General features: G+C 38.3%; 3 protein-coding genes across 3 annotated transcripts; 2 read left to right on the top strand and 1 right to left on the bottom strand.

The window, feature by feature from the left end:
* Nucleotides 1–8964: 8964 nt before the first annotated feature.
* Nucleotides 8965–9855, bottom strand: LOC308643311 (vomeronasal type-1 receptor 3-like; the record flags this gene model as incomplete). The annotated part of the gene is made up of 1 exon (XM_081283210.1): nucleotides 8965–9855. The coding sequence occupies one exon, from the start codon at nucleotides 9853–9855 to the stop codon at nucleotides 8965–8967; it is 891 nt and encodes a 296-aa protein (XP_081139336.1).
* Nucleotides 9856–23683: 13828 nt separating this feature from the next.
* LOC308643310 (vomeronasal type-1 receptor 4-like) lies at nucleotides 23684–24607 on the top strand (the record flags this gene model as incomplete). Its single annotated transcript, XM_081283209.1, has 1 exon — nucleotides 23684–24607. The coding sequence occupies one exon, from the start codon at nucleotides 23684–23686 to the stop codon at nucleotides 24605–24607; it is 924 nt and encodes a 307-aa protein (XP_081139335.1).
* Nucleotides 24608–43500: 18893 nt separating this feature from the next.
* On the top strand, nucleotides 43501–49761 carry LOC308643309 (vomeronasal type-1 receptor 3-like; the record flags this gene model as incomplete). The annotated part of the gene is made up of 3 exons (XM_081283208.1): nucleotides 43501–44385; nucleotides 48907–48974; nucleotides 49755–49761. The coding sequence occupies 3 exons, from the start codon at nucleotides 43501–43503 to the stop codon at nucleotides 49759–49761; spliced, it is 960 nt and encodes a 319-aa protein (XP_081139334.1).
* Nucleotides 49762–51124: the final 1363 nt, after the last annotated feature.

The following is a 51124-nucleotide window of genomic DNA, read 5'->3' as shown; positions in this document are numbered from 1 at the left end:
CCTTATCCTATTTCATTTCTCTGAAATGCTGGGGCTTTTTTTTTTTTTAACATTTATTTTTTAGTTGTAGTTGGATACAATGTCTTTATTTTATTTATTTTTATTTGGTGCTGAGGATTGAACCCAGGGCCTCAGACGTGCTAGACAAGTGCTCTACTGCTGAGCCACAACCCCAACCCAATGCTGGGGCTTTTTGCAGTAGCCTCCCAAATGAATGACTCCTGCCTGCATCTTGCCTTAGGTCTGCTTCAAGCCCAAACCCAGTAAAACGCAGATACCCCTGCCTGAGAGGAGCAGGCAGCAGAGTCTCACAGGGCTTTTACTTTGTTACCTGTCATGCTCACCTGTCTTAGTGAGCTGGTGTGGTAGATTTCAGGCAGAACCCAGGAAGTTGTGTTGTGTCAGAGTCAATTATTAAATTTCCTGGATTTTTTTTTTTTTTTTGAGATGAGTGTTAAGCTCTACAGGTGCAGTGATGCACACCTGTAATCCCAGCTACACGGGAGGCTGAGACAAGAGGATGTCAAGTTCAAAGCCAGCTTCAGCAACTTAGTGAGATCCTGTCTCAAAATAAAAAATAAAAGTCCTGAGGATGTGGCTCAGTGGTAAAGCGACTCTAGGTTCAATCCTCAGTGCCAAAACAAAACAAAACAAACCCCCAAAAGACTTTTGGTGACTTGAATTGGGCTATGATAGGAGAGAGTCTTTATATCAGATACATTAGGGGAGTCTGTAAATGCTGACACACCCTTTCCCTGACTGGGAGAGGGATCACTTACAATGATAATATGGGCCTGAGCAAATGGCATCCATTTCTAATTTCTTCCCAGAGACGGTCCCTCTTGCTACCATGGCAACCTAGGTTCCCATTCCTGTCTTGCACTTTGGTATTCTGCATGGGCCTTGGCCACATACCAGCAACATGTACAATTGACCCCTGATTCCAGAAAGGAATGGATACTTACATCTTTGCCAGCTCACCTTTGATCATGAAGCTGTAACTGGTCCCCTGCAGGGAGGTCCACAGGCCTTGTCAGTGTCCTCTAAAATCTGCCATCTGATTCTTTGACTGGTGAGAGGACACATATTAGTCCCTTTCACAATGGCACTGGACAATCAGGCATAGCTTGTCTATTCACCTTGACAGAGAAGATCTGGATGGTGGGTTTCATGGGCATACAGTTTTCTGGGAATGTAAAGGAGGGATTCTCAGCCTGGCAAGGGGGAAGGGAGAGTGTTCCAGAGAGAGAAGGCAACCTGAGCAGAGACACAGTGAGGCACGGTTGAGGTGCTTAGTGCTCAAGGCGGGCATGCAAGATGGCGGGGCAGGGTGGGACTGGAGTGAGACCCCAGGCCCTGGTCCTGAAGAGCAGCAGGGAGCAAGTGATGATAGCTTCAGCAGGGTGAGATTCTGTGTCCCTCTTATCCTGCTCAGTGCATGTGATAAGGGAGACTGGGATGGGAGAGAAACCAGGATGTGTCTTCTCAGGAAAGTAGCCAAAAAAAGAGGAAGAAAGAGGAGAGAGGTAGAGTTGGCTCAGAGCTAACCCTGTGGAGCTGACTGGAGTGAATTGTCCCACAGAAGAGAGAGGCAGGTTGATTCCCTGGTGGGCTGGAGGTGGTGGCGCTTCCTGAGAGCATTGTTTTGGGTGGCAGATTTCTGGGGTGTGTGGGTGAGATGAGTGTGGGGGGAAGGTGACAAGATCAGCTTTGAACACATTATCTCTGAAGCGCCAGTGGGATGTGGCTCCTGAGTGGCGCACTGGGCGAGGGTGTTGTAGCAGATGCTGTTAGCGGCTGGGGCACCCACCCCACAGCTGTTTCTCACAGCTGCCCCTTTACAACTTTCTTCATGCCTCCCCAGGGGATGTCTGGGAGGTTGTGCTCCCTCTGCCCTGGGGACAGTGACTGAAGAGGGTTTAAAAGCCTGGCCCCTTGCTTCAAGTGAGGATTAAGGAAATGGTGCAATTCCTGTTCCAGGGCTTTCTGTGGGGTCAGTGTGGACATCCTGGCTCAGCTCCTTCTTCTGCCGCATTGTGCTTCCCTTGCTCCCCTTCCTGAGAACACCCCTCAGTGGAATCTATGCCTCTGAGTTACCAGATTCAGACTCAGAACATTCTGCCTCCTCTCTGAATCTCATCTGTGAATGTCCATCTCAGGCTCTGCTTCCAAGCCAACTCAGCGTGACCCTGGACGGAGGGTGTAAATGATCCAGTATAAACCACATTTTCTAGTTTCTGTATCTGATGTTTTGACAGCTGGAGCCTTGTAGACTGGAGAGGGACTGTCTCCTGCCAGTTGCAGACTCCTGGAGATAGCCTAAAGCTCTCCCTCCAGCCCAGCTTTCATATGCAAGTGACCAATTCAGAGCCCAAACCCTCTCCCCTGCTGTAACAGGCCTGTCCCTTTTTATCTTTCTTTCTTTCTTCTTCTCCCCCATCCTTCTTTTTTTATACTAGGAATTGAACCTAAAGGTGCTTAACCACTGAGCCACATCCCCAGCCTTTTTTAAAAATTTGAGACAAGTTCTTGCTAAATTGCTTAGGGCCTTACTAAATCGCTGAGGCTGGCTTTGAACTTCTATCCTCTTGCTTCAGCTTCCTGAGCCTCTGGGATTACAGGCCTGCACCACTGTGCCCGGTTTATATTTCATTTTGAAACAGGGTCTAAGTTACCCAGGCTGGTCTTGAACTTATGATCCTCCTGTCTCAGCCTCCTGAGTCTTTGGGATTACTGGCGTGGGCCACCACACCAGGCTTGTTTCTCATATTTACTAGTTTTTCATATATTTATCTTTATATGCTCTATAATGACACAATTAATTGCTACTATTTTTCTTCAGATAGTTACTTATCTTTTGGAGCAAATAAAATTACAAAGAAGGGGCACAGACTTTGCCTAGCATGCATGAGGCACTGGATTTAATTCCCAGCACTGAAAAAACACACTGGAAATGGCATAAATGAAGGTAAACTTTATTTTTTCTTTTCTTGGCAGTGCTGGGGATCAAACCCAGCGCCTCACACATATAGGCACCGAGCTACATCACCAGCTGCAGCACTTCTTATTTCTTTGTGGAAATCTAAATTTTGTCTAATATAATTTATTTTTTATTTTTTCATTTTTGTGGTGCTGGAGATTGAACTCAGAGCCATGTGCATGCTAGGCAAGCATTCTACCACTGAGCCATATCCCCAGCACTAGTATACTAATATATATATATAATAATATATATATTTTAAGTTTGGAATATTTCATTTAACATTTCTTTTTTTAAATATATATATTTTTAGTTGTAGATAGACCTGTATTTAATTTATTTATTCATATGTGGTGCTAAGAATTGAACCCAGTGCCTCCCACATGCTAGGCAAGCGCGCTGCCACTGAACCACAACCCCAGCCTCATTTAACATTTCTTGTAGTTCAGGTTTACTAGGAATGACCTCTTTTTATCCTTCATTTGTAAAAGAAATTTTGCTTGTGTATTGAATTTTTGGTTGGTGTTCTTCATTTTTAGCAGGTTAAGATGTCCTTGGCTTGTCTTCTGCCTTGCATAACTTCTGAAGAGATGTCAGCTATGATTATTTTCATTGTTCCTCTAGATATATTGTGCCTCCTCTTTGGCTTCTGGTTGTGAGCCTCTTTTCTTTGTTTTTATCCGGACAATATTAAAGTTGGTTTCTGTCCCAACTTAGTCTTATGAAATTTTCATACATGTGATATAGGTCAAAGTATGGTTCAGTGGATATCCACATGCTCTGCACCTAGATTTTGCAGTTGTTAATATTTTAATATTAAACATATTCCTTTTCTTTTTTAAAAGTATTTTTTAGTTGTAGATGGATACAATATCTTTATTTTTTTATGTAGTGCTGAGGCTCGAACCCAGTGCCTCATACTTGCTAGGCAAACGCTCTACCATTGAGCCACAACCCCAGCCCTCCTTTACTTTTTTATATATGCATTTCGTGTGTATGCGATTAAATTCTGTAAATGTAAGTTTGCAGCTCATGATACCTCATTTCTAAGTATTTCATCATGCATCCCTTTAAAATAAGGACATTCTCTCACATTCCAGAACAACCCAGTTCTAGTTTATGATGGGTGAGACTAAGGAGAGGCCGACAGATGGAAGATTGCATAGAATGCAATTTATTGGGGAAAATTCTGATGGAAGCCTGGTTCTAGGCGGCAGCAAAACCAGTTGGATCCCTGCAATTTGAGTCAGAAAGAGGGATATATTTATGGGTCAAGACAAAAATTTCTTTATTTGGCTGGAATGTACCTGGCTTATCTTATTGAAGAGTCAGGCACATTCCTGGATACAGGGTCTGATTGTAAAGCCAATGTGTGATTTTAATGGTTTTATTTATTTACAGTTTACTGGGAAACAGTACAGAAAAAACTAACTAGGGTTTCTCAGGGGTGATTATGGTGGTTAGGACTCAAGATGGGTGCAGTTATATATCAAGCTGTATCCATCCATCTCACATCTATTGTGGGTTTTTTTTTTAATCTTTATTTTTATTTGTTTATTTTTATGTAGTGCTGGGGATTGAACCCAGGGCCTCACATGTGCAAGGCAAGTGCTCTACCTCTGAGCTACAATTCTAGCCCCAATCACATCTATTGTTATCAAACTAAAATTAATAATTGCATCTATTCTGACATCCTGTTTAGATTAATATTTTCCCAATTATCCCTAGAATGACTTTTTAAATATTTATTTTTTAGCTTTAGGTGGACACAGTATCTTTATTTTATTTTTATGTGGTGCCGAGGATCGAATCCAGTGCCTCATGCATGCTAGGTGAGCACTCTACCACTGAGCCACAACCCCAGCCCCCTAGAATCACTTTTGACTCTTTTTTGATACTAGGGAATTGAACCCAAGGGCTCTCTACCACTGAATTACAACCCAGCCCTTTTTATTTTTTATTTTTAGACAAGGTCTCACCAAATTGCTTAGGGCCTCACTAATATTTGCTGAGGCTGGCTGCAAATTTATGATCCTCCTGCCTCAGTTTCCTGAGTTTCTGGGATTATAGGCCTGTACCACCAGGCTCAGTTAGTACCATATTCTTTTTTAACTTCTTTCTTTCTTTCTTTCTTTCTTTCTTTCTTTCTTTCTTTCTTTCTTTCTTTCTTTCTTTTTATCTTTTTTTTTTTTTTTGTATCAGCAATTGAACCCAGGGTTGCTTAACCACTGAGCCACATCCCTAGCCCTTATAAATATTTTATTTAGAGACAACATCTTGCTGAGTTGCTTAGGGCCTCACTAAGTTGCTGAGGCTGGCTTTGAACTCACCATCCTCCTGCCTCAACTCCCGAGCCATTGGAATTACAGGCATGTGCCACCATGCCTGGCTTAGAACCCATTATTCTTAAAGCAATCCAAATGTCCATCAAATAATCTGTGACATATTTATACAGTGTCACATCTTAGGCACTTAGGCACTTAACACAGACAAACACAGATGCACATGAAAAACACTATTTTGAACAAAAAAGGACAGACATCAAAAATGTACATTGTGATTCATTCCATTCTATAAGTTTCAAGAACTGGTCAAAGTCACTTATATTAATAGAAATCAAACCTGCATAAGGTCAGAGTCAGTGGGTACTGATAAAAAAAAAAAGAGTACTTTCTTTGTTAATGGATATGTTTTATATGTTGATAAAGATTTTGGATACTACAGAGAGGTATAAAGTTTTAAAAATTGTCAACTCATGTACTTATGATTGGCACATTTCACTGTATTTTGATCATATATTGATAAGAAGCCAGTAGGAATGAGGTAAATAAGAATGATCATTAATTAATAAAATGGACACAGGCATGTTTAATTTTCCAAATCTCCCCTGACTACCAACCATTTAACTGACCAATTCAAATTGAATTGGATTCCAGATAGAATATTGCATGCACCCTGAGGTTGCTGCTGTTGGTGGATTCAGTGTTCCTGGGCAGAGCCATGGAGGGCTGTGGTCATCTATGGAGCTTTGGTTTAGGCTGATCCAAATTTGGCAAGCTGAGTAAAAGGGCTCTGGAGCTGCTGCCCCATAACCTGAATTCACAACTTAATTTTTATGGTCTGGTAGGTCCACGTGTCATTTGTTTCTTGGTGGGTCTGTTATTTTTATTCATACTTTTTCAGCCTATTAGAAGTTGATGTGAAAAGCAGCTTGCAGAAACACTGCCTGCACAGACTTTAAAAAATACCAATTTATTGAGAACTTTAGTGCTGCTAAAAAGGAGTATGCAGAGATTGAGTCATCCCTAGAGAATGACAGGATACCAAAAAAAGCCTTTAAATATATCCTGCCTTATAGATGCTTAAAGAATGATTCGAAGAGCACTAATTTGATGCTGATGGAGGAATTAATTTCCCTGGCTCAAGAACTGAAGGAGGGCCAGCATGGTTGTGGTGGTTACATCTGTAATCCCAGCCACTCTGGAGTCTAAGGCAGGAGGATCCCAAGTTCAAGGCCAGTCTCAGCAATTTAGTGAGACCCTGTCTCAAAATAAAAAGGGTGTGGTGGTGCATGTCTGTAATCCCAGCAGTTTGGGAAACTGAGACAGGAGGATTGCGAGTCAAAGTCAGCCTCAGCAACAGTGAGGCACTAAGCAACTCAGTGAGACCCTGTCTCTAAATAAAATACAAACTAGGGCTGGGGTGTGGCTCAGTGGTCCAGTGCTCCTGAGTTTAATCTCTGGTAACAAAACAAACAAAACCAGAAGGAGAAAAGTTCCAGTTGCTCAAAACAAGGAGAGATGCTAAACATCTATGGGAATCACCACAACACAAGGTACTTTTGCAAACCTTCCAGGAGGCCAAGATTCATACCAATTGTCCCTTTCCCAGGAGTGGGCCTTGGTCCTAAAGCACCACCTCCTCTCCACTCAGGCCTGCTGAGCTACCAGGTTGCATCCACCCAACTGGACTGTATTGGAGAGTAGAGGGAGCACTGAGGTCAGTGGGTCCAGGCTGGCCCTTCCTCACAGGTGGACCTCTTTCACTTCCACATCCTGGATGCAGCAAGGAACCTCTTCATGTTTGACTCTTTTTTTTTTTTTTTTTCCTGGTGGTGCTGGGGATTGAACGCAGGGCCTGTGCATGTGAAGCAAGCACTCTACCAACTGAGCTGTCTCCTCAGCCCCTCATGTTTGATTCTTTAAAATAACAATAACACTACTTCCTGGGATTCACCAAAGAGTGTGGAACTTTTATTTCTTTCACAGAAAGTTTGAATTGTTATTCATTAGCAATGAAATAAATGGTTTACTGAAAAGACTAATATTTTATTCAAATTGAAATTTTGTCAAACTACATTTTTCAAGACAATGTTTTTTTTTTTTAATATTTATTTTTCAGTTATCACAACATCTTTGTGGACACAAGATCTTTGTTTGTATGTGGTGCTGAGGATCAAACCCGGGCTGCACGCATGCCAGGCAAGCGCGCTACCACTTGAGCCACATCCCCAGCCCCAAGACAATGTTTTGTAAATATTTATATTCGTTTGTAAATGAATATATTTTATGTTCTATATAAATACTATAATTAGAAAATATACACAACTCAGTGTTATTTTTAGTAGTCAATATTAATCCTGTTTTTCTAGAGTTGTATTACCCAAATAAAAATAAGTTTCCCCTAAGTATATATGATTGAAAAACAATGAGGTGAAACTCCACATCATGTACAACCACAAGAACGGGATGCTAATTACAATAAGTTATATTCCATGTATGTATAATATGTCAAAATACACTCACTCTACTGTTGTTCATCTAAAAAGAACAAGTAAAAAAAGGGTAAAAAAATAAAAACAATGAGGTAAGAACAGAGTAAAATAGCAACTTAGGGATAAATAATAGATATTATTAAAATACAACAGAATTTACAGATTATATGGAGATTGATTTCTTTCACTGCAAGAATACTGCAGAAAAAGGTCTTTTTTTTTAAAAGAGAGAGTGAGAGAGAGAGAGAGAGAGAGAGAGAGAGAGAGAGAATTCTTAATATTTTATATATATATATTTTTTTTAGTTCTCGGCGGACACAACATCTTTGTTGGTATGTGGTGCTGAGGATTGAACCCAGGCCGCACGCATGCCAGGCGAGCGCGCTACCCCTTGAGCTACATCCCCAGCCCCAGAAAAAGGTCTTTGATCAAGAAGAAATCCACTGAGCCAGTGTAATCCCACTGGCTCCGGAGGCTGAGACAGGAAGATTGAAAGTTCAAAGCCAGCCTCAGCAAAAATGAGGCACTAAGCAACTCAGTGAGACCCTGTCTCTAAATAAAATACAAAATAGAGTGTATTTTATTTAGAGACAGGGTCTCACTGAGTTGCTTAGCGCCTTGCCATTGCTGAGGCTGGTTTTGAACTTGGGATCCTCCTGTCTCAGCCTCCTGAGCCGCTGGGATTACAGACATGCGCCATCACACCTTGCAGTTCTTCAGTATTTGCAATGACTGATACATTAGTCCTTCAGCTCTCTCCGAGGTCATTTGCTACAGAATCACTGTTTTTACTTCTCACTTTCCAGTTGGCTGTTATGTAGGCTTTTCCATTTTATTAAAGAATTCTTATACTTCTGTGCTAAGGGCATTTTTAATTCATTGTCTTAAAGTTACATTCTCATATCAGGTTTGTATTGTTTCCAAATTATTAGAGGCCTTGTTTTTCTTTCAACAAATTCCCAGCAATTGCAACATTTAATGAAATGAAAACTCTAAAAGCACTTTACAAAACCCTTAATCTGTTACTGTGGTTCCCAATGCATGATAGATCCTATGCAGGCAGAGATTTGATCTGTTAGTTACTCTGTTTTGTTACTGCTCCTTACAGTGCTAAACCTCTACAAGGAAAGAAAAACAGACTGCAAAAAAGATACAAACCAGATAGAACGTGGAGCTGGCTGAGCAGCTTAGGGCAACGTTTGTCTTTTCCCTAATGGAGCCTGAATATCCTGGATTTGTGGCTGATGAGAACAAAGGGACTGACTGCAGGGAAACAAGCACTGAATAGTGCAGAGATGATTGGCAGCCACCGATTGGGATTATGAAAAATACTTACAAATGATGCAAAGATAGAGGAGAAGGTGTAAAATGATACAAAGATGCCCACCAGAACAAGGATGTTTTTGGTGACTCTGGACTCTGGAGAGGATCTGGGGGAGAGGTTGGTCCTATGAATATGTTGGACCTGCTTCTTGTGCCTGTATAGGGTGGAAACCATGAAGGCACTGGCCCAGGTCATCAGTCCCACACACAAAACATCATAAGATAATAACACCACTATGTATAGTGATCTTCTTGTAATGTTACTAACTCCCGCAGAACAATAATCTAAATCCTTTTTCCGTGTGTTATTTTGGCTATTCCACTTCCCAGTCACATGAATAAGAACCATACTGTTCACGAGCACGTTTAGGACCCAGCACAGGTTGTTGGAGGGCCCAATGTATCTGGAAGCTTTCAGTTTCAACTTTGGCCACTTGGTCATGGGGCTGATCATGATGGCCTGGAAGACATTCAAGAGGCAGATGCTGCCAATACACACACCTCTGCTAACTCTGTGAACAAAGAACACAACTTTGCATCCGGTATCACAGAGGAAATGTTTCAATCCAAAAGCAGCCATTGTCTGAGGGACTCCTTTAGAGAGCAGGACCAAGGAGTTGGCCACAGTCAGATGCTGGAGAATCAAATCTGTGGACCTTAATTTGCATGTGGTGAAGTAAAGTAAACTATAATGGCAAAGAAGGAAAACATTCCCCAGGAATCCTACAACCGTCTGGGTTAAGAAGATCACTCCTATAACTGAGTCACTGGAGGCCATGTGTCGTTTTTCAGTGACTGATATTCCCACTCACAGCAAGATGGTCCTGAATGGAAATGTGAAGTCTGTTTTACTGCAGCAGCTGAAATCTACTATTGTCCAATTATCATTGTTTCAACCTATAAATTTCATTTTCTTTTTTTTTTCTTTTCCTTTTATAGCACTGGGGATTTAACTTAGGGGTGTTCTATGACTGAGCTTCGCCCCCAGTCCTTGTTATTTATTTTTATTTTGAAACAGAGTTTTGCTAAGTTGCCCAGGCTGGCCTTGAACTTGTGATCCTCTTGCCTCAGCTGGGACCACAGGCATGCACTACTACGACCAGGTGCCCATAATTTTCTTATTAAAACACAATTTTTTTTTTTTTTTGCCGAGTGTTTTTCTGTAAAAAGAGAAACATATATATCTCCAGTATTAGTGTATTATATTAGTGCTTTGCATGTATCTTTAATAACAATTCTAGGGCTGGGGTTGTAGCTCAGTTAGTAGAGCACTTGCCTAGCAAGTGTGAGGCACTGGGTTCAATTCTCAGCACTGCATATAAATAAATAAAATAAAGGTCCATTGAAACCCAAAAATATTTAAAACCATAACAATTCTATGACTTTATTATTCCCACTTTACAGGTGAGGAGATCTTAGGCACAGGAAAGCTGAATGACATTTCTAAAGTCACCTCCTTATAAGAGGCAGAGCTAGGAATAGACAATGTACTTAACTATTGTGTGTCTAAACCTCTGATGTAGTTATGCTTTTTAAATCTTTCAAACAGGGGTGGGGATGTGGCTCAAGTGGTAGCGCGCTCGCCTGGCATGCGTGCGGCCCAGGTTCGATCCTCAGCACCACATACAAACAAAGATGTTGTGCCTGCCGAAAACTAAAAAATAAATATTAAAATTCTTTAAAAAAAATAATGCAATACTAAAAACTGTTACTTTTACTTGAATGTTGCTTCCCTGTTTTCAAAAAGAAAAACATTCTAAATATAACCCACAGGTACCAAATATTTTCTTAACCACACTAGCACTGCCTCTATTTAATATATTATGTGCCCAGAATGGATTAACACTCCATGCTTACTATTTATTGGCATAATAAGCTACTTCAATCTGCTACACCATATATATTATCATAGGCATGAAAGTATTATAGAAGTAATTTTGCTAATCTGGGAAATATTGCCACTGATTCTCAAATGAAATAACAGCTAATAAATTAATTTCCAAGTTATTATTTATTTCTTTATTTTTTATGTGGTGCTGGAGATTGAACCCAGGGACTTATGCATGAGAGGCAAGCACTCTACCAACTGAACTGTATTCCCAGCCATCCAAGTTATTTTAGAGAACTTTAGTAAAACATATCACAGTTTCATGCATTAAAATCCAATAACAAGGGCTGGGTTATAGCTGAGCACTTGCCTAGCACATGTGAGGCACTGGGTTCTCTACCACGCGGCCTGCGCAGTGGTTTCATTAATGAGGTTCTAGGCATAAAGTTAGTTAGAAGAGATCGAAATAAAACACACAGACAGTACCTTATTTATATTGCTAGGTCCGAGACGGCTCACCTCCCTGGTTCCCGCCTCCAGCCGCCCAGCAGGGCAGCGAGGATTACTCTGGGCTAGCAGGAGAGAGAGAGAGCTAACACGCCTGGGAGTAGCCTTTTATTTGGGGGACAAGAGATTCAGGGGAGAATTCCATCCAATGAAGGTTGAGGGGGGGCTGCACTCCAAGGTCAGGGTCAGTGATTGGGTCCCCGGGGTCAGTGGTCACGCACACCCCCACACGGATGGGCTCTCTCATCAGGAAAGGGTCGGGAAAGCTTCGACACAGCCAAAGCACCTCAGGCCCTTAACGGGAGTCACCCAATCACGTGTCAGAATGGCTCCCCACAGGGTTCGATCCTTAGCACCACATAAAAATAAATAAAGGTGTTGTGTCCATCTACAACTAAAAGTAGAAAAAAAAAATGAAAGATCAGAAATAGGCCCACATAAATGGACACTAAATAAATAAATAAAAATCCACTAACAAGTAGCAGGTATTACATTAAATTAAATTTGGAGCAGTTTGGGACAGGCTTTTGGTCTTAGGCTTCCATTTCTTCTCCAGAAGTTCAGCCTGTGACTCAGTAATAATTTCCTCCCTCCTGTGTGGCTTTGGCTCAGTTTCTAGCCTAAAAGAACCCCCTTTCCAAATACTGCAGTTACTTTGCTTCCCGACACACTTACTTCCTTGCAGATTCTGCCTTGCAAACCAAACAAAATATGTTCACCTGACCTACTGTTGCCAGGCAGTTGGGCGCAGGGTAAGAGTCATGGCGTCCAGTGAGTGTGCAGAGGGAGGTTGCCCAGTCTGGATATAAGTGTGTGGTCCTGGGACCTCACCTCCCCCCAGATCCGCAATTATCATTCTACCTGAACTAACACTGACAGTACACACCAGGGAAGTTAAGATATTTTGGAACACTTAGTCCCCATTACCAATTACCAGAAACAATTGTCACATTCTCCTGAACATCTCCAGAGAGATGAGAGTGTTTGAGAGAAGCTCTTCTTGTCAGTGATCCCTGAGGGCAATCAGGGTCTCACAAGGAGAGAGCAGAAAATACTGCAGTCTGAGACACAAGGGATTCACAGCAAATCAGATGTGTCATTTGCTGCTTCCCCGAGGTGTCCATCTCAAACTCTCATTCTCTTTAGTCCCCAGATTCTTGAGTTAAACTGTCATTTAAATACAAGTAGAGAGATGAGATCACACAAGAGCTTGAGAAGATATATCAAGTTACAGTGCAAAGAAGAATTTGAAGTCAAATATTGATAGAAGTAAGCAGGAAGAAAATTTTACAATCTTTTTTTTTTTTGAGAATTTTTAATATTTATTTATTTAGTTAGTTCTCAGCGGACACAACATCTTTGCTGGTATGTGGTGCTGAGGATCGAACCCAGGCCGCACGCATTCCAGGCGAGCGCGCCACCGCTTGAGCCACATCCCCAGCCCAAATTTTACAATCTTATGCACATTAATATCTTAGAATGACACACATTCTAAGAATATACATTTTGTCAGCATTTACCCCATAGAGACAGAAATTATAAATTGAATGATATCCACAGGAAAAATGAAACCAAGTTCAAAGAGTCCAGAGAGAAGTTCTATGTATAAACTTATTGAAAAACCAATGATAATTAAATTATTCCGGAGTTATAAAATACTCAATCTTCCCAATAGCTTTAAGAAGATTATAGAAGGGTGAGAATTTTGTCTGGATTCAACCATATAGAACACACCAAAAAAAAAAAAAAAACAGTATATAAACATCAAAGTATAATTAAAAAAATTTTAGTTGTAGATGGACACAATACCTTTATTTATTTATTTATTTATTTATTTATTATTATTATTTTTAGCTATAGGTGGACACAATGTTTTTATTTTACTTTATATGGTGCTGAGGATCCAATCCAGTGCCTCACACATGCTAGGCAGGTGCTCTACCTCTGAGCCACAATCCCAGCACACAATAACTTTATTTTATTTATTAATTTTATATGGTGCCGAGGATCAAACCCATGCCTCACCTGTGCTAGGCAAACGCTCTACCACCGAGCCACAACCCCAGACCTCAAAGTTATAATTTTAAATATTAGAAACCATGTGTTAACACACTAAAATATTATATTATGGGCTGAGGATGTGGCTCAAGTAGTAGCGTGCTGGCCTGGCATGTGCAAGGCACTGAGTTCGATCCTCAGCACCACATAAAAATAAATATATTGTGTCCACCTAAAACAAAAAAATAAATAAATATTTAAAAATTATATTATAATAATCAATTACCATTTATACCAGGAATGGAAATGAGAATTAGCATTAAAAAATCCAATAATAGGGCTGAGGATGTGGCTCAAGCGGTAGCATGCTCGCCTGGCATGTGTGCGGCCCGGGTTCGATCCTTAGCACCACATACAAACAAAGATGTTGTGTCCGCCGAGAACTAAAAATAAATATTAAAAAACTTAAAAAAAAAGAGCCATTTGTTGGCCACCTTCCCTCAGACCCCAATACATACAGTGGTCAAGCAGCATTGCAGCAATAAAGCATTCTCTTAAAAAAAAAAAAAGAAAATCCAATAATATTTGCAATAGAATCAATTCTCATCGAATGCTATGCATTCGTGTTCAAGATGCAAAAAAAGACATTAGCAGAATTCAACAGAAATTCATATTTTAAAAAATCAGTAATACAACATTAGTGTAAAACATTTCCCAAAACCATGCAAATACTTACCTTACAACTAGAAATAATGTCATTACCTATCTGGAAAAATTCAAAGGTATCAGGAAATAACAATCTCTTAATCATTTTCTAGAGTTACACCCCAGTGTTGCTACCATGTGCTTATGTTCTAGAAATAGAAATTTTATTGCAAAGGAGAATAAGCAAAACTATCCATGAAAAGTCTGAAACAAAAACAGAGAGTGGCTTCCCTGTATAACAAAGCCTTGGGGGGCTGGGGATGTGGCTCAAGCGGTAACCGCTCGCCTGGCATGCGTGCGGTCCAGTTCGTTCCTCAGCACCACATACAAAGATGTTGTGTCCGCCGAAAACTAAAAAAATAAGTAAATAAATTCTCTCTCTCTTTCTCTCTCTCTCTCTCTTAGAAAAAAGAAAAACAAAGCCTTGGAAATTCAAATAGTGGGCTAATGAAATACAAATTTCAAAAATAGAATAAAACATAAATATACTGTAAGATGAAAGCAACAGTAGTAAAAAATGTCTATATATACATACATGTCTATTCATATGCATATAAAATTAAAAAGGGCATGTGGATTCTGTTTATTGGGGACTGAAACTTCCCAATGGGTTTGCTCCCTCATGCCTCCTGTTTCCACACAGGAAAAAGGGACATTTAACCTTTGAACCAGAGCCTCTTTGACTGTTGTTGGATGTAAGCGATTCCTGCAGGCTCACTGCATTGTCAATTGTTTTCAGTTGGTTTCCAGGTCCCCAGTATGTTCCCATGTGAGCGTATTACCATGTGAGATGTCATCGACATCAGCAAAAAGCTTGGTGACCTATGCTGACCTCCTTTCTCCATTTGAAACTTGGGAACAGCCAGATGTTGTTTCAGCAATTATTATGGTTTGGATATGAGGTGTCCCCCCAAAGCTCCTGTTAATGCAGGACTAATCAGAGGTAAAATGATTGGCTCGTGAGAACTGTAACCTAATCAGTCCATCCTAGTTTGAGTGGAATGACTGAGTGGTAATGAATGCAGGTCAGGTGTGGCTGGATGAAGTGGGTCACTAGGGGCTTGCCCTGGAAGGGTGCCCCTTGCCTGTGATCCCTTCCCTTCTCTCCTTCTGCTTCCTGACCCCACCATGAGCTGAGCTGCTCTCCTCTGCTGGGCCCTTTCCCCAGGAAGTGCTGCTTCATCCTGGGCCCAGAGCAATGCAGTCGGCCATCTATAGAATGAGACCTCTGAAACCATGAGCCCCCAATGAACTTTCCCTCCTCTGAATTGTTCTTATTGGATATTTTGGTCACAACAACGAAGAACTAGCTAAAACAGAAATTCTTCCATTTGTTCAGTTTCTAAGTTGCCTGATTTTAGATCATCTGAGGGTCTTCTGTCCCCTATCTATATCTAGATGTGGTAAGAGTCTGTGAATAGTCCTGGGAGGGACCAATTAAATAAAGATATTGAGACAGGCTACTTCAAGCTGGGAAACTCTTAATCTATACCCCAACCAATATAGGAAGAAGATGCCACATTTCTTTTGAAAATGAAAGCTATATATACATACATGTCTATCCATATGCGCATATATATACAGTATAAGCATCCTTCGATATGAGACACAGCATCTTCTTTAGATGATGGGCTGGGAGGGATACCAGTAGACGTTCTAGACTGAGCTGGACTCAAGTCTGGACTGATTCCTTGTATTTGTCAGAAATTTGCTTCCAAGGTAGTGACAAAGAAAGATTTTCTGATTAACCTCAAGAAACATACTCCCATAGTCATAAGGAAAGGCAGGACATCGGACACGGTGGCACACGCCTGTAATCCCAGCGGCTCAGGAGGCTGAGGCAGGAGGATTGCGAGTTCAAAGCCAGCCTCAGCAACAGTGAGGTGCTAAGCAACTCAAAGAGACCCTGTCTCTAAATAAAATACAAAATAGACACTCAGTGTCTGAGTGCCTCTGAGTTCAATTCTTGGTACCCCAACCCCCCCCCCAAAAAAAAAAAGGAAAGAAAAGGTAGGGCTGAAGAAGACCAGAAGTAGTAGCATCTTTTGCACTTGCTGGGAGATTTCGGCTGGTGTGACAGGTACCCGGATAAAAGGACAGGCATTGCCTCAGACATGGTTGACAAGTTTTGCATTTCATAATATTTTGGGGCTGTCTATCTTTTTTTTTTTTTTGAGAGAGAGTGTGGGAGAGAGAGAATTTTTCAATATTTATTTTTTAGTTCTCGGCGGACACAACATCTTTGTATGTGGTGCTGAGGATCGAACCCGGGTCGCACACATGCCAGGTGAGTGGCTACCGCTTGAGCCATATCCCCAGCCCCATCTTTTTTTTTTTTTTTTGACCCTCCTGTCTACGGCAGAACATCTGTCCCTCAGAGGCGATTTGTTGTTTAAAGCCTATGGCATTACTGCCTTTTGATGAAGGCAGGATAGATCCCTATAACACCAGAAATGTCCACATCTGTTAAAAGAAATAGCACCAGGGCTGGGGCTGGGGCTCAGTGGTAGAGCGCTTGCCTAGCACGTGCAAGGTGCTGGGTTCGATCCTCAGCACCGCATAAAAATAAATAAATAAAATAAAGGTATTGTGTCCAACTACAAATATATATATATATATATATATATATATATATATTTTTTTTTTTTTTTCTTTTTAAGAAATAACACCAATGCTCAATGTGTTCCTAAGACAAATGAGCTTTGATGTAAGCATGTTTTATCAACTCCTCTTCATCTCTCAAAATCCCCTTTTGTTCTGATTTTACCAGGATTTGCTGCTGCTTTGAGTGGCACGGACAAACCAGCATGCCATTGCTATTTCCAATTACGATGTTATGTTCTGGAGAACCTTCTTTCTGTTAACTTTTAGACTGAAAAAAAATGAATCAAAAGTGGGATCCCAAGTAGGATCACCTTGGAAAACACCAAGGCCCCTTGAATTGTGTGCGGTCCCCACTTGAGGAGCCCTTGGTGCTCCAACATCCAGGAGGTCCTTCACCCTTCCACCTCCATGAATTTTTCTCTTGGATTTTGAAATCCCTCTTTTTGTTTGAGTTCTCTCATTTTATTTGGGATGTTGTTTTATAATTCCTTTATTCTGCTTTCTTCTATGTGCCTCTTTTTAAAGAAAAGAAATAAGATCCCTAGATTCTAAGGTAGTCAAAGACGGTGTCCCTTCAGAGATTCCAGATGGCTATCTATTTAAACATCATGGCCCCTCTTTGTGAAAATTTTAAAACTAATGGGCAAATTATACCAAGGGTCATTTGTTGTTTCATCAAGGAACTTTTGAACTCCTCAAACTTATCTTCCTTAGAAGTAAACCAGAAAACTGTGGCAACAACATTAATCTGGATGGAATCCATCCTTCAATTGGTACTTCAAAGTGTTTGTTAAATTGCATTCAATATTCAAAATTTAGCCATGCACAGTGGTGCATGCCTGTAATCCCAGCAGCTCGGGAGCCTGAGGCAGGAGGATCATGAGTTCAAAGCCAGCCTCAGCAATTTAGCCAGGCTCTAAGCAACTCAGTGAGACCCTGTCTCTAAATAAAATGTAAAAAATAAAAGGGCTGGAGATGTTGCTCAGTGGTTAAATGCCCCTGGGTTCATCCCCGGTACCGAAAAAAAAAAAAAGATTCAAAATTTACCTCACTACAGTATATTGTCTAGAAGCCAACTTTTGAAAATAAGCAATTAAAAGAGGATAAGGGTGGGGATGTAGCTCAGTGGTACAGTGTATTCTCTGCATGTGCTGAGTCATGGGTTCAATCCCAGAACTGCAAAAATGAAATAAAAAGATAAAAAGACCAACGAGATCCAGACACCTTCTGCCGTAGAGTCTTCACCTCCTTTCCTACCATTTCCCCTTCCTTTTCCTCTTTCTCTGACTGAACAACCTTTATTTCCAAACTCTTCCCTTCTCGCCGCACTCAATTGGGTCCTGTTACAACCTGTGCCTTTAGGATAAAACCCACCTAATGACCCAGCTAAACTCCAAGACTCCTGTGTTCCTGGACTAAGACTAACCTCTAGGCAACTGTCAAGAAATTTCCATAGACCTCACCAGGTTGCTGACAAGGCCACGTGGCAATCCAGGCCTCCTGCTGAGTTTTTCTGACAGACACCAGTTGATTCTCACCCTTACCTGTGAAAGGGCAGACTCCACCCTGGAGGCTTAGCCTGACTGGATTCACCCTGAGAAACAGACAGCCAGTTCTGGGAACTAGCACAAAGATGGGCCAAACATCTCCACAAACGTATCCTTGAAGCATTTCCTAAGGGCTTAGACCACAATTAAATTCAAGACTGTACACAAGGAATCTTAATGAGTCCATTTTGGGAATGTTACAGCTATTTTCAATGCATTTTAAATAAAAATTTGGCCTCCCTATGGATGTTGATTTTACTCAAGTAACTTTTAATTCTGTTTGTGAAAGTCCTAACTCTAGAGCTCCCCTAACTGGTTGAAAAAACCACCTTGGAATGGGGAACTGTGTCTACGCTCTGATTCATCATTTGGCTTTTACTCAAGAGGATATTAGTTACAAAGAAAACTGCCCAGATTATCAGCTACCACAGATGGAAGCCCACAGATAAAATCTTCCTTGCCTCTTTCAATATTGTAAATAGCTTAGAAACTAGAAAACAGATTGATACCAGATTTTAAAAAGTCCCAACAGTCCCCTTCAAAACCCATAAGAGGGTTGCAGGTGTAGCTCAATGGTAGAGTGCTTGCCTAGCGAGGCTCTGTGCTCAAATCCCAGTACTAGATAAAAGAAAGGGGGTGGGAGAATAAAGAAAGAAAATATAAAATAAATATTCCAAATGAGAACAGTAATGAGCCACCATATAGAGTCTTGTGTCTATATAGATTGTTGGTATTCATTTGGAATTGCAAAGACTAAAAATGAACTATATGTCAAGATGTATAAGATGAAATAATGCTACCTATTGCCTGGACATTATTAAGATTCAAGGCCTTTTAAAATTAGACTATAGAGGACAGAGGAAACCACCTTTCTGATCATGCTCCAGAATCACTTCTCTAGAAAGTCCCACTCGTCAAATCTCTGTCATGGTTCAATTGGAATTAGAAAAATTTCTAAAAACCTCGCAATTATTTTTACCTTACCTATAGTACTTAGGAATATAAGTCTACCCGCTTTGGGGTGCATAAACTCTCACCATTCCAAATCAGCATGGGATGCCCCATGCATTTGGATCCCATTTTAAAAAACCTCCAATTAAGTCAGGTGCAGTGGCACAGTCCTGTAATCCCAGAGCTCAGGAGGCTGAGGCAAGAGGATGGTAATTTCAAAGCCAGCCTCAGCAACAGCGAGGCGCTAAGCAACTCAGTGAGACCCTGTCTCTAAATAAAATACAAAATAGGGCTGGAGATGTGACTCAGGGGTTGAGTGTCCCTGGGTTCAATCCCTGGTACCCCCCAACCAAAAACAAAACAAAACCTCCAATTAACAAGAGGTGATATAGTTTAGTATTGCAAAAGTATAATAAAAGCTGTCGATAAAAATCACACTCTTATAGAATAATCTTGCCATTGTGTACTCCTGGGAGATGAAGACATGCAGCATTATAACCTCCAATGCAGAAATTTTGTCTTTCTTTACTGGAAATTCCATCCCAGGGCTTATCAACAAATCTTTGTGCTGCCGTACTTAAGGAAACTGATTCCTGCATATACATATCTCATTTAATGATGGCGCCACCACCTCCTCAGGCTCACACTACTGTTGATAAATTAGAATGAAGTAGGAAATGTTCCCAAGGGCAGCAGTGCGGGAGCCTCTTCTTTGACCCGAGCTTGAGGGCAAGTGTGGGGACCCCGCTTGATTGATGGTGACAAGTAGCACAGGAATTTCAGTGCTGATGGGAATGAGCAACATAATTGGAGGAGCCCTCTGTTCTGGTGGGGATCAGAGCCCCTCAAAGAGGGCTGGTGGCTGGATGGCGAGTTCCCAAAGACAACAGCTTTGGGAAAATGGTTCCTAGTTTTCTGGTTTTATATTTGAGCCTATATATAATCTAGCTTGAATAAATGAAGTGTAAGCATTTTCCATTTTCTTTTTTCATAGTATATTTCATATATATTTATATATATTATTTTATATATTTCATATAAATTTTATTTGTTTATTTGTGAATGAACCTTTATTTATTTATTTTTATGCTGTGCTGAGAATGGAACCCAGGGCCTCACATGTGCCAGGTGAGCAGTCTACCACTGAGCCACCACCCCAGCCTTACATTTTCCATTTTCCTTATTTCTATTAAGACGTAGAAGCCGGGGGCTGGGGTGGTGGCTCAGCGGTAGAGCACTTGCTTAGCACATGAAGGAGCTGGGTTTGAGCTTCAGCACCACATAAAAATAAGTAAATAAATAAATAAAATAAAGATTAAAAAAAAAAAAAGGGGCTGGGGATGTGGCTCAAGCGGTGGCGCGCTCGTCTGGCGTGCGTGCGGCCCGGGTTCAATCCTCAGCACCACATACCAACAAAGATGTTGTGTCCGCCGAGAACTAAAAAATAAATATTAAAAAAAAAAGATTAAAAAAAAAGAGGTGGAAGCCAGGCTTGAAAATAGAGATTTTATGAAACCTATAGAAAAGTGGGAGAGGAATTTCAGAACAGTAATAAAATGAAACTTAAGGATACTGGACAGACAGTAGCCACTACAATGTTCTATAGGAAACCAGAAAAATCTGTCAACAAAATCACAATGTTTCTAAAAGTTTTCTTCTTTTGTCTTAATGGCTGTATAAATCAAAATAAAAGTTGTTATGAAATTAAAATTTAGGGCTGGGGCTGGGGTTCAGCAGCAGAGTGCTTGCCTAGCACTCATGAGGCACTGGGTTCGATTCTTAACGCCTCATACAAAAATAAATTAAATAAAGCCATGCTGTCCAGAAAAAAAAAATTACATAAACCAGGTGTGGCGGTCCAAGCCTGTAATTCCATCAACTAAGGAGGCTGAGACAGGTGTATCACAAGTTCAAGACCAGCATCAGCAACTTAGTGAGATCCTCAACAATGTAGAGAGATCCTGTCTCAGAATAAAAAAAAAAATTAAAAGAACTGTGGGGGCTGGGGCTGTAGCTCAGTGGTAGAGCGCTTGCCTTGCATGGGTGAGACCCTGGGTTGGATCCCCAGCACCACATAAAAATAAACAAATAAAGATATTGTGTCCATCTACAACTAAAAGAAAAAAAAAAAAAAGAACTGGGGATGGGGCTCAGTGGTACAGTGCCCTGGGTTCAATTCTTTATACCAAAAGCTTTCCCAAGATGAGTGAAACAGATCTGTAATTCTTTCACCATTTCTCTGTTTATAATTAGATGATTGTCTTGTTTCAGGAACATGCAGATCAACACAGATTGAGTTTCAGCAGAAGAGTATCTTGGGAAAAGCACAAAATCCACTAAGACACAGGTGCTGGGTCCTTCCAGTCTCAGACCTCAGCATTTCCTGCTCTCTCCAGGAGAGTTTCTATTTTCTCCAGGGGATATTTGATTAGAAGGGCCATTCTCAGATCTCTGGAGAAGCTCACTAGAAAGTTATAATTGTTTTTAGTAATTGGAAACTGGGCCAAAGTTTTTCAGAATTAACTTGAGTTCCCAGTGTCTGCTGTCCGTGTTGGTACAGGGGGAATGATAATTGCAGTCCTGTGGGGAGATGAGGTCAGAGGATCACAGACCCATATCCCACACCTGCCTGTCTCCCTGCACACACTCTCTGGCTGTCCTGATAAATGCCTGGAGCCCACCAGCCTGGCAGCAGGAAGGAGACAGGTGAGTATTTTGTATTTTGTTCTGGGAAGCATGGTCTACAAGGAAAGCAAGGGCATCAGAAGACACAGTAAGAGCTGTTGTTTGAAAAGAGGAGTCTTCTGCACTATAAACTGAATGGTACCAAAGTCATGGAGGAAAGGGAGAGTAATTACTTATTCTGGGCTGAACCTGTGGAGAAGGTATGGTGGACCAAAAATCAAAAAATTTCCTAAGTGCTTTTAATTTTATTCAACTCATTCTTCATCGTTGGATTTTGATTGATGAAGCCATAGAATGTGGGCTTTTAAGATTTTCTCATGTAATTCAGAATGTCATCTGCTAGCTCTTCTATCTGCTTTACAGGAGTCCAGAATATTTTCAGTTGGTCTAAGTTTTTCTCCAGTAAGTACCTCCATGCCTGTGATAATGTGTAAGATGTAGCTGATTGATGTACTTCTGTTTAGAAATAGTAAGCAATATAATCACTTCATAGAAACAGTGATTATGCAGCAACAGAAAATATCTAACATCTGCAGATTACATTTAGACTTTGTTCATTATTGGACTTTGTTCATTATTGAAGTCAGGGAAGAAGCATTTAAGGAAAGTTAGTTAACTTGATGATTTAGTTTTGTTTTCTTTTTCCTGAGGAAAAACTATGGACTTAGGCAATTTTCAAAATTTCATTATTTTATGATATTTTCTATGATTTCAAAAAATGTTCTGATGCCATTCACAGACTCAATATTCATCTTAGTGTTATTTAAATTGATTCAGGAAATAATTTCCCCTACCAATATCCCTTTTGCACAATACAGTTGTGTTTTAGAATGTTTAATAATTGTGAAATTGAATTCATTTTATTTGATATTTTCCATTCATAAACAAATGTTAACTTTCTCTATAATTAATGGTAATTTAGTCTCTCTTCTACAAGCATTTATCACCCTATTCATGTTCCATGTACCATTGCTTAGCATACATGGTTAAGATGGAAAAGATTCTCTTCCTTTAATTCCAACACAGAATGAGTGGCACTTTCAATCAATTCCATTTCATCTCATATAAGTATTTCTTTAGGGTTTTACTAAGTACACAGACTCTGTGTCCTCTTTTGAATTATTTTAGGTGATGTTTGCCTATAAATGAAGCTTTTAGATTTAAGTGGATAGCTGGGGACATAGCTCAGCTGGTGTCTTGCATGCAAAAGGCCCTGGGGTCAATCCCCAGCACTACTCAAAAACAAAACAAAGCAAAAAAAGATTTAAGTGGAAAATTGTCAAACACACTAGTTAAAAAAAAAGTACGACCATTATTTAAAATATTGACAAGATACACAAAATCATAGAATGTATGTAGAGTTTTAGGAGAACATAAATAACCATGTCTGGGGTTGAGACACACTGGGTTAAGTAAATTGTGAACTCCTGACTGACTCTATAAGGTGGAGACTTGGAAACATTATTCAACTTTTCTGTGCCTAAGATCTTCTCACTTATTAACTGAGAATGATGACGTGTGTACTTCATAAAATTGTTATAAAAGTTTTATGTAAAGTATTAAAAGAGTACTATACTTGTTGCATAAAATGATATAATAGTATTCTTTATGTTTTTCTTCTAATAGCAAATCACTTAGAGAAAGGAATATGATAAGAAATTATTGATGGGAAACAAAGGTAGGGGACAATAATGGATCTGGGTCGACGGAATAAAATAGACCTCATGTTTTCCATGCAGGATCCCCTCAGCGAATGGAACCATCAATTCTTGGAAACTGCCATGGCCTCCGGTGATTTGGTGATAGGAATGGTCTTCTTATCGCAGACCATAATTGGATTCCTGGGGAATTTCTTTCTTCTCTGCCATAATTTCCTTTATCTCACCAGATGTCCTATAAGGCCCAAGGATTTGATTCTCAAGCACTTGACCTTGGCTAACTTCTTGGTCATATTCTGTAAAGGAGTCCCACAGACCATGTCTGCTTTTGGGGCAACACATTTCCTCAGTGATACTGGATGCAAACTTGTTTTCTATGTTCACAGAGTCGGCAGGGGTGTGGGCACCGGCATCACCTGCCTCTTGAGTATCTTCCAGGCCATCACGATCAGCCCCAGGAACTTCAGGTGGGCGGAGATGAAACCGCAAGCTTCCAGATACATGGGGCCCTCCAACATCCTGTGCTGGATGCTAAACATGCTGTTGAACATCAGTGTTCCTATGTATGTTGGCAAGTGGAACAGCAAAAACACCACAAATAAAATAGATTATGGATACTGTTCTGCAGTAATTGATAACAGAGTCACGGGTGTGATACTTATAGCACTCTTGTCATCCTATGATGTTTTGTGTCTGGGACTGATGGTCTGGACCAGTGGCTTCATAGTTCTCATCCTGTACAGGCACAAGCGGCAGGTCCGACATCTCCATAGCACCACCCTCTCCCCAAGATCCTCCCCTGAGACTAGAATCACTCAAAGCATCCTTGTCCTGGTGGGCACCTTTGTATCATTTTACACTCTCTCTTGCATTTTCTCACTATTTTTGGCTCGTTTAAATGATCCAGGTTGGTGGCTCGTGAACAGCTCTGCCTTGATCACTGCTTGCTTTCCTACAGTCAGCCCCTTTGTTCTCAGGAGCCGTGACCCCAGGATATTCAGGCTCATCTTTACCTGCTGCAGAGGGACTATGCTATCCTCTAAATGATCCAAGTAGCTCTAGATTTTACATGTTTTTTATCTTTCTTTTTTTACTTTTTCGTTTGTACCAGGGATTGAATCCAGGGTGCTTAACCACTGAGCCACACCCCAAGCCCTTTTTTAATATTTTATTAGAGACAGGGTCTTGCTAAGTTGTGTAGAGCCTCACTAATTTGCTGAGCCTGGTTTTGAAATCAAGATCCTCCTGCCTCAGCCTCTGAGCTGCTGGGCTTACAGATGTGTGCCACCATGTCCGGTTTATCTTCTCTTTTTCAATGGCACCATTCAATTCTTCTTTCCTTCAGAGGTCTAAGCACAAGAAGGGCCAGCCAGATGATGGATAGAATGTAAACAGCAAACTGAATCTGCTGTCACAAGAGGTGTCATAGTGTAGGAGCACATTTCCAGACTAGATGTTTTGCAAAATGTTTTCATAATTTCCCTGTTTTCCAATATTCCAACTGAGAAATTTTGTGGTCAACATGTGAGGTTAATTTGGAGACAATGCAAAGTTTATGAGTATTGAACTTTATTTTTTATTTGTTTTTTTAAAAATATTTATTTTTTCAGTTCTTGGTGGACACAACATCTTTGTATGTGGTGCTGAGGGTCGAACCTGGGCTGCACGCATGCCAGGCGAATGCGCTACCGCTTGAGCCACATCCTCAGCTCCGAGTATTGAACTTTAAACCAATTAGTGAAAATTGTCCTGGAATTAACCGGGCCCAGAAATGTACGAAGAGTTTCATGAAATGTAAAAGTCAAACAGAGTATCAGTTAAGAAAATGGGAAGAATGACTAGTGCCTGGGATGGAACTGAGGAGATACTGCAGGATATCAAAGACCAGGCTTTGCTATTTTATCTGAAATGCTAAGAAGAGAGTTTGTCATTTGAAACATATGATGCTCTAGAATATGGAAGAGTGGTATATTTCAAATATTTCCCAGTAGTGATTGACAGAATGACCTGGGTGGGGTCAAGAGAGCACATTAAGCATGTTAATTGGTTTTTAATTATAATTCAATTTGTAACTTATAAATACAAGAGCAGTAAGTTGGATCATTGGGTTTTCAGAAGCATTTAAAGATGGAATTTTCTGTGTTAAGTAATTATTTCAATTATTATTTAAAAAGAAGCACCTGAGTAGACCATATTTTCTGAACTTGGGAAACAAATCTGTAGTGGAACCATTCACTGCATGGAGGGGCTGAGGACAAGGCATGAGGGATGAAGCTTTGATTCCGTATTTTGGGATTCGAAGTAATGGCTGCTTTGAAGTGTCCAAAGAATATTTTACAGAATCTTGAAGTAAATTCCTTGATCATATCGAAAAATTTCAACAGTCTTTTTTATGACTGTTGTGAGATGAAGCTCATGAAGAATTTTGAAGATTCAAGAAGTTGAACAATACAATAAATAAGTTTGAAATAACAGACATATATTAAATCTAGATATTATGTCTTATTTTTTCAGCACATACGGAACACCAAAAACTAGTTTAATCATAGATTAACTTTGCTGCCCATTACATAATACTTTTGAACATTTTATTAAGGAATTTTAATATACTTCAAAAATAATTAGTTAAATACACACACACACATACACACACACATACACACTGGGGATTGAACCTAGTGGCACTCAATCACTGAGCCACATCCCCAGCCCTATTTTGTATTTTATTTAGAGACAGGGTCTCACTGAACTGCTTAGCTCCATCCTTTTGCTGAGGCTGACTTTGAATTCTTGATCCTCCTGCCTCAGCCTCCCAGGTCGCTGGGATTATAGGCATGCACTACTGTGCCTGGCTAAAGATGGGCAATATTTTTATAAATAATTCTAACTTTGTAGCATTGAAGAATGAAAATGCTCCATACTAAACTTTTGTACAGCTTCAATTTAGTGTTGTGAGGGGGAAATACAGTAACTTCAAATTTCTTTTTCTTTTTTGGGGGGGCGGGGGTGGTATACCAGGGCACTCAACCACTGAGCCACATCCCCAGCCCTACTTTTTCTTTTATTTAGAGACAGGGTCTTACTGAGTTGCTTAGCTCCCCGCTTTTGCTGAGTCTGGCTCTGAACTCGAGATCCTCCTGCCTCAGTCTCCTGAGTCACTGGGATTACAGGCATGCTCCACCACACCTGACATGACTGCAAATTTGTACTCCACTGAGTAGGAGAAGATTCCCTGACAACTTAAGTGCTAGATTTCAAACCTGGGAATATATTCTAAAAAATCAAAAACTAGGCTAAATGCAAGCAACATATAATAATAAATATAATGTAAGTTATAATAAGTGTTTAATGGAATAAAATGAAAAAAAATTAAAAACCTAGTGATGAAGTAGAACTGATGAAATATTAAGAAAATGTGAAAAGATACATTTAAACAATATGAAGGATAAACAATAATACTATTCACATGAAATTGTTTATATATCTAGCAAACAGTAGGAAGAAGTTTATATTAATAAATGAGAAAGTTGGGAAAAATTATTTCTACAAAATACAGGATACCAAATTTGAATTAAGACAAATTAGAAAATGAAAAAATGTTTGGAGGTATTAACCAAAATTTTTGACTGTCTTAAAAGGCTCTTTTCCCATATTATTAAGAATTAAGATTCATTCTTTCAACTTCTTTCTTCCTTTCTGTCTCATACTGGGGATTGAACCCAGGGGTACCACTGAGCCACATCCTCAGCCCTTTTTTTATATTTTATTTTGAGGCAGGGTCTCACTGAGTTGCTCAGGGCTTCACTACATTGCTGAAGCTGGCCTAGAATTCACGATCCTCTTGCCTCAGCCTCCCAGGCCACTGGGATTATAGTATCACCTTTTTTTTAGTTTTTGTTTTGAGACAGGGTCTTGCTAAATAGCTGAGGCTGGTCTCTAATCTGTGATCCTCCTGCCTCAACCTCCTGGGCCACTGGGATTGCAGGCATGTGATGTCACATCTGGCTCCTCTTTTTTTTTTTTTCTCCCCATGTTCAAATCTTATAAAGTTAATATTTAATGTCAACATTTTTCTTGCTGCCTATTTTTGTGTCTGCTTTTTTAAATTGTAATTCATTTAATTGTAAGGTTAATGGGTTTCTCTGTGACATTTCCACAGATGCATATATTGTGCTTTCTTTTCATCCAACCTTCCTAGTACCCACCCTTGTCCTTCTCTTTCTCTCTGTCACTCCACCCATTTTCCCTTCCCTATGAATCTCTCTTCTACTTCCAGGTAATCATTCAATTTTTTTTAAAGTTTTCACATATGAGAGAAAGCATGAAATACATGTCTTCCTGTGTCTGGCTTATTTTGCTTAACATGATGACCTTTTGTACCATCCATTTTTCTACAAATGACATGATTTTCTTTTTCTTTATGGCTAAATAATACTCCATTGTGTCTGTATATTTCTTTAATCTATTCATCTGTTAATAGACACCTAAACTGATCCCAAATTTTGGAAATACTGAATATTTCTGCAATAAACATGGGTTTGGAGGGATCTCTTTTGTTTGCTGACTTCAATTCCTTTATATATATACCCAGGAATAGGATAGCTTGATCAAATGGTAGTTCCATTTTTAGCTTTTTGAGTAATATTTATCCTGTTTCCCACAGTGGCTTTACAAATTTACTTCCCCACCTGACAGTGTATAAGGGTTCATTTTAATCCGTATCCTTACAGTATTTATTTTTGTTTTTTTTTGCTTTTTTAAAATGGTCATCCTGACTGGCCTAAGAATATCACTGTATTGATCTGTATTTTTCTAATGACTAAAGATGTTGAGCATTTTTTCATTTATTTATTAGTCATTTGTATTTCTTCTTTTGAGAAGTGTCCATTTAGACTGCAACCCCATTTCTTTTTCTTTTTTCTTTTTTTTTAAATTTCAAGCTCTCTTTTTTAAAAAATATCTTTATTTCATTTATTTTTATGTGGTGCATGAGGATCGAACCCAGGGCAAGTGCTCTACTGCTGAGCCACAATTCCAGCCCTCTTATTTTTTAAATATTTATTTTTTAGTTGTAGTTGGTCACAATACCTTTATTTATTTATTTTTACGTGGTGCATGAGGATCAAACCCAGGGCCTCACACGCGCTAGGTGAGTCCTCTACTGCTGAGTCACAACTCCAGTCCGGAACCCCATTTCCTTTTTTTTTCCTGCTTTATTAATGTGTCACTGACAAATAAAAATGATATAGTCAAGCTACAGAATATGGTGTTTTCATATCCTTATACATTTTGAAATGATTACTACAGCTGATAAGGCAACATAGCCATTATCTCACAGTTAACTTTCTTTTTAATGGGAAGATCACTTAATATCTACTCTGTTAGCAAATTTCAAATATGCATTATTAATTATGTCTATTAACAGTACGTAGTATTAATTATAGTTCCCATGCTGTACATTAGTTCTCCAGATCTTAAGTGGTCATTTTTTTATCTTCACATTTTTACTCCTCAGCCAACATTCACCCTATCTCCTGGTCCCTCATAAGCACCCTCCTATTCTTCCAGTGAGTTTGATGTTTTCAGGTTCCACATGTAATCTGAGATCATTCAGTCTCTTTTTGTGACTGGCTTATTTCACTTGGCATAATGTCTTCAAGGTTCATCCATGTCATAGTTTTTTTTTCTCTTTATTTTTTTTTTATTGGTTGTTCAAAACATTACAGAGCTCTTGACACATCATATTTCATACATTAGATTCAAGTGGGTTATGAACTCCCATTTTTACCCCAAATACAGATTGCAGAATCACATCAGTTACACATCCACATTTTTACATACTGCCATATTAGTAACTGTTGTATTCTGCTACCTTTCCTATCCTCTACTATCCCCCCTCCCCTCCCCTCCCATCTTCTCTCTCTACCCCATCTACTGTAATTCATTTCTTTCCTTGTTTTTTTCCCATTCCCCTCACAACCTCTTATATGTAATTTTGTATAACAATGAGGGTCTCCTTCCATTTCCATGCAATTTCCCTTTTCTCTCCCTTTCCCTCCCACCTCATGTCTCTGTTTAATGTTAATCTTTTCCTCCTGCTCTTCCTCCCTGCTCTGTTCTTAGTTGCTCTCATTATATCAAAGAAGACATTTGGCATTTGTTTTTTAGGGATTGGCTAGCTTCACTTAGCATAATCTGCTCTAATGCCATCCATTCCCCTGCAAATTCCATGATTTTGTCATTTTTTAGTGCTGTGTAATATTCCATTGTGTATAAATGCCACATTTTTAATCCATTCATCTATTGAAGGGCATCTAGGTTGGCGGAACCCCATTTCTTGATTGGATTATGGCAAAGATCTTCTCCCATTTGGTAGATTGTCTCTTTACCCTATTGATTATTTCTCTTGCTGTGAACAAACTTTTTAGTTTGATGAAATTCACCTTATCAGTTCTTTATTCCTGAGCTATTGGAATCCTATTCAGGAAATATTTTCCTGTGCTAATATATTCTGCTATGTTTTTCCTCTACTACTTTCAAAGTTTCAGGTCTTATAATAAGACATTTGACCTAGTTTGAGTTGAGTACAGTACAGGTGAGAGGCATCTAGTTTCAGTTTTCTATATATAGATTTTCCCATACCATTTGTTGAAAAGACTGTCTCTCCTCCAGTGTTTGTTTTGGCACCTTTATCAAGAATCAGTTGGCTATAGATGCATGGGTTTATTTCTGGGTCTACTATTCTATTCCTTTGGTCCATATGGCTAATACCATGCTGTTTGTTACCGTTGCCCTATAGGACATTTAGAAACCAGTATTTTGGTACCTACAGCATTGGATTGCTTTTTCTATTGGGGTCTTTAGTGCTTCCATATGAATTTCAGGATTGTTTTCTTCTAGTTCTGTGAGAATATTTCACCTGTGGAATGAAACTAACTTGGTCATGATGTATGATCTTTTTGATGTGTAGTTAAATTTGATTTTCAAGTATTTGAGAATTCTTGCATGTATGTTTTTCAAAGATGTTGGTATACAGTTTTCTTCTTTTGTTGTGTTCTTAACAGGTTTTGAGAGCAGGTAGTATTGGATTTGTAGAATGAATTTGGAAGTGTCCTGTCCTTTTCTGTTTCATGAAATAGTTTGAAAAGTACTGGTACCAGTTATTTAAAAAATCTGGTGAAATTCAGCAGTAAATCTGTGGAGTCCCAAGCTTTCCTTTGAGACACATTTTATTGCTGTCAATCTCATTGCTTGTTATTGATCTGTTTAGGTTTTTATATACTCTTGGGCCAATTTTTGTAGGTCATATGTACCTAGAAATTTGCCCTCTTTGTGTAGATTTTCAAGTTTTTCAGAACATAATTTTTCAAGAAATATTCCATAATGATCACCTGGGATTCAGTAGTATTTCTTATGACACTCCCTTTTCACTTTTAATTTTATTTATTTGGTTTTTTCTCTCTCTCTCTTTTCATGAGTTTGGCTAAGGGTTTGTTTTTCTTGTTTTGTTGATCCTTTACATTGTTCTTTTAGTCTCTATTTCATTTTGATCTTTAATATTTCTTTCTTTCTACCAATTATGGGACTGGTTTGTATCATTAGGTTGTTTATTTGAGATCTCTTCCTCTCTTTCTTTAAATGTAAATATTCAGAGGTAAAAACTTCCTTATTTGTTTTGCTTTTGATGTATCCCACAGATTCTGGTATGTTGTGTTTCTATTTTCATTTGATCCTAAGAATTTAAAAAATTTTCCCCAGGTTTATTCAATGATCGACTGTTTGTTCAAAAGTGCATTATTTAATGTCCATGTGTTCATATTGTTTCTTTTCTTTAATTTTATTTTTTTTTAGTTTCTTTTTTCTCTTGCATTTGATTTCTAATTTCATTCCATTATGATATGATATGATGCAAGAAATTTATTCTTTTTGTGTGTGTGCACGTTTTTTCAGACTTGGTTTATGGCCTAAATATGATATAATTTAGAAAAAAATCCATGATCTGATAAAAAAAGTATATTCTGAAGCTACTTGATGGAATATTTTATAGGTGTTTGTTAAGTCTTTTGGTCTATAATGTTATTTTTATTTATTTTTTAAATATTTTTTTAATCTTTATTTATTTTTATGTGGTGCTGAGGATTGAATCCATGACCTTACACATGAAAGGCAAGCACTCTACCAATGAGCTACAACCCAAGCCCAATATGGTGTTATTTAGCTCTGATTTTTTTTTTTTAATTTCTTTTGTCTGGATGATCTACCTATTGGTGGGAATGGGGTATTGACGTCACCTACTATCATTATGTTGGGGTGTTTCTCTCTTCTTTAAAGTCCAGTGTTGGGGCTGGGGATGTGGCTCAAGCGGTAGCGTGCTCGCCTGGCATGCGTGCAGCCCGGGTTCGATCCTCAGCACCACATACCAACAAAGATGTTGTGTCCGCCGAGAACTAAAAAATAAATATTAAAAAAAAAAAAAAAGTCCAGTGTTTGTCATATTAAATTGGGTGTTCCAACATCTGGTGCATATATTCACAATTATTATATCCTCTTGATGTATTGTTCCTCTATCAATATCTCATGACCTTTGTGTCTAATAACTGAGTTGAAGTATGGTTTGACTGATATGAGTGTGGCTACTCTTGCTTGCTTTCTGATTCCATTTTCTTGGAATATAATTTTCATCCCTTCACTTTCTGTCTACATATATATTTGCCTGTAAGGTGAGTTTCTTGCTAGCAGCAAACTGTTGGGCCTTGATTTTTTTTTTAAAGAGAGAGTGAGAGAGAGAGAATATTTTTATTTTTAATATTTATTTTTTAGTTTTTGGCGGACACAACATCTTTGTTTATATGTGGTGCTGAGGATTGAACCCGGGCTGCACGCATGCCAGGCGAGCGTGCTACCGCTTGAGCCACATCCCCAGCTCCGGGCCTTGATTTTTAATCAGTCAGTCTTCATCTTTTAATTGGAACATTAAAACCATTTATACTCAGGGTTATTATTGAAAGGTATGTACTAGTTTCTGTCCTTTTGTTCCTGTCTGGTTGTTTTAAACCATCTATGTTTATTCTTTCTCTTTCACTCATTAGAAGTTTGATAGTTTACTGAATTAATAATATTAGATTCTTTCCTAATTCTCATTTGCTTATCTATTCTTTCAGTGAGATTTATTCTTTTTCCTGCTTTCATGATGCTGTTTATCATTCTTCCTCTTCTAAATATAGAATTCCTTTATTTATCTTCTGTAATGCTAGTTTAGTACTCATGAATTCCTTTAGTTTGTGCTAATCTTAGAAAATCTCTTTGGATTTGAAGAAGAATAACTTTTCTGGATATAGTAATCTAGATTGGCAATTATTTTCTTTCAGGATTTGAAACACATCATTCCATGCTTTCCTGATGTTTAGAGTTTCTGCTGAGAAATCTACTGTTACACTAATGAGTTTCTGTTACATGTGACTTGGTGCTTCTCTTGAAGGTTTTAACACTCTTTCTTTGTTCTATACTTTTGCAGTTTAACTATAATGTGTCTTTTCTGGTCATCTCTATTTGGAGTTCTAAATGCCTCCTGTACATGGTTTTCTTTTCTTTTTAAATATTTTTTAGATATTGATGGACCTTTATTTTATTCATTTAATTATATGTGGTGCTGAGAATAGTGTCTCACATATGGTAAGCAAGTGCTCTACCACTGAGCCACAATCTTTCCCAATATTTGGGAAATTTTCTACTATCTCACTGAATACGTTTTCTATTTTCAACTATTTATAGGTTTGGCCATTTAACTGTGTCCCATAGATCTTGTATATTCTGTTCATTTTTTTCTGTATTACTGTCTGAATGTGATAATTCATCAACCTTTGTCTTTAAGCCATGTTATCCTTTTTTTTTTCTGATTGATCTAATCTTGTGGTAAGGCTTTCCATTATTTTTTTTCTTTTTAAATTTGCTTTATTGAGCCTTCTGTTTCCCAGATTTCTTTTTGATTCTTTTCCATAATTTCAATCTCTTTATTGAATTGCTCTTTCATATTCTACATTGTCTTCCTTAATACATTCAGCTGTTTATTTGCATTCTCTTTAAACTCATTCTTTGTTTTTAATATAATTCTTTTGAATTCTTTGTCCTGAATTTTACCCACTTTGATATATCTGGAACCAATTACTGGAGAGTTACTAACTTTTGGAGGAGTCATATTGCTTTGTTTTTTCATATTTCTTGTATTTCTATGTTGAAATTTATGCATCGGTTCTTCTTTTATGTGAGGCCCTCCTTTAGGGAGATGCTGTACCCTGGGAAATCAGTGTGTTGTGTCGTGCTGATTTTAATTGAAAGTGACTGTCTTAGTGTAGTTTCCCTATGGCTTCTTTGGCTTTGATTAGTGAATTTTGACACAGTGAGTGCTAGTGTCAGAGTCTGAATGACCCACTTTTTCTGTAGGTCTCACAAGAGTGGAGAGCCCCTGGAAGTTCAGGCAGGGGTGTTGTAGACCACATGGAGTATGGGGGCGGTAGGGATGTGGTATGAGGTCACAGCTATCTGTACTAAAGGAGGGGAGCAGCGGTGTGTCCCATGTACACTCAACTCCAATGACTCTGAAATTTCCAAGACTTGGTTCTCTTGCATAAGGACACACCATGGCTTATTCCTTGCAAGCTCCTGCAGCTGGCTTCCTAAGTTGCCAGTCCTAAAGAAAAAGTAGTCTTCAATCACCCATTACAGACCAGTTTCACACTGAGTAGAGTTCTCAGCAGTTTTGTTTCAGAAGATGTCCCCCAGAGCCAAAGTAGCATTCAAGGCTTCTGGAGTGTCTCAGGGCTTCACAAACAAGCCCAAGAACAATAGCTGTGAGAATAGAGAAATTCACGACTGTGCCCGCTAGGACCTTCCCCAAGGGCTCTTCATAAGCTAGAAACATCATGGTCTTTTGGAGGCAGCAGTTTTGGGGATGTTGGCATATTCATGATCTGGACACTTCCCACGCTGCTCCTTATCTAGTGAAACATGCAAATTGTCACCAGTTCAGGTTCAGGATTTCTCCCTTATTCACAGCTCCCTGACGCTCACTGGACTAATTGAGCCAAATTGTCTTCCTTTGTTGTTCTAGACACAAAGTGAAAGAATGTTACATGGAGAATCATTTCCATCCAATATTATTCATCTTCTTCTTTTTTTTTTTTAATTTTTTTTTTTTTTTTTTAGTTCTCGGCGGACACAACATCTTTGTTGGTATGTGGTGCTGAGGATCGAACCCGGGCCGCACGCATGCCAGGCGAGCGCGCTACCGCTTGAGCCACATCCCCAGCCCAATTTTTCATCTTCTTTACAAGGCATTGAGAAATGCTATTATTATACTTCTTATTTTATAGTATATTCATAAAAGCATTCTTCTCATAATGTACTTAAAGACATGCTATCTTACTTGGAACTTTGTGAGCAATGACCTCATTTTCTATGTTGTTTCTTCATTTGTTGATTTGTACTTGTTTTTGTTATTTCACTATATCCCTTCTACTAGTTGCATACCCCAATTCTATTTTATCCTGCAAAATACAACTAAATAACATTGTCAATACTGGATCTACTTTCTCATCTCCTAGGCAATTCATGGGCCCTTCAACTCCCAGCTGTCTTCTCATGATTTATGTGTTTTTCTTTCAGAGCGTATTTTTCTGCATTTCTTAAGTCTTTTTTAAAAAATTCTTTCATACCTAACTTCTCTTTAATGTTTTATAGTTTCTTGTTTTTCTATGCTAGATTGGTTCCTTTAGAATAAACATTGAGCTGTGTGTTCTCACTTGACCTATTCCATCTACAAAGGTTTGAATCTCTAAAATGCTCTACATGGTTCTTTAGCAAATGTATCATTGTTGAGAGTTTTTCAGTTTAATCTATGTAGTTTGATCTTTTATTTTTACAGTTTATAAGTAGTTATTTTATATTCTGAGGTTGGTATATTTGACAGTTGAGGGATTAAGAGTCTAAATCTTAATCTTTAGCTAAATCTTAATCTAAAGCTTTAGTTTGCTGACTGTAATCAATGCTGGCTGATGTCTTGTGTGTTGAGTGAACGGTGGCAGTGAGCTCCTTCTTGTATGATTTTTTTAAATTATTGTTTTTTAACTGGAGATGGACATAATACCTTTATTTTATTTATTTTTATTGGTCCTGAGGATTGAACTGGGTGCCTCACATGTGCTGGACTCTACCACTGAGCCGCAGCTCCAGCTTTTCTTGTATGATTTTAACGTGAGGATAACCTGAGGTCTCACTTTAAGGATCTTTTTCTGCAAAGAACTGCACTGGCTCTGCTTCTAGTCATGTGAGGTGACACCACACTGAGTGGCCTTATTTTCCTTTCCATGAGTCTAAATTAAATGGAGAATCTCTAATTCATTTCCTTTAAGTTGTTGAAAACCTAAAGCAAATACTTTCATTTTCAGATTGCTATTGGCCTCTGTTCTTTGTTCACCTAAAATTTGTTAAGTGTTTCTAACTCACTTCCTTAGAGATTTCTCCTAGGACAAACTGTTCAAATTCAGGGATGGGATTGAAGTGATACTTATAAAATATTTTATCATTTATCGGGATAAAGTTATTTAAAGTATGCAATCCTCCATATTTTCAAGAATGGAAGTGTCACTTTTCATTTCTTTTTTTTATTCTTCTTTTTTTATTGGTTGTTCAAAATATTACAAATCTCTTGACATATCATATTTCATACATTTGATTCACGTGGATTATTATTATCTCTGGGATAGAATGAAGGAAGTTCTGAGGAAAGTTTACAGCATTGAGTGCCTACATTAAAAAAAAAAAAAGGTCCCAAATAAATAATCTAATGTTATACCTCAAGGTCCTAGAAAAGCAAGAACAAACTATTTCCAAAATCAGTAGAAGATAGGAAATAATTAAGAACCAAAAATGAATGAAACTGAAAATAAAAAACCAACAATACAAAGGACCAATGCAACAAAGAGTTGGTTCTTTCAAAAGATAATCAAGATGGATAAAACCTTAACCAAACTAGCCAAAAAGAGAAAACTCAAATCAACAATACTAGAAATGAAAAAGGAGATATCACCGCAGACATTTATGAAATCCAGAGAATCATTGGTAACTATTTAAAAAGTGTATACTGCAATAAACTGGAAAATCTAGAAGATACTGACAACTTTTTAGACACAGCTGACCTACCCAAATTGAACCTAGAGAATATAGAAAACTTAAACATACCAATATCAAGCAATGACATTGAAGCAACAATTAAAAGCTTTGCATGAAAGAAAAGTCAGGACCAGATGGATTCTCAGCCAAGTTTTACCAGAGCTTTAAAGAACTAATGCCAATCTTCAGCAAATTATTCCATGAACAAGAAAGGGAGGGAACACTCCCAAATTCATCCTATGAAACAAGTAGCACCCTGAAAGCAAAACCAGACAAAGATGCATCAAGGATAGAAAACTCTAGACCAATATCTCTGAAGAATATAGACACAAAAATCCTTAATAATATCAGCAATCTGTATTCAAAACACATATAAAAGATTATACACCATGATCCAGTGAGTTTCATTCCAGGAATGGAAGGTAGGTTCAATATACACAAATCAAAAAATGTAATTCACCACATAAATAGAATTAAGGACAAAAATTAAAAGATGATTTTATAGATGCAGAAAAGGACTTTGACAAATCTAGAACCCATTTATGTTAAAAACTCTAAAGAAACCAGGGATAGAAGGAACTCATCTCAACATTATAAAGACACTATATGACAAACCCAAAGCCAACATAATATTGAACACGGAAAAACCAAAAGTGTTTCCTCTAAAATAAGAAACAAGACAAGGATTTCCATTATCATTAGTTTTTTTTTAATTTTTTTAGTTCTAGGTGAACACAATATCTTTATTTTGTTTTTATGTGGTGCTGAGAATCGAACCCAGTGTCTCATGCATGCTAGGTGAGCGCGCTACCACTTGAGCTTCATCCCCAGCCCTAAATATAGTTCTTGAGAGCAAAAAATTCAGGCAAAAGAAGGAAATTAAAGGGATACAAATAGATAATTTGATTATCTCTGTTAGAGGATGATATGATTCTCCATGTAAAAGACAAAAACACAAACAACATCAACAACATTCCACCAGAAGACTTTTAGAGCTGATAAACAAATTCATCAAAGTAGCAGGACATAAGATCAACATACAAAAATTAACAACTTTCCTATACTACAACTACGAATCTGGTGATAAAAAATCAGGAAAATGATTCTGTCCACGATAGCTGCCCCCCCCCACCAAAATTGGGAATAATTCTAACCAAGGAGGTGAAAGACCTCTTCAATGAAAACTATACAACACCAAAGGAAAAAAATGAAAATGACATTCAAAGATGGAAAGACCTCCAATGTTCTTACAGTCAATGCAATCCCCATCAAAATACCAATGACATTCATCACAGAACTAGGAAAAAATAGTCCTAAAACTCTTATGGAAGAATAAAATACCTAGAATAGTGAAGCAATACTGAGCAAGAAAAGTGATGCTGGAGGCATCACAATACTTGACTTTGAATTATACACAGAGCTATAGGAACAAACAGCATGATATTAGTATCAAAACAGACTTGAAGACCAATGAAATAGAATAAAAGACATAGAGACAAATCCACATAGATACAGTCAAACAATCCTTGACAAAGGTGTCAAAGCGTATATTGGAGAAAAGACAGTCTTTTTAACAAATGATTTTGGGAAAACTGTATGTATATTAAAGCTAGATCCCTATCTCTCACCCTGCACAAAAATCAACTCAAGTGGATCAGAGACCTAAGAATTAGACTAGAAATACTGCAACTAGTAGAACAAAACATAGGCTCAACACACCAACATATTGGTGCAGACACTGACTTCCTTAATAAGAATCCTAAAGGTCAAAGAATAAAAACAAGAATCAATGAATGGAATGACTTTAAATTAAAAACTTCTGCACAGCAAAAGAAACAATTAGGAAGTGTGAAGAGAAAGTCTATAGAATGGGAGAAAATCTTTGCTAGATATTCCTTTTTTTTTTTTTTTTTTTTGGTACCAGAGATTGAACCCAGGGGTGTTTAACCACTAAGCTACATCCCCAGCCCTTTTTATTTTTTATTTAGAGATGCGGTCTTGCTAAATTACTTAGGGCCTTGCTAAATTGTTGAGGCTGGATTTGAACCACAATCCTCCTGCCTCAGCCTTCCAAGCTGCTGGGATTACAGGCATATACCAGTCAGTTATTCTTTCAACAAGAAATTAATATTCAGAACATATAAAGAACTAAAAAAAAATTAACACCAAAAAAAGAACAACACACAAATAAATAAGCTAATTAACTAAACAGACTTTTCTGAAAAGAAGAAATGCAAATGGCCAACAAACACATGAAAAAAATGTAAACATCCTTAGCAATCAGGGAAATGCAAATGAAAAACTATACTTATATTTCCTCTCACTCCAGTTAGAATGATAATCATAAAAAATACAAATAACAATAAATGCTGGTGAGGATGTGGGGAAAAAGCTATACTTATACATTGTTGGTGGGACTGTAAATTAGTGCAACCACTTTGGAAAGCAGTATGGTAATTCCTCAAAAGACGAGGAATGGAACCACCATATGACCCAGCTATCCCACTCCATGATATTTATCCAAAAGAATTAAAATCAGAGTACTACAGTGGTACATACATTCCAATGTTTAGGGCAGCATAATTCACAATATCCAAATTATAGAACCAGTCTAAGTGTCCCTCAAGAGATGAATAGAAAAAGAAAATGTAATATATATAGACATAAGGAGTTTTACCTAGCCATGAAGAAGAATGAAATCACCTCATCTGCTGGTAAATGGTTGGAAGTGAAATAAACACGTGCTAAGTAAAACAAGCCAGATTCAGAAAACTAAGGGTTGAATGTTTTCTTTCATATGCAGAAACTAGGAATTTTTTAAAAAGGGGGATCATATGAAAAGAACAGTGGCGTGAAGGAATGGAATTGTTGGGGAGGGAAATGACAGAAAGGGAAAGAGGAGGATCTGTGGATGCAATTGACCAAATTTATGTTATGTGCACATAACAATAATGCATCAATTAAAAGATTAATTAGTAGAAGGAAGTCCAATAGAGTAGTGGTAGGGGATGGGGGAAGGAGGAGGAGTGGGAAAAGGGGCAGTTCTGGGGATTGAAATGGAGCAAATTCTCTTATATGCATTCATGAATATGTCAAAATAAACCCCACAATTATGTAAAAGCATAACGCGATGAAGAATAAAAATAGAAAAGGAAAACGTTATTTAAGGCATTCCTTCTTTTTATTTTGTCTTTATCTTGCATTTGATAAAATCTAAAGTTTAGGTAATATATAAAGTAATAAGTTCATATCTAACTTGATGACTTCCTTCAATTGTTTTTTCTTTAATATTTTTTTTTAGTTGTTGATGGAATTTTTTTTTTTTTTTTGGACCAAGGATTGAACTTAGGGGCACTCCAACACTGAGTCACACCCTCAGCCCTATTTTGCATTTTATTTAGAGACTGGGTCTCACTGAGTTGCTTAGGGCCTGGCTAAGTTGCTGAGGCTGGCTTCAAACTTGGAATCCTGTCTCAGCCTCCTGAGCTGCTGGGATTACAGGCATGCATCACTGTGCCAGGTAATTCTTTTTTTATTAATACTTTTATTTTGTTTATGTGTGTTTTTTTTTAATGCGGTGCTGGGGATTGAACCCAGTGCCTCACGTGTGCTAGGCAAGCACTCTACCACTGAGCAGTTCTTAATCTTAAAGTTGAATTAGATACTTATTGTTTTCTTGCTTGCACTCATGTTCTTTGTGGATAACTGCAGTTCAAGTTCTTTAACTCAAGTTTTTGGATTTTTTTTCTTCCCATTTCCTTCTCTTTCCTCTTCTTGTCAGGACTTGGCATCTCTCACAGTGGTGAATGAATGGTCCCATGTTAGCCTTACCTACTTTTATTGAAATGCTTCTGATATTCGCTCTTGATAATGATGTTTGTAGATAGGAAATTACATCAACCTATTTGACATGTTTAATCATAAAATATTTTATTTGAGGATAGCTCTTATGATTAATATTTACCAAAACTTAGATTTTTACCAGAAGAACATCTCAGGAAAACAGAGAATCCAGTAAGTCACATGGGCTTTGCTGTCAGTCCCTTTTGCTTCAGACTGACCTCAGCATTTCTTGCTTCCTCCACGGGAACTCTTGTCTGCCTCCAGGGATCACCAGACAGGAAAAAAAAAAAAAAAAAAAAAGCCTCCACCAAACATTCTCATCTCTCTGGAGATGCTCATTAGAAAGTTGGGATTGCTTTTAGTAATTATTATGTAGGACAAAGTGTTTTCAAAATATCTTAAACCTCCCATGGGTGAAGTGTCATTGATGCTACAGGTAAAATAATAATTGCACTTCTGCAGAGAGATGAATTCAAAGGACCACAAACTTATATCTCAGAACTGGCTGCTCCCTGCACACAGTCTGTCCTGACCATCACCCTGAGCTCACGAGCCTGGCAGCAGGAAGACAGCAGGTGAGTTTTTATTTTGATCTGTAACAGAATCTGCAAGAGAAGGAAGTATGTTTCAAGACACAGTAAGCATTCCTGTCTAGAAAAGGGTCTAGAAATTGAACCAATTCCAAGCCCAGAAAGAAAGGAGGAAATAATTACTGAGTCATGGGCTAAAATGGTAGAGAAAGAAGGGAACTTCAAGAACATATGCTGGTTCCTGATAGTCCTTAATTTAACACAATCCTCTCTTTATGGTTACTGGCTTTTGGTGCATGAATCCACATAATTTATTTAAATTTGTATAATTTGGCTATCAAATTGCTGGATAGTTTATGTTTTCTATAAAAGTAAAGGACAACATTTCCAGGAACAGAAGAGGTATTTGTGTACATTTCTGTACTAATGTATCAGAAGTAGCTGATTGAATTATCTTCTATTCAGAAATTGTAAATATGGGGTCTTCACCACTTCTGGGCATATTATATACTTAATGGAAACAGTAACTGTGTAGTGACAACATATTTGGTATCTATTCATTACGCTTAGACTATTTTTCTTTTTAATTTCTTTTTATTTTTTAGCACTGGAGATTGAACCAAGGGATGCTTAACCTTTAAGCCACATCTTCAACCCTTTTTATCTTTTGAGATAGGGCCTTGCTAATTTGCTTAGGTCCTCACTAAGTTGCTGAGGCTGGCCTTGAACCTGCGATCAGCCTGCCTCAGCTTCCCTAGTAGCTGGGATTACAGGTATGCACCACCAGGCCCAGCTTATTTTTCTTCTTGATGCCAAGGAAGGAGCATCAAGGAAAGGTTACTTGATAAACTTAAGGGTTTTTTTTTTAAAGTTTTTTCAGTTGTTGATGGATCTTTATTTTTTTTATTTATATGTGGTGCTGAGAATAAGATTCAGTGCCTCATACATGTGAGGCAAACACTGCCACTGAGCCCCAACCCCAGCCCTGAACTTAAGTTTTTATTAGAAGAAAAAGACATCAGACTACAGCAGTTTTATGAATTGAATTATTTTGTGATTATTTTCTCTAGTTTCAAAAAATGTTCTAATGGCCAGGTGCAGTGGTGCATGCCTGTAATCCAAGGAACTCAGGAGGCTGAGGCAGAAGGATCACAAGTTTGAGGTCAGAAGTAGCAACTTAGTGAGATCCTAAGCAACTTAATGAGATCCTGTCTCAAAATAAAAAATAAAAAGGACTGGGGATGGGGCTCAGTGGTTAAGTTCCCCTGGGTTCAATCCCTGGTACCAAAAATAAAAAAGACATTCTAATGCCATTCCCAGGCTCAATGCTTGTATTAGTACTATCTAAATGCATTTTGTGAATAATTTTCAGAACCCCTGATTTTCTTTTCCATAATGGTTTCACATTTTAATATACTTAATAGTTCTGACATGAAAATAATTTTATCTTCTATTTTTACATTCACAAGTACTAATGCTCTGTATAATTTTTAAAAAATATTTATATTTTAATTTTAAGTGGATTTTTATTTTACATTTATGTGGTGCTGAGGAGCGAACTCAGTGCCTCAAGCATGGTAGGCAAGTGCTCTACCACTGAGCCACAACCCCCGCCCAATGCTCTGTATAATTAATGGTCATTTATTTTATCCTCTGTAATATAGCATCTCCTACTCAGTGTTTCATGTCATTTCATTGTGTGCTCCTTCTTGATGAAGACAGAATAAAGTCTCCTCTCTTAATTCCATCATGGAATCATTTATACATTCTGTAAATTCCATTCCCTCATTACAATTATTCATTCAGAATTATTCTAAAACTGCAGCCTCTATGTCGTACTGGAAGCTCTAAATCATAATGGATATTTTTCTATAATATAAGCAATTAGATTTAAATGATAATAGCCACATTCACAATTTTTTTAAAAAGTAAAAAAAATTATCTAAAAACAGATAAGTACAAACATTTAAAATGTATAAAGTATTAGAAAACATAGCCACATTCAAGGATTAGATAACACCCTGGTTAAGCACATTGTCAATTCCGGACTCTCCCTCTTATAGGGTGGTGGCTTAAGAAATGTCATTCATCTTACCTGTATCTAAAATCTCCACACTTATAGAGTGTGAATAATAGACACTTATTTCATAAAATTATTGTTTAAGTTATTTGTAAAATACTAATATAGTATATTTTTTAGTGGAGATACATACTACACATATGTATTTTCCTTTCTATAGGAAAGACTCTAGAGAAAATGGCTTTTGATAAGAAATATGGACTGAAGACAACACTAAGCAGGAAATATTGGATAACAGTTGCTCTAATAAAACAGACTTGATGTGCCCACGCAGAACCCTTTCACAGAAAAAGGGAATATCAGTCACTGAAAAATGACACATGGCCTCCAGTGATTTTGCAATAGGAATGATCTTCTTATTCCAGACCATAGTGGGAATCCTGGGGAATTTCTTTCTTCTATACCATTATACTTATTTGGAACTCACCAGATACACAGTAAGGCCCACTGATTTGATTCTTAGGCACCTGACTGTAGCCAACTCCTTGGTCCTGCTCTCTAAGGGAGTTCCACAGACAATGGCTGCTTTTGGGTTGAAACATTTCCTCAGTGATATTGGATGCAAACTTGTTTTTTATGTTCACAGAGTGGGCAGGGGTGTGTGCATTGGCAACACCTGTCTCTTGAGTATCTTCCAGGCCATCACGATCAGTCCCATGAACTCCTGGTGGGCAGAACTGAAACTTCAAACTCATAAATTCTTAGGCCCCTCCAATGTCCTGTGCTGGATCCTGAACCTGCTAGTAAGTATCATCATTCCCATGTGTGTGACTCACAAGTGGATCAGCAAAAACAACACAAGAAAAATGGATTTGGGATACTGTTATGGGGTAGTTGACAATGGAATCACACATATATTACACAATATATTTTTATTATCCTATGATGTATCTTGTGTGGGACTCATGATCTGGGCGAGTGGCTCCATGGTTTTCATCCTGTACAGGCACCAGCAGAGGGTCCAACACATTCACAGCACCAACCTGTCCCCCAGATCCTCCCCAGAGTCCAGAGTCACCCAGAACATCTTAGTCCTAGTGATCACTTTTGTATCATTTTACACCAGCTCCCACATCCTGATATTGTATATGGTTCTTTTTCATAATCCTAGTTGGTGGCTGGTGAGCACCTCGGCACTGATCACAGCTTGTTTTCCAACAGTCAGCCCCTTTGTACTCATGATCCGTGACTGCAGGATCCTCAGGGTCAGTTCTGCCTGCCTCAGAAGGAGTGCACCACTCCATACTCTGTTCACACAGATGTACATTTTACGTGGTGCGTCTTGGTTTTCATAATATGCAGGCATTCATTCTTTCATCGAAGGTGGTTAAACCCACATTATTGAGTAGTCACCTAAGAAAGAATGTATGAGCAACAAAGTGAGTCTACTTCTTAGGATTCATCACGTGGTAGGAACTAAATATTTTGCAAAGTGCTTTCAAAATTTTCATGATATTAAATGTTGCAGTGGAGCTGGGTGCAGTGGCTCCTGCCTATAATCTCAGTGGCTCTGGAGGCTGAGGCAGGAGGATCATGAGTTCAAAGCCAGCCTCAGCAAAGACAAGATGCTAAACAAATCAGTAAGACCCTATCTCTAAATAAAATACAAAATAGGACTGGGGATGGGGCTTTAGTGGTCAAGTGCCCCTGAGTTCAATCCCCAGTACCAAAAAAAACAAAAAAAACAAAAAAACCCAAAAAGTTGCAGCAGAGAAGTTCAGAAGACAACCTTTAATTTATAAAATGGAGCCTTTGATAATTTGGGGATAATGCAAAGCTTTTATGAGAATTTAACATTACAACCAACTAATTAAAAATGTTCTAGAATCAACTGGGAACACACATAAAAAGAATTGAATGAGGGGCTGGGGTTGTGGCTCAGCGGTAGAGCGCTGGCCTAGCACATGCAAGATGCTGGGTTCGATCTTCAGCACCACATAAAAATGAATAAATAAAAAATAAAGGTATTTTGTCCAACTAAGAAAAAAAATTAAAATAAAAAAAAGAAGAATTGAATATCAGAAAAGCCTGAGTGATAAACTTAGTCCAGAAAGAGAGAAGGACAACGAATGACTCAATAGCAAATGTCCTGTGATGGAGATGAAAGGGAAATCATGCATGAAATGCTGCAGGATCTCAAAGACCATGTCTTTTCAATGTACTTTAAAATGTATGTTTTTGGGGCTGGGGATGTGGCTCAAGCAGTAGCGCTCGCCTGGCATGCGTGCGGCCCGGGTTCCATCCTCAGCACCACGTACAAACAAAGGTGTTGTGTCTGCCGAAAACTAAAAAATAAATATTAAAAAAAAATGTATGTTGTTGTTTTTTTCCTGTGTTGAAGGAATGTAGTGTATTTCAAATTTTTTTCAGATATAATATACAAAATGACCTCAATGGAACAAAGTGAACATAAGAATCATATCAAGAGGTTTTAGTTAAAATTCAATTCACAGTTGATAAATATCAATGTTACAAAGGAACCAACTGGTTTCTGGAACCCTTTAAAAGTAGGCTATTCTTGGGTTGGGACTGTAGCTCAGTGGCAGAGCGCTTGCTTAGCGTGTATGAGGTACTGGGTTCCATCCTTAGCACCATGTAAAAATAAACTAATAAAATAAAGGCATTTTCTCCATCTATAACTACAAAAAAAAATAAAAATAAAAAAAGTAAGATATTCTGTATTAAGCAATGATCCCAACTGGCCTGTTCAGGAGAAAGAAGGTAGGCCCCATATCCTGAGCTTTGGGAAATGAGTCTGTAGCGGAGGCTTTCATTATTTATAAAGAAGCAATGGACAAGATGTGAAGGGATGAGGCTCATGATTCCATTTTTGTTGTTGTTGTTGTTGTTGTTACAGATAGACACAATACCTTTATTTTATTTATTTATTTTTATGAGGTGCTGAGAATGGGACCCAGTGCCTTGCACATGCTAGGCAAGCGCTCTACTACTGAACCACAACCCCAGCCCCTCATGATTCTGGGGTTTCTTTTTGTTGTTGTTGTTGTTTTGTTTTTTTTTAAAGAAGGAATAATTACTGCCAGGAAAGCCAAAGAAATTATTTTTTCATTGCCATGAAAAACCTTAAAATAATTGTGTGTAGCTATTATAAACATTATACCCAAACTTTAAAACTAGGTCAATATAAATTATGTATTTGGATATGAAATTAGCATATATATGTAGACAAAATGATTGAGAAGTGTTTATCTCAGAAATATAGGACATGCCAATAAGAAAATCAACTCATGGGGTTGGAGTTGTGGCTCGGTGGTATAGTGTTTGCCTAGTACGTGTGAGGCATTGGGTTCGACTCTCAGCACTTCATGCAAATTAATAAATAAATAAAAATAAATGAAGGTCCATTAACAACTAATAAAAATATTTTTAAAAAATTAAAAAATAATGGGCTGGGGATGTGGCTCAAGCGGTTACACGCTCACCTGGTAACACGCTCACCTGGCATGCACGGGGCGCTGGGTTCGATCCTCAGCACCACATAAAAATAAAATAAAGATGTTGTGTCCACCGAAAACTAAAAAATAAATTAAAAAAATTAAAAAATAAAATGAGACAACTGAATTTACTGAGTAAATCATTTTATTCCCCAATATATATTTATAAGTAAATTAACTTAGAAAATCTAAGAGAAAAAAAAATTCAAGTAGTAATAATGATGAAACATCAAGATAGAGGAATAAATGACAAAAATGATCAGTAAGAATGTTAAAAAATGCCCAGTAACCTTATTCATTAGGAAAATGCAAATCCGACCCATCATGAGATTTCACTTCTGCCTCATACCCACTCAGATGACTGTACTTAAGACAGAGCATGGGGGCAGGAATGGTAGTAGAATGAATTGGACATTATTACCCTGTATGCACATATGATTACATGACTTGCCTAAGTCTACATCATGTGCAACCAGACAAATGAGAAGTCATACTCCATTTATGGATGATGTGTCAAAATGCATTCTATTGCCATGTATAACTAATTAGAGCAAATTAACCCCCCCCAAAAAAAAAAGAAGACAGATAATACACAATATTGGTGAATATGTGAAGAAATTAGAATGTCCATGCAGTGCTAGTGAGTTATAAAACATTACAGCCACTTTGGAAAAACATTTGGCAGTTCCTCAAAAGTTTAACTTAGAGTTATTATAGGTCCATCAATTCCATTTTATTTTTTATTAAAAAATAAAATGAGTTGTCTCATTTAATTTTTTAATTTTTTAAAATTTATTTTATTGTATACACACAATAGAAATAAAAGCATATATTTAGGGGCTGTGGCTGTAGCTCAGTGGTACAGTGCTTGCCTTGCATGTATGGGCACTGGGTTCAATCCTCAGCACCACATACAAATTAAATAAATAAATAAATAAATTGAAAAAAGCATATGTTTATATAGTAACTTGTGTATAAGTGTTCATAGAAGCATCATTTGTAATAGAAAAAAAAAACAGTGGAAATGGTCATCGGTGGAGGAACAGATAAACAAAATGTGGTATTTTTATATAATGGAATGTCATCCAGCCAAAAAAAGAACACAGCATGATACAGGCTTCAACATGGATCAACAGTGAATATGTGATGCTCAATTAAAAAAGAAACATTAAGAGGTGATACAACATATGGTTGTATTTATTTATTTTATAATTTTGATAAAGATTTAATCCATAACATATTTATTTTTATTTCTTAAATTTATTTAACTGATACATTAAAGTGTGGGGAGCCATTCTGACACGTGATTGGGTGACTCCCGTTAAGGGCCTGAGGCGCTCTGGCTGTGTCGGAGTTATCCCTGATGAGAGAGCCCATCCGTGTGGGGGTGTGCGTAACCACTGACCCTGGAGACCCAATCACTGACCCTGACCTTGGAGTGCAGCCCCCCCTCAACCTTCATTGGATGGAATTCTCCCCTAAATCTCTTGTCCCCCCAAATAAAAGGCTGATCCCCGGCGTGTTCTCTCTCTCTCTCTCCTGCTAGCCCAGAGTAATCCTCGCTGCCCTGCTGGGCGGCTGGAGGCAGGGAAAAGAGGCGAGCCGTCTTGGACCTAGCATTAAAATAAGGTACTGTCTGTGTGTTTTATTTTGATCTCTTCTAACTAACTGAATGCCAGAACCTCATTAATGAAACCACTGCGCAGGCCGCGTGGTAGATTAAAGAGTCCATATTAATGGGTACCATATGATGTTACAACACAGGTATAATTCTTTTTTTTTTCTTCTAAGTTATTTATTTAAGCCATCTCCTGCCACAAAGGGATGGAAGATCAGTATAATGGCCATCATTTGATACAAGTAAGGTGAGATTAAGATTCCCTATACTGGGCTGGGGATGTGTCTCAAGCTGTAGCATGCTCACTTGGCATGCGCCGGGGGGGCTGAGTTTGATTCTCAGCACCACATAAAAAATAACATAAAGATGTTGTGTCCACTGAAAACTAAAAAATAAATATTAAAAAATCCCCCCACCCCCTCTCTCTTAAAAAAAAAAAAAATTCCCCTACTTTGAAGAATATTGGTCCAAACCAGTGCTGTGGTCCCCAGTGTCTGGGTAATGGTCCAGATGTGCTATTCATCTTCAGAGCCAGTTGGATGTGGATTCACATGAGTGAATCGGAATACAGTATGGTTACCATCTCCCCAGGGAAAGGGCTTGGTTCTGACGCTGAGAAGGAGATAGGTGATGGTCTTTCCTGCTCTCCATAGTGCGGCTTGAAAAAAGCATTCACCATGTCCCCACCCCCACCCCCACCACCTCCCCGGAGCTCCGAGAGGTAGGTGAGGGCCTTCCATGTGCTAGCTGAGCCCTGCTGGCGGTGGGCACTGCTCTCCATAGGCCACCCCACCTGTGGGCAAGACCGACCTACCAGCTAGAAAGCCAGGATCCAGACACAGCCAACGCCACCGTTTTGACCTGGATCCAACATGCATAATTCGGTATCTGTATAATACTTAAATCAGGTTCAACATATCTATCGCCTCAAACATTTATCCTTTCTTTCTTTCTTTTTTTGGTACTGGGGGTTGAATCCAGGGCCTCACTTGCTTCGCAAGGGCTCTACCACTGAACTACATCCCTACACCTTTTTTTATTTGACTTTGAGACAGGGTTTTGAACTTGTCATCCTCCTGCTTCAGCCTCTTGAATAGCCGGGATTACAGGCGTGCACCACCACAGTCAGCACATTTATCTTTTCTTTTTTGACAAAAATATTCAAAATTCTTCCACATCCTCAATAGCACTTACTACCTTTACTCTTTGTGATCACAGTCATTCTTACTGGAATGAGGTGATATTTCACCATGGTTTTGATTTGTCTTTCCTTGATTATTACTGATTTTAAGCATTTATTATGTACCCACTGGTCATTTGTAACTCCTTTTCAGATGGGTGTGGTCATATGACCAGTTTCTGCCAATGGAAGAACACATCTGCTGTATGCCACTTCCAGACACAGCCCATTTAGTTCTCCTCCTCCCCTTCCTCCTCCTCCTCCTCCTCCCCCTCCTCCTCCTCTCCCTCCCCCTCCTCTTCTCCCCCCCTCCCAACACAGATGGTGAGGAAGTCCTTAAGGACCGGGAAGCACACGGTTGAAGAACTTTGGGTTCTGAATAACCTCATGCAGAACTGCTGTTTGTCATATCCAACACCAACTCAGCAAAAAAATCCTGAAGACAAAAAGCAGTGCTAATCCATCAAATATTGTGAGGATGGTTCTTCAGCATAACCTAATTGATGGAAAAAACTGATAAAAAAACAAAAACCTTAATCATAGGATTAATTTAAATAGGAATACTTCCAGTACATTTAAATAACAAAAGTCAAATTGGACTTGTCATTTTTCTCTTGTATTTAACCTATTTTACTTCAAAGAAGACCACACAAGATGATTTCATTCTGTGCCTTATTTGAAGCCAGGGCTGTGGTTGTGGCTCAGTGGTGGAGTGCTTGCCTAGAATATGTGGGGCCCTGGGTTCCATCCTCAGCACCACATAAAATTAAATAGGTAAAATAAAGGGATTGTGTCCATCTACAACTAAAATAATAATTTTTAAAAAATGTATCGAGGCCAGACAGGCAATGTTATGTACACCTATAATTCCAGCAACTTGGGAGGCTGAGACAGGAGGATCCCAAGTTCAAGGCCAGCCTCATCAACTTAGTAAGGTCCTAAGCAACTTAGTGAGACCCTGTCACAAATTAAAAAATAATAAGGGCTTGGGATGCGGCTCAGTAGTTAAGTATTCCTGGGTTCAATCTCCAGTGTACCGCCCTCCCCCCAAAAAAAAGCTTAAATTAAGGCCAGAATAGTAGCAATATTTACAAAATATTTGCCAGAGAGAACTTTGAGATGTCATTTAAATTCCTTTATTCATTTTAAAAATACAGTACAGTAATTATATTTCTAGTAATAGTAATTCTAGTTATTTTTTTCTAAAATTTAACTCAACAAAAATTTTTTTTTGTGTGTGTGTGGTACTGGGGATTGAACTCAGGGCCTTGTTCATGTGAGGCAAGCACTCTACTAACTGAGCTACCTCCCCAGCCCAACAAAATTACTTTTATCAGGATTATTGTTTTTTTATGAAAATGATTTTGCTTTTTTAATGTACATCAAATTTACCAACTTCAGGTTTTGCTATTATAAATTTTCCTAAAGGACCATGGTTTTACCAAGTCAACTTTTCTGGGTCAAGTTATAAAAATCAGAATTTTCAAAAACATTTTTTTCTTTCTTTTTAGTTAATGATAAATTTTATCCTATTTCGTTCTTACAATCATCAGTTTTATTTTGTGTGTACCGTTTTCACAAAAATAATCATAAAGGATTTCAAAGGGATCCCTTGTATCAAAATGATAGTATCTAAGCATTCTGACTCCTTGATTTACAGATATTCAACTTTTTAAAAAAAATTTACTTTT

The sequence above is a fragment of the Spermophilus citellus genome (assembly GCF_964194105.1).
Source record: "Spermophilus citellus genome assembly, chromosome: 3".
NCBI classification, from domain to species: domain Eukaryota; kingdom Metazoa; phylum Chordata; class Mammalia; order Rodentia; family Sciuridae; genus Spermophilus; species Spermophilus citellus.
This window is presented reverse-complemented; position numbering and strand designations above follow the sequence as displayed.